The sequence below is a fragment of the Sinohyriopsis cumingii genome, chromosome 2, assembly GCF_028554795.1.
Source record: "Sinohyriopsis cumingii isolate HCF-2022 chromosome 2, ASM2855479v2, whole genome shotgun sequence".
NCBI classification, from domain to species: Eukaryota; Metazoa; Mollusca; class Bivalvia; order Unionida; family Unionidae; genus Sinohyriopsis; species Sinohyriopsis cumingii.
This window is the reverse complement of record NC_142962.1, coordinates 46,010,761-46,082,849: the sequence shown is the minus strand read 5'-3', so window position 1 is coordinate 46,082,849 and position 72,089 is coordinate 46,010,761. Positions and strand designations below refer to the sequence as shown.

The 72,089-nt window shown below is 36.7% G+C and overlaps 1 protein-coding gene across 1 annotated transcript; it reads right to left on the bottom strand.

Moving 5' to 3' along the window:
- Positions 1-23,695: 23,695 nt before the first annotated feature.
- LOC149804761 (E2F-associated phosphoprotein-like) lies at positions 23,696-59,171 on the bottom strand. Its single transcript, XM_089944070.1, has 5 exons — positions 59,001-59,171; positions 53,596-53,771; positions 47,075-47,200; positions 33,969-34,197; positions 23,696-27,964 (listed from the first exon to the last, which is right to left on the bottom strand). Exons 1-5 carry the CDS (start codon positions 59,072-59,074, stop codon positions 27,688-27,690), a joined length of 882 nt encoding a protein of 293 aa, XP_089800196.1. The 5' UTR covers positions 59,075-59,171; the 3' UTR covers positions 23,696-27,687.
- Between the last annotated feature and the right edge of the window lie 12,918 nt (positions 59,172-72,089).

The following is a 72,089-nucleotide window of genomic DNA, read 5'->3' as shown; positions in this document are numbered from 1 at the left end:
GCAATCAAACCAACTCTAGGAGAATGGACTCCTTCCTACAGAACCATTCGTAGGGAGGAGGTAGTCATTGCAAGAATCCGAATTGGTCATACTTATATCACCCACACCCACATACTAAAAGGTGAAGACCCACCAGAGTGCGTTTCTTGCAATGAACCATTCACTGTCAAGCACTTTATGATAGAGTGCTTTGACCTACAACCTACGCGCGATCGTTATTACGTTGTGCATGATATGAAAGAACTTTTTGATAATATAAACATCACTCGTATTATCGAGTTCTTGAAAGCCGTAAATATTTACTCTAAACTCTGACTTTTATGCTATCACCTTGTGCAGTTTTATGCAATATACATTCCGTCCCATTTTAATACCTATTCATCTTTTTTACATCTCCCGTTGATCGGGAAGCTTTATTTTGCACCGTTACCATCTTACCGTTTTTAATTTCAACCATTTGTTCTTTTATATCGCTGGTCGATGTAGAACCTTTTATAAGTTTTAAAAGATTATACAAGTAACACTTTGTTTGGCGCTAAATAGCCTAAGAGTGCTGATGCGCCGTTAAAAAAAAACAATCAATCAATCAATCGATCCGGACAATGAATTTCGGGATACAATATCAGTTATGAATTAAAATTTTACAGCATGTTTTATGCCAGAACTTTTATGTACAAATACTTTTCGCGACAACAGGTGTTTGTACCTAAGACAGTTGACAAACCAGTTTAATTAGACTGGTCAAATATTGTATTTGTTGTGGAGATGATCGACGTAGGACGATACTGAATAAAAGTGATAACCGTTCAAAAAGACGTTACATCTTCACTGTATTCAAACGAAACACATGCAAAACGGAACATGACTTTGTATCGAATGTCAAAACGGAGTATTAATGAAAAGCTTTTAGAAATATTAAATTATATATTAACAATTAGCTTTTTAACTTGAAAGATAACCAAATTATTGATTTCATCCCATGAAAATTAAAAATTATTAAATGTTTCTGCTTGTTTGTGTATCCATTTGTTTATGCGTTTATCAATCGATCTTTTTGCTTATGAAAGAATAAAAAAAGTTTGTTGAAATTTAAACGTTTTACTTGAAGAAAACAAGTAGAAAAGTCACGCATTCTGTCTCGTGCGTTTGACATGCACAACAGAGTGTGATGTCTTATTATATTCTTACGCACAAAATGAGACGTGCCTTCGTAATTATGCGGGAAGAACAATGTTATTAGGTGCCGGTTTGAGGGGCTAGGGGCTCAAAATGGCGGATATGGAAATACACACGTTTTGTGACGCCACGTGAAAACAACGGATAAGAATGACATTAGTGTTTGACTATATAGGGAAAGGTCAGCATATTGGTTGACTATAGAGACAAAAAGCATGGTAGTGTTTAATTATCTGAGACAACTTCATAATTACTGAACATTTCAAATAATTATATATATTCTTCATCATAGTTTTCCATTGGATCCATATTATGTACCTTTGTATTTATTTTGATGTCATGTTACTTTATTAGTGTGAGAGAATAATACATCTTTTTATTGTCACTCGCATATGTATTTGTTATTTCTTAAATATCAATTCAGTCTCAAAGGGTCTTAGCTCGATTACGTTACAATTTGTCTTGTTTTCCTACATAACTGTAGTGGGAAATTCATTGTTGCGAAACAGTTGAAAATGTCCGTGAAACATGGGCCAGATCTTTATTAAATGTCCCAACGCGATCTATCTCACATTTAACACACGGACATTTTCAGCTATGCTGGTCTTGGTGCCAGTCGGGTTCAGATTATGACCTGTTGATCAAACATAGCACATCTTGATACAATATATACTGGTAAAACAGATTTCATAAGTATCTCTATGACCTTTAGACGAAACACAAATGATGCTATTATAACTTTTGTAACGCTTTACACACAACTTGTACAAACTGCATATGAAATAGAACACTAGTAATGATGCGAAGATTAACTTTTCATGATCATCAAGACTTCTCAATGACAGAACTGCGCTCTAAACTACTATTTGGTTGACACAGTTACCAGCTAGATGGATATTAAGTGGGAGATACTTAAAACAGTTGCTCGCTGATCTCGTGCTTTCGATAATTGTAATTCCATCGAAACCTGCCTGCCTGACAATAGATGAAATCTCAGCAGCAACTCTCTTAACGTATTTTTTTTTGGCGTATTGTTATTTCCTACTAACAAACTTACAATATATACAGATTTAATGGCGAAACATGGTCCCACATCAAACATCAACAGTCTATAGTTCTCTCATTGTAAGGTGCAAATGCCTATTGTTTAGTGTGTTAAATTTAGTTATTTAGAAAACAGCTCTAAATCCAGCAGTTATAGGTTCCAGTGTTTCACTGAATCCCAATGAACCAGCACTCACAGTATGCATCCTACTTATTACGGTCCACAAGTCCAATTCAGGTACTGATGATTGCATGGAAACATGGTTTTTGGAATCAATGCATTGAGCACAGAAGTGACAATGTGGAATCATGTGTATAATATATTTTTAAAGGCTATCTCGCCCGTGAGCAAAACGTCATGTAGGTACATAAACATCATGCTTTGTTTGGAAGCAGGTGAGACAGCCTCTCGTCGCTTCCATATTCCATTCCAACTTAGATTCGGGTTACTAATCTCAACAGGAAGCTTCATTTTTATTAGTATCTTTGTTAATTAGATAATATCTTTTCGTCATCTAATTCCTCCTACATTTACTTTTTTCCCCTAAATTTGAAAACTATGTCCATTACTTTCTTACATTTATTAAGTGGCTCAATTAGCTTTTAAGAGCATTATTTTGTACATATCAGGATTGTACTTAGGTATCCATAAAAATAAATGTATACTGCTTCCCAGGGATACTGGGGATTATCTGCAAGGTGCTTTAATTTATTTAAAATACATGAGGTTTGTTTGTTATGCAAACACCATAATCCCAATCCCCCTTCATTTTGTTCGTTTATATTAAAATTTCCGTTGGATATAGTGTATCCTTCGGTTCCATATGAACTGAATGTTTTCTTCAATCTTATTTATAATCCAAATAAACAGGCTTTCCATATCAACCATGCCACCGATATGAGCGAGATCTTTTCATTTGGATTAACGCATAGAATATTGCTAGCAACTATCATTCACAAGGACCTTGTTGTTGTTGTTCTGGGGTTTAACGCCATTTTTCAGCACACGATAGGCTATACATGGCGGCCAGTATTAATGGTGGAGGAAGAACCCGGGAAAACCCTGGAAAGAACCACCGACCCACAAGAAGCTACTGGCATGCTTTCTCACATACCCACATTGGCTGAATCCGAGACTCGAACCGGCGCAGACAGAGGGACCTTCAATGTATATTATTATTGTTGTTTACCGCCCCGGTGGCCTAGTGGTTAGAGCGTCCGCCTCGGAAGCGGGAGGTAGTGGGTTCGAACCCCGGTCGAGTCATACCAAAGACTTACAAAAATGATACTAACAGCTGCCTCGCTAGACGCTCAGCGTTAAGAGGTTCAGGACTGGCCGGCCTGGTGTCAGGATAATGTGACTGGGTGGGACATCATGCTACATGTCTGCAGCATGATGCCCCAGTGCTAGACGTTATAAACTGCCACAATGCAGACATCGTAGCAATATAACTGAAAAATTGTTAAGGCTACGTTAAAAATCCTAATCACACTCGTACATTGTTGTTATTCACTTTTCTACTGAAAACAGTCCATACCTTCCATTATCCACATTATCTACATATAGTACAATTTTCAATTTGTTCTATTAGACCCTGTCTAAACCTAAAAAATTAGGTAAATTTGAAACCTAAAATATATAGACTAACCTGTGGCGAGTGGTTTCTCTGGAAACACCATTATGGCATCAGTCACGGCAACAGTGGAGAAAAAGGAGGGAAAATTAAGAACTATTTTCCAACAATTCTTAAGGTGACCGATCTGCTACTGGCACATAGGATGGCAAGATGCCAAGTATTGGAACTCACCAACTTCACGGACATCGAGAGAACACGTCCGGCAGAGATCTTGCAGCACTTGGTGGTGAGAGGGACTAGACCAGGTGACATCCGCGGACTGCAAAACGGAGGAAGAAAACTTTATTTTCTATTCGCAAAAGGAGAAACACCAATCTATGAGAACAATCAGAAAATGGAAATCAAAGGTAAAAGATTTATGACCCACCACCTCTGATCAAGACCCTTGGGGAGAAATCTATAGAATACATTTACCTGGTCTGCCTTTGAGATACCGACCATAGAAATCCAGAGCAAAATAAAGAAATATGGTCTCAAAGTCATAAAATCACAAATGGCTACCTATTGGTGTTTTCCGACTGTGTATTGATAAGCGTCTCATCAGACGACGCAAAGATCCCCCCACCCTTTCTATATACAATGGGTTTTATGCTGAAACCTGGTATAAAGGATGTCTATATCAACGCAAAGGCAATAGATACGGGGCTATTGGACACCTACCTACTCAGAGACCGCCAATACGAAATGCAGCAAAACACACAAAGACATACGCTGCAGCGACGACCAAAGCGGCAACAACCATGGATCTTAAGACAGAAAACCCTATTAACTGTTCCTGACCCTATAGAAGAGCACGAGGAAACAGACCTGAAGAAATAATATTGACACCACAACTCGACAGCACAGGAAACAACACGCATGACCAATCACACAAATGGGAGACGGCAGATCAAACCAGCTCTGCAGAAAAGAACGCCAAAGCGAGAACCAGGAGACTACAAAGAAAAAGGATGGGGAAAAAGCGAAACAAAACTGGTGGAGAAAAGACACGGCCCCCTTTTTTATTCTTGAGGAGCCACAATTTCAAAAAGCTTTCAAAAACCCAGAAACTAGTCCAGCACCAGGGAAAAATGTCAGACAATAAATCTAGAAGTAACCGAATCACCAAACCAAACCCAAGAGAAGGGAAAGGGGATGAACCATGATCAGACCACCCATAAAATGCCCGCAAAAAGAAACATTCACACCATTGAACTTCTGAATCCGAATTAGTGGACTTCATAAGGAGACAAAAATCACCAGGAAATAAGGAAAAAACAAGACAATCACGAAGTGGAAACAAAGAACAAGTACAAGCTAGAAGAACTGTCTCCCTAACAAGGGACGACGAGAGGAGAACAATCAGCCTATAAGAATATAGAGCTAAGAACTACACACCACTTGTTACCTAGCTACCTAAATAAGTACAATGATTAAATAACCCTATATTACTACTAACAATATAAACTTTAATACCTTGACATAATCAAGATGGAGGGATCAAACCTACAAATCTTGACCATGAACATTAATGGAACTAAATAAAATGAATAGAATTATAGCAGTCTCACATATGACAATTTTAATATAGGAATCGCATGGCATGCCAGCGCATGAACTATAGCATGACCAGTGCTCACTAGCTCGATGATGCACAACGTGTCCGTGCTTTAACTATGCGACCCTAATTTGATCTCGTGCGCTAAGCAATTCCAGTGCTTCTTATGTATTATTACATTCATCTTTACAAATTACCAAGTTGCTCTCTGTTGAAAGCATTAGATAGATCTGAAACCAGTATAATAATCTAATGCTTTCAACAGAGAGTAACTTGGTAATTTGTAAAGATTCCTGAATTTATATTCGGCTTACTCATTTATACTAATTACTAGAGTTACTCTAGAGTTAACAAATGATTTCACCAGATTTGCTACTACTTGCCAGGCTAAAATAACTTACAACTAAGCGACCATAATTTTAAGTCGTGCGTCACAAAATTTCCTTATTCCTATTTTGCATCAAACAGTTACATTTGCTTCTTTTACTTAACATTAAACATAAAAGCTTAAATAGTGCATAATTAAATAGCTCGAAAAATTTGATTTATCCCAGCCAGTCCGTACAAAATACAATGGTGAACATACAAAATATAGCACAAAACACATCGCAAATACCGGACAACACTGATCCCTGCCACGGATCACTTACGTAAACAGAATTCTTAAGACCAGCCAAGTTCCAAGAGTATCTAAACACTAGTTAAGGAGATATTAAAACTGATACAATAAAAGACATATTGGGGGAAAAACAAACAAATAAAAACCTTTAACTTTAGACACTAGGAGGTCTCCTCTTTGATGCAAGTCTGAGAGGGACCACACCAATAAAAAAGATATAGAAAGGAAAATTGTTAGCTTTATTTGGAACACCAAAATTCACCATCTAAAAAAAAACACCTTTATAGGACTAAAGAAAAATGGTGGGCTAGCCCTACCCAATCTAAGTATCAAACAAAGCTAATATTTTAAATAGATTTAAAAAGTTAAGCAACTCTCCGACACTACCATGGGAAGCTATATATACTTATATTTATGGATATCTGTGTCGCTTTAATAGTATCTATACAAAGAATACACAAACTAAACTTTTAGAGCCGCCAGGCTACTGTAGGAGAGTTAGGGATTTAATATACAAATATAGAGATATGGTATAAATACGGGACGAAAGATCGAACTTACATAACACTAAATGACAATGTTTCCCAATGAAAAAATTAAATAGAATTACGCCACCCAAACTTGAACTGGCCAGCCATCTGGAAAAACTGGGCAGGTATAACATCGGCCTCCATATAAAGTAGCCTCCTCTATACCTGCACGACCAGTGGCTAAGGGTGAAGCTGCCTTTAAACGACATAAGTTCCGTACCGCCGTGTAGACTGTGCGGAAAACACGTTGATTCAAAGGAACACTTGATACTTAGATGCCCTAAGAAGGCTACATATAGACAATTTCTAAGGAATAGAATTAAAAACAAATATAATGTGTCAGATGATAACCAGTTAATATTTACAAATATTAATGATAAGAAAATCTACAACGAAATAATAAATTATATTAACTCTAATGAAGACAGCAACGGAAGACAAAATAGTGGACTGCTTTCAGAGTGAATTTCAACTACCTTGGAGGCCACAAATATCTTTCCTTTACAGTAACAAAATATGGTCTTGCTGATTTATATGATGGTGCGATGCCTAAGTAGCGTAACTAACGTGTAGTAGTAGTATGGGTCGTACCGAATCTCCCCAAAGGCAAGACTAATAACAACATTACAAAAACAGAAACGTGAATATGCACAACACGACTACATCCAAAAATATATCTATACATGTTATACTAATTCCCAGCATCTGTCCTCTCATGCACACCCACTAAAATAAGACTAGAGTGACTAATAACTAATAAAACTCAACGTAATCTGATCATTTAAAGCCCGCCCGTACAAAAACAAAGATAACATACAAAACATATAGCACATACATACAACATACACCGCGCACCACTGATACCTGGCAAGGATCACTATTCGTAACTAAAGGTTCCAAGACCAACCAGGGTCAAGGAGACTGTAATAATACATAGAGTAAGGAGGTGTATAAACTCTAGATCAAAATTCATAAAAATCGAAATTATAATAAAATGAACATATTCATCAACATAAAGGGGGAAGCACAAACACAAAAATCTTCAACTTTCGGAACTAGGGGGTTAGTCAAATGAATTCAGAGACAAACCGCACCAATAAAAATCGTATTTATCAACTTATCGCTTCTCGGCCTTTTGCCTGTAATCAAAGTGTAGTGTCTTAGTTGTCCCTACACATTTTCATCAACGACAACTACAACGTTACCTTTTCTAACTCAAGATAACCAAATTATATAACCTAAATTTCCCCAACATTTGGAAAAACCTGCATAACAAAATTCTTAGACCCCATCACTAGAGGTGTGTTTTAAAACCATACATGACAGTGTACACGTTAGCTACAACGCGTTTTTGAAAAGATTTCCAAATACAAGCTTTGTACTTTTGCGGTGGCACTGAAACCACTGAAAATTTATTTTTCGAATACAAATTAATAATACCTTTAGAAATGCTGATACTTAAGAAACTCCTTCAATACCTTCTACGTTTCCTTAAATTTGGTCGTATCCCGAATGGGGCATCGTTCACGGAATCGGAATTCGAAGACTTGTGACAATTGTCATGTGTCGAGTATAACTACGCCATAAGGAATAAACGTATGTAATCATATCATCATAAAGAAGTGGTAACTAGTAAAACCTCGTTCTCTTTCTTTCTCACCAGTCTAAAATGTAGAATCAGAGTTGATTTTCCAGACTTAACCTAGTACACTTTATTAACAAACGGTGTCTCTCTGGGTTATTCTGTTCTCTCTACAATTTCGAATGAGTAATTGACATAAGTCTAGAATAATACTCACTACTTACCTTTCGTTGCAGATAATTCAATTATATATCCTTTCCGAATTCCTCTTCCATCCCTCAGAACACAGCCCTTTTGCCAGGATGTTTTAATCCACGTTCAACATTATACACCTTTGTTCAAGAATACCCCGAGATGCACGTGCTAGCATTATCTCTTTCTTTGCACGAGCTTTTCTTGTACTTTACCGGTCTATCCGTTTTACATGACGTTTCTTGCTTGTATAATTTTGAATACACTTTGTATTCAATCAATACCATGCCTCTAAATTTAAAAATTAATTAATAATTTGTAAAGTTGTTATGTTAACCGCAAGGTAGACATGCAATACTTTATTACGTTCAACGTCTTCGTCTGAGCTCTGTTGCATTCTAATATAATGTACGTTTGTACTTGTGTGTGTGTAAGCGGTTATATTGTCCAGAAATGTAATTCAGTATTAAGGAACTAATAATAGATACTTTGTATCTAATGCTGACCTAGTTCCTGGCCTTGTTTCAGAACCAGTAAGAGTTGTGGTAAACAGCTTTTTAATTTTTGTCATATTCTTTCTCAGAGTAAGATTCATAAAGTAAAATCAAGGCCATACTTGTAGTATGTGACAAGTAATATGTATAAATTAGGTCTTTCCAGAGGATTGACCCACATACGGGCATCTGTTTTGCGTTGTGGTTAGGTTTATTATTGATGTTTTGAGAAAGAATAGCAATTAGTGCCTTAACACTTGAGAAGTTAAAGTGTTTTATGTTGTGACCAGTTTTGGAGCTAATTATTTTGTTTAATTCAATTTATTTGGATTACAAGTTTCTCTTCCCTGGAAATACTTGTGCTCGAAATTAATTCCTGGACAAGGACAGTTATCGAAATTTACACAGAATTCAAACACTGGAATATTATTTTCTGTGATTCAACACAGAACTTTTTACACAGCTCATCACCTTCCATTTTGGATTTTATCTGGATTCGAGCTTAGTTTCATTAGGACCTTTTAATACTAGGACATCTATTTTTAATTATTGGATTATTTTTGAATTATTTTTGGATTTGATTCGTAGAACCGTAAGTTCTTTTTCTCATTTTTACCTTGTTTTTAGGGAAATAAATTATTTGTTAAAGTTTACAAAGCTTGTTGTCTTCACTTTTTTCTTGTTACGTTTTGTAGGTGCGTAAACACGTAACAGCATATGCGCGTACAGGTGAGCCGATATATCTAATATGGGTGCAGATAGGAGAATCTGTTTCACTTGTGTATTTTCACATTTAAATACTGAATAAAGATTTTATGATACATAATTCTTTTTATCAACTTGTTGACTGATAGTCAAAAGAGAGCGGAGTATTATTCAAGGTTTCTAAGCAGAAGGAGAGGCACGGAAAACCAGGCCCACTGCCAGCCCGAGCCAAAAGGAAGAGAGTACGGTTTCACCCCAAGCACATTGGGATAACCAAATCTCTAAAACATTTGATGAAACAGAGCAAAAATTATCCCTAACCAAATCTGTACCTTTATTATTTTTGTTGTATAAAATAAAACTATACACATAACAAGGGAGGACAGGGAAGCACACAAAACACGTATTTAGAAAAACAGGGTGTCACTTCAAAACCTTCACCAGCTATATGTGCTTGGATGAAGCAAGAAGTGTCAACATAAAAAGTCTTATTTATCGTTGGTTCTGTTAAATATATTGTTTGCTTTATATCATTAATTTAGTTAAAATTGTAGGTCTTAGAGACCTGTATATGTTCCATCAGATTTAGAAGAACATGTGACCAGATTGATATCTTTTCCTCAACTTTCTTTAATATCTGGTTGTAATTTAGTCTGACTGAATTTTTTCCATGAAATATTCGTAAAGCTTTCACTTGTTACTTAATTAACTTTGGGGAGGCTCTGGGTAATAAAACTATTTTTGAAAATGTTTGAGTGACACATCATCATTTACAAAATTCCTGCTGTCATCTGCATGCAAACGCGTTTTAAATGGTGTTTTACTCTAAGCTGGTGATTTTAATCCCCTGTATGTTGTTGTTATTTTGAATATTTTATTTATGTTTCAGCTGCAATAACATATAGTAGCATAGACAGCGGACATCCCTGTCTGACTGATCTTTTTATTGGGATGTCTCCCATCAGTGCGCCATTAATCATTACTTTTAGATGGGTTGTGTTTGTCATCATACATGGCCTTAATCCAGTTTATAATGTCTTCCCCGAAGCCTCATGTAGTTTTCAATGAAGCCATGCTCATTTCGATCAAAGGTTTTACCTGATGGAAAAGAAGCATGGCCCTGTTTTCTCCCTTCCTTTGTAATAAATATGTTATAGCTTTTATTGATTATGTATTGTTTCTTATGTTTATCCCCTTTTCTCAGCAGCTTTGATTTCTATTCACAATTGTACCTATGCAGTTTCTAAGTACATTTGTTATTATTTTTTGTTTAATATTTCATAATCCGTCTTTAGCAAGATGATCAATCTTTAATTTTTAAATTCCTCACTATCTCCCTTCGCTTTATCGATTAATTAATTATACCCTCCAGCATTCATTTCGACTTTTCCCCCTTAAGAGGTACGTTATTTAATAATTAAAGAAAATCTACTAATTTAGATTGAAATTTGATATAAAAGTATGTGGAAATTCTGTACGAATACCGGGGACATACCTTTGGTTAATTCTTTAATTGCCGACATAATTTCTTCTGACTTAATGAACTTATCGCATGTTACTTTTTCTTGGGGGCCCCGAGTGGCCGAGTGGTCCAAAGCGCTCTCCGTTACGGATCACTGCCATCTCACCTCTGTCTGCGTAGGTTCGAGTCTCGGATTCAGCCAATGTGGGTATGTGAGAAAGCTTGCCAATAGCTTCTCGAGGGTCGTTGGGTTTTTTCAGGGGATTTCCCGTGTTCTTCCTCCACCATTAATACTGGCCGCCATGTATAGCCTATCGTGTGCTGCAAAATGGCGTTAAACCCTACAACAACAACAACTTTTTCTTGCTCCGAAATTATATTAAGGTTGGTGTCCTTAATGTAGTTTTTCCATAATACCGGAGTCACTATTTTGAGTTGTATACCAGTGGTCTGTAAAATATTGTTGAATCTTCCTTAAAATTTCTTTTTAATTTTTAATTGTCCCATTGTTAACGCATATTTTATCAATGTTTGTCCTTCCCCCTTTTGATTTCTAAACTTTTGTAAATACCCCTCCCTTTGGTGTTTTCGTATTTAACCGCTTTTAGTTTTATCCACTGTGTTTAGTTATATTCAATGTTTCATTTGTTCTTCTATTTTCCTGTCCTCTTCTGTTTTTGTCCCTTGTTCGTGTTGCAACTCCTTATATTTTCCTGAAATCCATTCTGTCTGTATTTCCTTAGTTGTACTGTAGTCTTTCATAATTCTTTTAATTGTTTGTTTCGTGCTTTCTCATGCCTCTGTAATGTCTCCCTGTAATTCTTCTGCAAAATTATCAATCTGAAGATGAATAGTGCTCACATACTCCATATCGTCCAGGTGAGTACTATTAATCCTCCATAGGCCCTGACCCCATCAAGTATGGTTCTTCGAATTAACCAATATCTAATCACCGCTTCAGCTCACGTTTTAAAACAATACCAAAGCTCCTTAAAAAGCTCATAATTGTTAATATAATTATTAGTCAACCATCAACAAATAAAGCCAAGTTCTTTTTTGCGTTTGTCTTCAATGCATGTACAGCCATAGCTCGATCTACGGTAAACAATAGCCAACAGATGTTTGCTCAGACATTCGGCATACTCAGCCAAGCTAAGAACACTACAGTGGTTTAAAATAAAATCAGTATCTCACCTTAATAAATACAATAATTTACCCACATATTTAAGGGTAAACAATAGACCCCTAATGGCTGCTCAATCAGCCATCATACACACCTACAGAAACAAGTTCATTCTCGAATTGTCAGAAACGGTTGCAATAATTGACCCTCATGTGTCTATTTTTAAAGTAACGAAACGTCTTGTCAGTGAGCGGTCTACTTTAAGGACTCAGTACAGCACAGCACAATGTCGTCTAAGCAAGCAAGTGGGAGCATATGAAACAGTGTACTACAAAGGAAACGACTCAGAACGGACATGGACTAGGATTCAATACAACGGATACAGGAAATATTTATAACGGCAGCTACTCTGAACGAACATGGACTAGGATATAAGACGATGGAAATATAATTAACGCTACACTAAAATGAATACGACTTGGAATGACCACGGACTAGGATTCAAGACAACGGATACAGGAATTATTATTCTGATACTCATTCTTGTGGGGTGGAGTCTTGCGACTATTATCGCGACTGATTAACGTCTCACGATTATTTTTGCGATAGACACTACTTAGCCTTGAACGGCACGTAGAACGAATCATAATATTTAAACAGTATATTACAATTTATATATGAATACAACTCGATATAAATATCGAAATAGAAACAACTCGGAGTGAAGATGGACTAGAATTCAGGATAAAGGACGTTTCATATTTCTAAGTTAATATATGTAAAGGTATACTACTATGGAAATGACTCTGAATGCACATGGCTATGATTCAATACACCGATCCGGTGGCCTAGTGGTTAGAGCGTCCGCCTCGGATGCGGGAGGTCGTAGGTTCGATCCCCGACCGAGCCATACCAAAGACTTGCAAAAATGGTACAAACAGCTGCCTCGCTTGGCGTTCAGCATTAAGAGGTTAGTGTTAGGACTGGTCGACCTGGTGTCAGGATAATCTATTCGCAAACATGCAAACACCGTACAAAATAACTTCTTCAAGATATCATGCGGCATGATACCCCAGTGCTCGACATCACTATAAATTGTCACATTGCAGACATCGATCGTAGCGATATGACTGAAAAATTGTTAAAGCTACGTTAAAAATCCAAATCAGACACACACACACACACACACACACACACACAATGTGATTCAATATCGGATAACAAGATGTAGAACTAAATAACTAATCGAGGGCTACAACTCGATGAGAAAACTAATAATATAAAATAATGTATACAATAAGTATTCTATAATACTAGAAATGAATACGAGTTGAGGATACAACTCGAAAACACAATTAACAATAAATTCTGATGTATATGACAAGAGTCAGATAATGGAACGCACACGTTCTTAATGGACGAACAGACAGACTTACAAGCTTCTCTACTTCTTTACTAATTAGTGTACCACTCACTACAACTTTTCTAATCTATTCGCAAACATACAAACACCATACAAAATAACTACTTCAAGATATCGTATGTTAGAATCATTTCAAAGTTTCTTAAATGTTCTCAACAGAAAAGTTCTGCTACCAAATGCCCATAACTTGTAACTTGAATTTAACAAATGGACTATACCGCAAAGAGGCAATTTGACAGAATTTTCACTAATATTATACTAACCACCAACAAAATAAACAACAAACAAACTAATACACTAGAACAATTATTTACTTATTTGTACTTAAGATATGCTTTCAAAAATGAAACACGCTATCGCGGAATGCTATAACTTCTTGAATATATTTAACCATTTACTATCGATGCTATAACTTGAACATCTTGAATTAATATCTATGTATATTTAACTATTTATTATAAATGCTATAACTTGAACTTCTTGAATTATTAATGGACATCAAACTTGCAGCACGTGTGCTAGCATGAGTAGCTACAGCTCATGCAGGACGAAAGTGCTGCACGTGCATTAACGAATCAACTCTAAGTTGAACGCGTGCGCTGTGCAATCCCAGGTGACCATAATATGAGCTCAGTTAAGTATTTCCTTACTTCTCTCTATACAAAACAAATACATATACTTAATACTCCTGTACTTACACTAAACTGCTTCCAAAAAAATCAATGGTTGGGTGGGGGCATGTCCCACTGCTTGAATAATAATAATAATAATAATAATAATTTTTTAACGAGGATAACTAATTTGGTCATGAAATAACCCATCTGCCATGTGGTCCTCTAACTTTTTAACCGGTTATGTTACAAAAAAGTAAATCACAAACACTCAGGTATCCTCGCACACATGCTCACACATATTAGTGAAACAATTCCTCCTAGAATTTTATTACATTATCCACACCCACCCCACAACAGTGGTAAAGAGAACAAGTTTATTCGAACACCCATGTGCAGTACGTTGTAGTGTTAGTGCATGTTGGTGACGTTACATAAAAACCGTAGGACTCCGGAAGTTATCTACAGTAATGTAAGAATACCAAACCTTACTCAACGTGAAGAGATCAATCGCTGGGTATGAATACATTAGCAGCAATACGTAAAATCAACCACCTGGCAAATTCGATGTGGTTCCACTTAATGGTATCATATATTATGGATTTGGAAGCCAAGACATCTAGGAGTAAATATATGCCAGCTGCGAAGAAATTCATTGGATTATTTGAAAAGGCAGAGAAAAAGATGCGGAAAATCAAGGATCAGAAATGTTATGGATTAGAGCAATTCTGAAGTCGACAGTGAATAGGCTTAAGCGGGAATTGGCCTGTTATTGCAAAGGTTTTGAAAGGAACAACGACGTTACTCATAACGATAGAAACGTAGATACTGACAATGTAGATCCGGATGAAACCATCTTAACGGTAGAAAGATATATACTTGGACTAATTGGCTTTTTGTAAAATTAAGGACTCGTTCGACTGTTGTGTGCTATTTGTCTCACAGGGCTTCGTATCGTTACTTTCAATTATCAGTCATACATCTACTGTATAATAATACTTCTTAGTATCGTACATGTGTAATTCCATTCATCGGGATTCAGATTCCATTCATCATTCACATGCATTCCGTTACATTCAAGAACAAGACGTGAAGCAAGCAAGACTGGAGCGCCAGCTGCATAAATTAAATGGGTGGAGGCGAGGAGCAGGAATTACATGCTGCTCGTGCGGCCATGACGAATTAATTAAATGCTGCTAAATACGGACGAACTCATTCAACGAAATAATACTGAGAGGATTATGCCATCGTATGAAAGCAGTTATTAACATAATTAATAGAAGAGCACCTGGTGTATTAACAGACAAGAGCAGGCAAATATGATGACCTATATATACTAAAGGGAGAGGCATATATAGGAGAATTGAATTGAATGGAGCAATATATTAATAATACACATTTATTCAGTGTTACGAGCGATGCTCTTGAATTGTGTGACGGTTTCATCACTGTTGATGAAATCGGAAGCGCAATAAATTGTTTGAAAAAAGGTAAGGCGCCAGGTTCTGATGGCCTTACAACTGATTTTCATATTAAGTTTCAATACCAACTATGCCCACTGCTTGAAATTTTGTATAACAATATCCTCTTTACAGGACAAATGCCCAAATCTATGAAAAATGTCATAGTCACCCTTATATACAATGGGAAAGGAGAAAGAAGACACCAGGAACTGCCGACCAATTACTTTACTGAATACTGATTAAAAAATCCTCAGTAAAATGGAATCAGGACATGTATTGGATCGATAGCTGATCCAAATCAAAGTTATGTAGGTAAAGGCCGTAAAATTTAAACAACTCTATTTCTTCATTGGCTCCATCATTAATTTGACGGAGTACAAGTGGGAGAGGGGAACCATGCTACTTTTCGATCAAGAGAAAGCTTTTGGTCGGATCAAGCATGGCTTCATTATAAAAGTTTTTTTTTTTTAAATGTGGCTTCGGAGAAAACTATTGGTTGGATCCAAGCAATCCATAAAGGTATCTCATCTAGAGTTAGAGTTAATGGGGCGCTGACGGGAGACGACCCAGTATAGAGATCAGTGAGACCGGGATGTCCCCTCCAATGCTCCTATAAGTCGTAGCACTTGAATCGCTAAAAAGAAATTATTGTAAATAATGAAAATATAGAAGGAATTAGGATTCCTAACATGTAGAAGGAATTTAAAACTACGGGTGGGTAAAGAAGCACATGATTGTTTGTTCTACTTTTGTACGCGTTTATGTAGTTATCAGTACAGTATTATGTAATACAGAAAATGTTTGGATGTTGTTGAAAACGGCTTGAAAATCCCTCGAGCATCTGTGTCAGGTGTACATACTTTGAATATGATTAGTGATGATAATAAATTTCTTGATTAAATTTAATAAATTCTTAAATATTACCTCAGTAGTTCTTATTATACATTTGTTGGATACTGCTTCCTCTGACGCTCCATCCACACGCACACACCTACACATACACACTAAAGCACATTGATGTGATACATGTCAATTAAACGTTTAGATCTTGTTGACCTTTCTCTATTCCAATTTGACCACTCAAGTGGAATACGTGGTTATAGTGTCCTCCTCAGATGCGGAAGTCACGGGTTCGGAGCCCAGCCGACTCGTACCAAAGACATAAAAATGGCACTAGCAACAGCCTCACATGAGGTGAATGTTAGGACTGGTTGGCCTGGTATCAGAATAATATAACTGGATGGGACATGATGATTCATGTCTGCGACATGATGCCCCAGTGTTAGACATCACTATGAACTACAACACTACAGACATCAAAGGATCACTCCGGTGGCCTAGTTATTATTTTTTTAGCACCGTTCTAAATCTTCAAGAACTGATTTAGTGGAAGAAAAAGTAAATTTTCACGGGCTGATGTAATGGCAAAAGAATAACATCATATTTGGGTTCCTCTAGTGTCACACTAATCTAATTGTTCTACTTTTGTACGCGTTTATGCAGTTATCAGTTAAGTAACATGTAATAAAGAAAATGTTTGGATGTTGTTGAAAACAGCTTAAAGCACTCGAGCAACTGTATCAGGTGTATATATTTTGAATGATATTAGCAATAATAATAATTTCTTTGATTAAAGTTAAATAAATCGTTAAATATTATCTCTCTAGCTATTTTTATTATATATTTGTTGGACATTTCTTCCTCTGTCGCTCCATGCACACATCGACACACAAATAAAGAACATTCATGTATGTTTGTCAATTAAAAGTTTAGATTTTGCTGACTTTTCTCTATTCCAATTTGACAACTCCAGTGGAATAAGTGGTTACAGTGTCCTCCTCAGATGTGGGAAGTCAGGGGTTCGAATACCAGCCGACTTGTACCAAAGACATATAAAAATGGCACTAGCAAGTGCCTCCCATGAGGTTAATATTAGGACTGGTTGGCCTGGTTCAGAATAATGTGACCGGATGGGACATGATGATTCATGTCTGCGGCATGATGCCCCAGTGCTGGACATCAGTAAAAACTACCACACTATAGACATTAAAGGATCACTCCGGTGGCCTATTGGTTAAAGCGTCCGGCTCGGATGCGGGTTCGAACCCCAGCCGAGTCATACCAAAGACTTGTAAAAATGGTACTAAAAGCTGCTTCGCTAGGTGCTCAGCATTAAGACGTTAGTGTCAGGACTGATAGATCTGGTGTCAGGATAATGTAACTGGGTGTGACATCATGCTATATGTATGCGGCATGATGCCAGTGCTAGACACCACTATAAACTGCCACTCTCCTGATATCGTAGCGATATGACTGAAAAATTGTTAAAGCTACGTGAAAATTCCAAGTCACATACATAACACACACCACACACAGAGACATCTAGTTGTGTCATAACTGAAAGTTACGTTAAAAATCCAAATCACGCATATTTTATTTGAATTTAAAGTTTACATCTTACCGATCTTTCTATTGAAATCTTGGGAACACATATCTTGGCTCAAATTTGGCATATAATTCATTTACAAAATCGATTGACAGTATAGTTTCTTTTTTTGTTGGGCCTGTTGTACTGTGATGGAACTCCTCTGAGATCATCATGATACAAATTCCAATTCCAGATCTGATCTGAAATGTGGCCTCTAGAGTATTTATTGGCTTGGCCAATCATATGCAACTTCACCTAATTAAAATCTGTGTATGTCGCCCATAACAAACTATTCATGGGTCTTCGTGATGCAAGCTTGCATACCAACATGATCATAATCTGATGAGAATTATTGGCTCTCGATGTTCACAAGCTGAGCCAATCAAATGCATGATCGTCTCCTTAAACTGATCATAACCTAATTAATCCAAGATCTTAACGATGTAAGCTTTCAAACCATATCAGAAATACGGTCTCTACAGTATTCACAAGGCAGTGTGGATGTTGACTATAATCCAACTTCCTGAAGACTTTGATACAAATTGACATCAGTTGATCAAAATCAAATCAGAAATATGGCTTCCAGTGCCGTTTGTTTAAAAAGTGCTTTTAACACATTGATGGTTATAGTATGCCAATGAAACACGAGTTTACGCCTTCCCGAAGAACGAGAAGCGGCAGCCAGGCTGTCCTGATATTGAACTTGTGATCTTTGAATTTTGACTGATGCTCAGCCAAGTTACCACTTGCCTAGGCTCAACTGTGTTCAAAAGCTAATCAATCAAATGCATGATCATCACATTAGGATGCAGGTACAAGCAAACTTGTGAGGTCTTCATTATATAAGCTTACATACCAAACCGGGCCAGAAATGAACCCTACAGAAAATATACAACCAACTGTGGATCGACAACAGACAGAAGGCCATACCACAAGTCCACTTGGCCTTTAGCCAGGCGAGCTAACAATTCTTAAGAGCATGACAACAAAAACCCAGATGAGGATAAATATTTTAGTGTTTCATATCAGTTTCTTGAAACGCGATACTAGTCACGATCGTAAAACTTCGTGTATAGTATATAAAACATAACTCTGTGCAAGACTTAAAATATCAGGATTAACATTCACATGTTCACCATCTGTCAATATTGCCTGCCAAGGTTAAATACTGTCCTTGAAAATGTGTAGAGTAGTAGTTGAAGACAATTTCAGGATGGATGAAGCAGCCTAAAGATATATAACCCTGCCAAATTCATTGCAAGGACAGAATAAAAAAAGTAAATGATCAAACCTGGGAACATTTTAAAATTTTCCTCAGATAAAAGATCTTGCAGATATGTTTATCTTGAATGGCTAGAGAACTGTAGTGATAAACGTAGTGATGTGAAAGAAAGTTGAAAAATGTCCATGAAAATTAGGACAGATCTTTCTGAAATGTCCCCAAAGCCATCTCACATTTAGCACACTGACCTTTTCAGCTACTACTGGTCTTATTGCCAGTTGGGTTCAGATTATGACCTGTTGATCAAGCCTGGCACATGTAAAACAGATTTCATAAGTAATTCTATGACCTTTGGACAAAACACAAAGAATGCTGTTCTAACTATTGTAACGCATTAAACTGTACACACAACTTGTACAAACTGTATCTCAAACAGAACACTAGTATTGATGAGAACTGTTCATGAGCGCAAAGACTCGTCTCAGTGAAAGAACTGAGCTCTAAACTACTAGATGAATATTAAGTGGGTCATACTTAAAACAATTGCTTGCTTATGTCCTGGTTTTGATAATTGTAGTTCCATTGAAACCTGCCTGTCTCCCAATGGATGAAATCTGAGCAACAACTAACACATACTTTTTGGGGATGTTGTCATTTCTCTCTAACAAAATATAATATATACAGATTTAGTGCCAATACCTGGAAACACGTTAATACATCAACAATCCATAGATTTTATCATTATAACGGTGCAGATGCCTGTTGCTCAGTGTGTTAAACTTGATAGCTTAGAAGACAGCTCTGAATCCAGCAGTTATAGGTTCCAATGTTTTACTGAAGAAAAGAAGAAGAAAAACAAGGCTCCAGCATCCTCAACATGAGTCCTACTAAGGTCAAGAACTCTAATTCAGGTGCTACTGTGTCCATGGCAACATAAACACTATTCAATCTTGAAAATTCTAAGTATCAAAAGGCATCTCTATACAGTCTGCATGACAAATGCGCCAAGATTGGTTGAAATACCTACAGCTGTTTGAGTTACAGACCATGAAACGTAATTTACCAGAAAAATGACAGAATGAAGAATGAACCCAAGCAAATGCAGAATGAACACAAGCAAATGCATAACAAACACAACCAAATGTAGAATGAACACAACCAAATGCAGAAGGAACACAACCAAATGTAGAATGAACATAACCAAATGCAGAATGAACACAGCCAAATGCATAAGGACCACAACCAAATGCATCAGGACCACAACCAAAACGTAGAAGGACCACAACCAAATGTAGAATGAACATAACCAAATGCAGAAGGAACACAACCAAATGCAGAAGGACCACAACCAAATGCATATGGACCACAACCAAATGCATAAGGACCACAACCAAAACGTAAAAGGACCACAACCAAATGTAGAATGAACATAACCAAATGCATAAGGACCACAACCAAATGTAGAATGAACATAACCAAATGCATATGGACCACAACCAAATGCATAAGGACCACAACCAAAACGTAAAAGGACCACAACCAAATGCAGAAGGAACACAACCAAATGCATAAGGACCACAACCAAATGTAGAATGAACATAACCAAATGTAGAAGGAACACAACCAAATGCAGAATGAACACAACCAAATGCAGAAGGAACACAACCAAATGCATAAGGACCACAACCAAATGTAGAATGAATGCAACCAAATGCAGAAGGAACACAACTAAATGCAGAAGGACAACAACCAAATGCAGAAGGAATGTGAGGGCCGCAACCAAATGATTCATTACCTTTACTGTGCATGATTCATCATCTTTGCATGATTCATTACCTTTAGTGTGCATGATTCATTACCTTTTCATGATTCATTTACCATTACAGTTCATAATTTATCACTTTAACTGTTCGTGATCCATACATTCACTGTTCATGATTCATTACTTTTACCGTTCATAATTCATTACCTTTACTGTGCATATTTCATTACCTTTACTGTTCATGATTCATTACCTTTATTGTGCATGATTCATTACCTTTACTGTGCATAATTCATTACCTTTACTGTGCATAATTCATTACCTTTACTGTGCAGGATTCATTACCTTTACTGTGCATAATTCATTACCTTCATTGTGCATGATTAATTACCTTTACTGTGCATAATTCATTACCTTTACTGTGCATGATTCATTACCTTTATTGTGCATGATTCATTAGCTTTACTGCACATGATTCATTACCTTTGCATGATTCATGACCTTTACTGTGCATGATTCATTACCTTTGCATGATTCATAACCTTTACTGTGCATGATTCATTATCTTTAGTGTGCATGATTCATTACCTTTACTGTGCATGATTCACTACCTTTACTGTGCATGATTCATTACCTTTGCATGATTCGTTACTTTTACTGTTCATGATTCATTAGCTTTACTGCACATGATTCATTACCTTTGCATGACTCATGACCTTTCCTGTGCATGACTCATTACCTTTGCATGATTCATTACCTTTACTGTGCATGATTCATTATCTTTAGTGTGCATGATTCATTACCTTTACTGTGCATGATTCACTACCTTTACTGTGCATGATTCATTACCTTTACTGTTCATGATTCATTAGCTTTACTGTTCATGATTCATTACCTTTGCATAATTCATGACCTTCACTGTGCATGATTCATTACCATTGCATGATTCATTACCTTTACTGTGCATGATTCATTACCTTTACTGTTCATAATTCATTACCTTTACTGTGCATGATTCATTACTTTTATTGTGCACAATTCATTACCTTTACTGTGCATGATTCATTACCTTTGCATGATTCATTACCTTTGTAATTCATTACCTTTGCATGATTCATTACCTTTACTGTGCATGATTCATTACATTTGCATGATTCATTACCTTTGTAATTCATTACCTTTGCATGATTCATTATCTTTATTGTGCATGATTCATTACCTTTGCATGATTCACTACCTTTACTGTGCATGATTCATTACCATTGCATGATTCATTACCATTGCATGATTCATTACCTTTGCATGATTCATTAAAATTACTATTCATAATTCATTACCTTTGCATGATTCATTACCTTTACTGTGCATAATTCATTACCTTTGCATAATTCATTACCTTTGCATAATTCATTACCTTTGCATGATTTATTACCTTTACTGTGCATGATTCATTACCTTTGCATGATTCATTACCTTTGCTGTGCATGATTCATTACCTTTGCATGATTCATTACCTTTGCATGATTCATTACCTTTACTGTGCATGATTCATTACCTTTGCATGATTCATTACCTTTACAGTGCATGATTCATTACCTTTGCATGATTCATTACCTTTACTATTCATAATTCATTACCTTTGCATGATTCATTACCTTTACTGTGCATGATTCATTATCTTTATTGTGCATGATTCATTACCTTTGCATAATTCATTACCTTTGCATGATTCATTACCTTTACTGTGCATGATTCATTACCTTTGCATGATTCATTACCATTGCATTATTCATTACCTTTGCATGATTAATTACCTTTGCTATTCATAATTCATTACCTTTGCATGATTCATTACCTTTACTGTGCATGATTCATTACCTTTGCATAATTCATTACCTTTGCATGATTCATTACCATTAGTGTGTATGATTCATTTACCTTTACTGTTCATAAGTCATTACTTTAACTGTTCATGATCTATTACCTTCACTGTTCACGATTCATTACTTTTACTGTTCATAATTCATTACCTTTACTGTGCATTTTGACATTTTTATTTGGTCCAGTCTATTTCTGGTCTTAAAGGTTTCAGTGTATTTTGTCAACATTTTTATTTGGTCCTGTGTATTTCTGGTCTTATAGGGTTCAGTGTATTTTGACAACATTTTTATTTGGTCTAGTCTGTTACTGGTTTTATAGGTTTCAGTGTATTTTGTCAACATTTTTATTTGGTCCTATGTGTTTCTGGTCTTATAGGTTTCAGTGCATTTTGACATTTTTATTTGGCCCTGTGTGTTTCTGGCCTTATAGGTTTCAGTGTATTTTGACAAATTTTTATTTGGTCCAGTCTCTTACTGGTCTTATAGGTTTCAGCGTATTTTGTCAACATTTTTATTTGGTCCTGTGTGTTTCTGGTCTTATAGGTTTCAATGTATTTTGACAACATTTTTATTTGGTCCTGTGTGTTTCTGGTCTTATAGGTTTCATTGTATTTTTAATACTGCTGAGATACAGATGCAATCAACACTGTTATCATTTGAGAAAATATGCCTGCATCTGAGATATGATTCTCTATGAAAGTGTTTCATTTTCTTTTTTCTATCAATCAGTGTAATTCTATCAAACTTAAAAAAACTACCAATAATTTAAAGATGGGTATGCAGACAACAGACAAATGACAATGCATAAAAGAAAAAAATATTTATTTTTGTGATATCAATCAATAATCCAAGCAGAGCAAATTATTATAAGATAAATTATATTTTCCAAGCAGTTTGATATCTTACATTTAAATGACACTGTTTAGCTGAAAATTTTGTCAAAGTGAAAACACAAAAAATAGCAAATGCAATTTGTTTAATAAATACAAACCACATTCCTTCAGTTTCTGTAATTTCTTTTTAAAATTTAAATACTGACAACAGTTATAGTTCTGCGTACCTTATTCAACTTAAATATCCAAAGAACAATCATATATGCTGCAAAATGAGTCACAGTGACATTAATATGCTGTATCATTGTCTCTGCAAAGGAAACAGTTTGTGAATTCCAACCAAATACAGTTGACCCAATACCTTCATTTATTGAGTTTTTATTCATGCCCAACTTACTGTTATTTTAACTTGACACCTCTCTCATCAAGAACAAATCTGTCAGTTGGCCTTTGAGGTCTGTTATAAAACTTACCAGAGTAACAACAGGCACTAATACCCATCTTATACAGGTGCACCACATCAAGATAAAACCAAGAAAGATACCAAAATATACCAAGCAGCATATGCATAAACATCATCAGCAGAAAGTTCTTTGCTTTGGGTCTGTGAATTTCATTGGATGCAGCAGCAAGCCACCACATCCAATCAAAATTAAATTGTTCAGATTTGAACACTGTTCCTACACGCTTGAGATGGGGGAGCACACAGCTTGAATGGACTGATGAATAAGCAATTTTCCATTGCCGGTCAGTGTTTGTACAAATGCCTTTCACTCAAAAACAAATGTAATGGCTTCCCTCTGGTATGTAGTCATACTATCGATGTTAAATTTACAAAGTATCCTTTAGAAGTCAATTGCCTCCAACAGTTTCGGCCGATGTACAATGCACCACTGTTACATGCTAATGGTTAGTTGGCATTACATAATAAGGGAGGCAACTCATGAAATCCAATAGATGTTGCTAGGATAAAGCACTAAAATATATGTTCGATCCACCAAGGTGTAGATAAGGTTATTATACCGGAACCTTGGCTAGTAAAGACGATGTATAAAAATAATAATAATAAAAATGAGAACCATCTATAGCAATAGAAACTGGATAAAATGAGGGCCCTCTGCAAAGAAGCAATTATTTTAGAGCACATAAGGTAGGTAAAGCAAGAAAATTTAACTGATGTTATAATAAATTCATACAAACTAACTTTTTAGTATCTATACTCAAAAAACATTATTCAAATAGATTTGTTTGGTATTTATACACATAAATCACCATTCAAACTGAACATAGATGAAAAGCGGTCAAGTAGTTATTTACATGCTGTTTCTCTTCGTGTTTTCACTTTCAATGGGCTTTGATTTCCATAGCATAAAGAATCATCACATACAATTTCAAATCAAAAGAAAGTAACTTTCACTTTCTTGTTAAAAAGAAAGATACACAATGTGACTTGTTATAATATGGGGGTGCATTCCATGATAAACTGCTTTAAGATTTAATGATTGGAATACATGCATTAATGTAAATATTTGTCTGTACTTCATTCAAAATCTGGCTCTCTGTGAAGATATATATTTTAATATGCTTGAAAAGAATGGTAACTGATAATCAAAACATGTAAAACAGCCAAAGTTCTAGTTGTAACTTTTAGTTAAATATAAATACTATTTAAAAATAGCTGGTACCTTTTTTATACTGATCTTCACAAGAAATTCTCAAAAAAGTATAACAATGTTAGGCATTAAATAAATGCAAAAACTGCTATATGAAAATGCTGCTTGCAATGAGTGGTTTATCCAGAAAGTTTTATCAAAAATGAACACAAGTTCAAGATTCCATTTGTCAACATAAGGTTAAGAACTTTACTCAGTGATGTTGCTGTATTATGTTTCTCTGTGTTTTGCAGTGACTGGGTGGCCAAGTGATCTAAGGTGTTTTGCAAAGACTCTGAGTGACCAAGTGATCCAAGGTGTTTTGCAAAGACTCTGAGTGGCCAAGTGATCCAAGGTGTTTTGCAAAGACTCTGAGTGGCCAAGTGATCCAAGGTGTTTTGCAAAGACTCTGAGTGGCCAAGTAATCCAAGGTGTTTTGCAAAGACTAGGAGGCCAAGTGATCCAAGGTGTTTTGCAAAGACTGAGTGGCCAAGTGATCCAATGTGTTTTGCAAAGACTAGGAGGCCAAGTGTTTCAAGGTGTTTTGCAAAGACTCTGATTGGCCAAGTGATCCAAGGTGTTTTGCAAAGACTGAGTGGCCAAGTGATCCAAGGTGTTTTGCAAAGACTCTGAGAGGCCAAGTGATCCAAGGTGTTTTGCAATGACTAGGAGGCCAAGTGATCCAAGGTGTTTTGCAAAGACTGATTGGCCAAGTGATCCAAGGTGTTTTGCAAAGACTGAGTGGCCAAGTGATCCAAGGTGTTTTGCAAAGACTCTGAGTGGCCAAGTAATCCAAGGTGTTTTGCAAAGACTAGGAGGCCAAGTGATCCAAGGTGTTTTGCAAAGACTGAGTGGCCAAGTGTTCCAAGGTGTTTTGCAAAGACTCTGAGAGGTCAAGTTATCCAAGGTGTTTTGCAAAGACTCTGATTGGCCAAGTGATCCAAGGTGTTTTGCAAAGACTCTGAGAGGCCAAGTGATCCAATGTGTTTGCAAAGACTAGGAGGCCAAGTGTTTCAAGGTGTTTTGCAAAGACTCTGATTGGCCAAATGATCCAAGGTGTTTTGCAAAGACTGAGTGGCCAAGTGATCCAAGGTGTTTTGCAAAGACTCTGAGAGGCCAAGTGATCCAAGGTGTTTTGCAAAGACTCTGAGAGGCCAAGTGATCCAAGGTGTTTTGCAAAGACTGACAGGCCATGTGATTAAAGATGTTTTGCTAAGACTGAGTGGCCAAGTGATCCAAGGTGTTTTGCAAAGACTCTGAGTAGCTAAGTGATCTAAGGTAGTTTTCTTTTTACAGATCACAAACATATCCCACCTCTGTCTGTGCGAGTTGGAGTCTGCTTTCAGCCAATATGGGTATTTTTAAAAACATTGCTAGAAGCTTCCTGAGGAATGATGGTTTTTCCTGGAATCTTCCTTCACCTAATACAATGTCCACTACATACAGCCTATCATGTGATCAAAAACGGTGTTAAACCCCAAAAATACAAATGTTATAAAATCTTAGCATACATTGGGCAATGAGTATTACACTAGCGTAAGTTAAAATTATGTGAAAAATAAAGGACTCCTAGTTTTTTAGAAAAAAAACAATGCATTTAGCTTTACCAAGAAAGTAGCTCTTAACACTGATAATGCATACAGCTTTACCAAGGAAGTAGCTCTTACCACTGATAATGCATACAGCTTTACCAATGAAGTAGCTCTTACCATTGATAATGCATGCAGCTTACCAAGAAAGTAGCTCTTACCATTGATAATGCATACAGCTTACCAAGAAAGTAGCTCTTACCATTGATAATGCATACAGCTTACCAAGGAAGTAGCTCTTACCATTGATAATGCATACAGCTTACCAAGGAAGTAGCTCTTACCACTGATAATGCATACAGCTTTACCAAAGAAGTAGCTCTTACCATTGATAATGCATACAGCTTACCAAGGAAGTAACTCTTACCACTGACACTTTAACATGGAAGTAGCTCTTGCCACTGAAAATGCATACAGTTTTACCACGGAAGTAGCTCTTACCAATGATAATGCATACAGCTTACCAAGGAAGTAACTCTTACCACTGACACTTTAACATGGAAGTAGCTCTTACCAATGATAATGCATACAGTTTTACCACGGAAGTAGCTCTTACCAATGATAATGCATACAGCTTTACCAAGGAAGTAGCTCTTACCACTGATAATGCATACAGCTTTACCAAGGAAGTACCTCTTACCACTGATACTTTAACAAGGAAACAGCTTTTTGTTTAATTAAGATTATTAAAGTTTAAATGAATAAGATTGATGACATAACTTTCTATGCATAGCTGGCTAAGATATTGAAGAAGTGATACACTTCATCATCATCATATACAGCCACGACTGTAGAACATTCAGAACATTTCACTGGATTAAACCAGTCCTCATCCTCATTTGCAGCTGAATTTGCATTCAAAGAATCGGACACCATTTGCTTTTTCCTCTTCTTTTTCCTCTCTTTAGCACTGCCTTTTGGAAATTTTAAACGTTCAGTGTTGTCAACTACACAGTTCATCACAAACATAGCTCTGTACTGGTTCGTGTACGTTTCATGCCTGAAAGAAAAGAAATATTAAGAGGTGCATTATTTTATGAGGAAAAATTACACCGTCTGTCATTCCCAGCAATGCTTTACATAAAGGAATACCCACATTCACTATACACTAGGCTATATTGATAAACACAATACGACACAAAACCTAAATATAAAAGTATTAATACTTGTACATGTAGATCACACTTATGGTTCTAAATTGTTTCATGCAGAATCTGTTTTCTTAAATGTCATCAAGTTATGGCAAGATTGTAGAATAATTAAATACATATATTGATTAATTAATCAATTCACATGATAAACTTGTTTCAGCAATGACCAGGGGTGACAACCACCCCAGCAGATGGGAGGGACAGTATCTTCTACTTGTTTTAACAAAAGCACTGTTTGCCCAGGACTAACAACAAGTGTACTGAAGAGAAGCACAAAAAATACTATTCATGATTCATTACCTTTACTGTGCATGATTCATTAACTTTATTGTGCACGATTCATTACCTTTAATGTGCATGATTATTTACCTTTACTGTGCATAATTCATTACCTGTGCTGTTCATAATTCATAACTTTTACTGAGCATGATTCATTACTTTTACAGTGCATGATTTATTACTTTTATTGTATATAATCATTACTTTAACTCTGCATGATTCATTACCTATATTGTTCATGATTCATTACCTTTACTGTGCATGATTTATTACCTTTCCAGTGCATAATTCATTACCTTTACTGTTCATGATTCATTACCTTTACTGTTCATGATTCATAACTTTACTGTGCATGATTTATTATCTTTACTGTTCATAATTCATTACCTTTACTGTGCACAATTCATTAACTTTATTGTGCATGATTCATTATCTTTACTGTTAATAATTCATAACATTTACTCTGCATGATTCATTATCTTTATTGTGCATGATTCATTACCTTTACTGTGCATAATTCATTACTTTTACTGTGCATAATTCATTACTTTTACTGTGCATGATTTATTACCTTTACTGTGCATGATTTATTACCTTTATTGTGCATAATTCATTACTTTTACTGTGCTTGATTCATTACCTATACTGTTCATGATTCATTACCTTTACTGTGCATGATTCATAACTTTTACTGTGCATGATTAATTACCTTTACTATGCATAATTCATTACCTTTACTGTGCATGATTCATTACTTTCATTGTGCACAATTCATTACTTTTACTGTACATGATTCATTACCTTTACTGAGCACGATTCATTACTTTTACAGTGCATGATTTATTACTTTTATTGTGCATAATTCATTACTTTTACTGTGCATGATTCATTACCTATACTGTTCATGATACATAATCTTTACTGTGCATGATTCAAAACTTTTACTGGGCATGATAAATTACATTTACTATGCATAATTCATTACCTTTACTGTGCATGATTCATTACCTATACTGTTCATAATTCATTACCTTTACTGTGCATGATTCATAACTTTTACTGTACATGATTAATTACCTTTACTATGCATAATTCATTACATTTACTATTCATAATTCATTACCTTTACTGTGCATGATTCATTACTTTTACAGTGCATGATTTATTTCTTTTATTGTGCATAATTCATTACTTTTACTGTGCATGATTCATTACCTATACTGTTCATTATACATTATCTTTACTGTGCATGATTAATAACTTTTACTGTGCATGATTAATTACCTATACTATGCATAATTCATTACCTTTACTGTGCATGATTCATAACTTTTACTGTACATGATTAATTACCTTTACTATGCATAATTCATTACATTTACTGTTTATAATTCATTACCTTTACTGTGCATGATTATTTACCTTTACTGTGCATGATTCATTACCTTTAGTGTGCATGATTCATTACTTTTACTGTGCATGATTCATTACCTTTGCATGATTCATTACCTTTTCATGACTCATTTACCTTTACAGTTCATAATTCATTACTTTAACTGTTCATGATCCATTACCTTCACTGTTCATGATTTATTACTTTTATTGTGCATAATTCATTACTTTTACTGTTCATAATTCATTACCTTTACTGTTGATAATTTCATTATCTTTACTGTGCATGATTCATTAACTTTATTGTGCATGATTCATTACCTTTACTGTGCATGGTTATTTACCTTTACTGTGCATAATTCATTACCTGTGCTATTCTTAATTCATAACTTTTACTGAGCATGATTCATTACTTTTCCAGTGCATGATTTATTACTTTTATTGTACATAATTCATTACTTTTACTGTGCATGATTCATTACCTATACTGTTCATGATTCATTATCTTTACTGTGCATGTTTCATTACCTTTACTGTGCATGGTTATTTACCTTTACTGTGCATAATTCATTACCTGTGCTATTCATAATTCATAACTTTAATTACGCATGATTCATTACTTTTACAGTGCATGATTTATTACTTTTATTGTGCATAATTCATTACTTTTACTGTGCATGATTCATTACCTATACTGTGCATGATTCATAACTTTTACTGTGCATGATTCATTACTTTCATGTGCATGATTCATTACTTTTATTGTGCATAATTCATTACTTTTACTATGCATGATTAATTACCTTTACTATGCATAATTCATTACCTTTACTGTGCAGGATTCATAACTATTACTGTGCATGATTGATTACCTTTATTGTGCATGATTCATTACCTTTACTGGGCATGATTTATTACCTTTACTGTTCATAATTCATTACCTTTATTGTGCATGATTCATTACTTTTACTGTGCATGATTCATTACCTTTACTGTGCATGATTTATTACCTTTACTGTTCATAATTCATTACTTTATTGTGCATGATTCATTACTTTTACTGTGCATGATTCATTACCTTTACTGTTTATGATTTATCACCTTTACTGTTCATAATTCATTACCTTTATTGTGCATGATTCATTACTTTTACTGTGCATGATTCATTACCTTTACTGTGCATGATTTATTACCTTTACTGTTCATAATTGATTACCTTTATTGTGCATGATTCTTTACCTTTACTGTGCATAATTCATTACCTGTGCTATTCATAATTCATAACATTTACTGTGCATGATTCATTACCTTTATTGTGCATGATTCATTACCTTTGCATGATTCATTACCTTTTCATGATTCATTTACCTTTACAATACATAATTCATTACTATAACTGTTCATGATCCATTACCTTCACTGTTCATGATTGATTACTTTTACTGTTCATAACTCATTACCTTTACTGTTCATAGTTCATTACCTTTACTGTGCATGATTCATTACCTTTACTGTGCATGATTATTTACCTTTACTGTGCATAATTCATTACCTGTGCTATTCATAATTCATAACTTTAACTGAGCATGATTCATTACTTTTACAGAGCATAATTTATTACTTTCATTGTGCATAATTCATTACATTTACTGTGCATGATTCATTACCTATACTGTTCATGATTCATTATCTTTACTGTGCATGATTCATAACTTTTACTGTGCATGATTCATTACCTTTATTGTGCATGATTCATTACCTTTACTGTGCATGATTTATTACCTTTACTGTTCGTAATTCATTACTTTTACTGTGCATGATTCATTACCTTCAATGTGCATGATTCATTACCTTTCTGTGCATAATTCATTACCTGTGCTATTCATAATTCATAACATTTACTGTGCATGATTGATTACCTTTACTGTGCATGATTTATTACCTTTACTGTGCATGATTCATTACTTTTACTATTCATGATTCATTATCTTTACTGTTCATGATTGATAACTTTTACTGTGCATGATTTATTACCTTTACTGTTCACAATTCAATACCTTTACTGTTCATAATTCATGACCTTTACTGTGCATGATTCATTACCTTTACTGTGCATGATTCATTACATTTACTGTGTATGATTTATTGCCTTTATTGTGCATAATTCATTACTTTTACTGTGCATAATTCATTACCTGTACTGTTCATGATTTATTACCTTTACTATTCATGATTGAGTACCTTCACTGTGCATGATTTATTACCGTTTCATGATTCCTTTACCTTTACAGTTCATAATTCATTAGTTTAACTGTTCATGAGCCATTACCTTCACTGTTCATAATTCATTACCTGTACTGTTTAGGATTCATTACCTTTATTGTGCATGATTCATTACCTTTATTGTGCATGATTCATTACCTTTATTGTGCATGATTCATTACCTTCATTGTGCATGATTCATTACCTTTACTGTGCATGATTCATTACCTTTACTGTTTATAATACATTACCTTTACTGTGCATGATTCAGTACCTTTACTGTGCATGATTTATTACCTTTAGTGTGCATGATTCATTACTTTTACTGTGCCTGATTCATTACCTTTGCATGATTCATTACCTTTTCATGATTCATTACTTTTACTATTCATGATTCATTATCTTTACTGTTCATGATTGATAACTTTTACTGTGCATGATTTATTACCTTTACTGTTCACAATTCAATACCTTTACTGTTCATAATTCATGACCTTTACTGTGCATGATTCATTACCTTTACTGTGCATGATTCATTACATTTACTGTGTATGATTTATTGCCTTTATTGTGCATAATTCATTACTTTTACTGTGCATAATTCATTACCTGTACTGTTCATGATTTATTACCTTTACTATTCATGATTGAGTACCTTCACTGTGCATGATTTATTACCGTTTCATGATTCCTTTACCTTTACAGTTCATAATTCATTAGTTTAGCTGTTCATGAGCCATTACCTTCACTGTTCATAATTCATTACCTGTACTGTTTAGGATTCATTACCTTTATTGTGCATGATTCATTACCTTTATTGTGCATGATTCATTACCTTTATTGTGCATGATTCATTACCTTCATTGTGCATGATTCATTACCTTTACTGTGCATGATTCATTACCTTTACTGTTTATAATACATTACCTTTACTGTGCATGATTCAGTACCTTTACTGTGCATGATTTATTACCTTTAGTGTGCATGATTCATTACTTTTACTGTGCCTGATTCATTACCTTTGCATGATTCATTACCTTTTCATGATTCATTTACTTTTACATTTCATAATTCATTACTCTAACTGTTCATGATCCATTACCTTCACTGTTCATGATTCATTACTTTTACTGTTCATAATTCATTACCTTTACTGTTCATATTTCATTACCTTTACTGTGCACGATTCATTACCTATACTGTGCATAATGCATTACCTGTGCTATTCATAATTCATAATTTTTACTGAGCATGATTTATTACTTTTATTGTGCGTGATTCATTACCTTTACTTTGCATGATTCATTACCTTTACTATGCATGATTCATTACCTTTACTGTTCATGATTCATTACCTTCACTATGCATGATTCATTACCTTTATTGTTCATGATTCATTACCATCTGGATTACCATTTTTCAACATTTTTAGGATTGTGTGTCTTTTAAAAACCTTAATAGCAATATCCATGGGTGTTGAAATGAATTTCACAAATGAAATGAATTTTACAAATCAAAACTTTTAACATCTTAATCAATTAAAGAAAGACAATTATATGTCTTAAGAAATACAATATCTCTCTTATCATATTAACAAATAAAACTTTCATTTACCCCAAAAAACGCTGTAGTAATTCAAAAATTAGAAACTGGTGAAGAGCTTGTAAACACTTTGTTATGCCATGGCCATTTTATGTCCAAATCTCTTTTATAATGAAGCAAGTTACAGTGAGGCTACCACATACATCTGTTCATCCTTGATGCAAATCTTATTTGTCCTGATTCTTTGAACATCCATAGAAAATGGCAGGGACAAAAGTGCCTAACTGATCATGGTTTCATTGTACATGGTATAAGCTTTGTAGAACTTCTTGTACAATCAACATAAATAAATTTACAATTTTTATGCACATTACAAACCTTTGACAGTCTAGACAGAGAGTTGTCATACAAGCTGGACAATTCAACACAGCATCGCTTGATGGCACAGGCTTGACCTTGCCCTGACCATCATCTCTACTTGCTGGCTGTTTAACCCTGTAAGATTGTTTCTGCTGGTCAACCCAATGCTGATCTTCATCATCTAAATCTGGGTCATACAGAAGCTCATCATTGCTAAGTAAAGGATGCTTCTTTTTTCTAGCATCACCTGTTAAAACATATTTAAAAAATGAGTTTAAAAGCTTGTCAAGTGCACTAATCTGAAAAATTATACATTTTTCCTTATTGCTGATGAAGACAATTCAGTTTACCAAATAGTTTCAACACTTTATTAATATATATTATTATTATATTATACTATTGTTATACATTATTACTACCTATTCCTCAAGATGATTATGAAATAATTACATTAAAAAATAATGACTAAAACCTAATCAGAGTAAGCATCAAGTATTTTAGACAAAAATTTCATCATTCACATAATTTCCATATGTGTGCTGACTGATAACTCATGAGCGTAAATCTAATGGATTGAAAATTAAGTGTCACAACTCATTTTTGTTAGAAGATGAATTAAAAGGTTTTTAATCCATAAAACTGCTAATTTACGATAGTAATAATTCTAAAAGATTGGTCCTGGGTTCTGCAGATGGTATTCCTTTGAGTTTAGCCATACTGTCATCAACAAATCATCTCTACTCTCATCATATCTTTTAAACTGTAGTAAAAAAAATCTTACAGCACTTACTCATGCAAGTTTTCTAATCACTTAAATACAGCCTTAACACACTAAACTGATCAGACAAAATCCATGCATTAGTGATTTACATCTAATTTGGTCAACTTCGGCTGGGCTATTTTTGATAAATAATTTTTTCTAGTAAAATGTTTCTTCAAGAATACTTAACCAATACCTTGGGAAAACTACTACTACCTTGCAAATCCCTCTATCCCTGATAACACTTTTAGCTCAAAATCATCTGCACACCTAGGTAGCAGTCAGGCAGAGTGGTCTCCCTCTTAAGATAGGGATTGGCACCAAATTCCATAAATATCTCAGTTATAACTGGAGCATAAAGCACAATCTCTATGGATGTAACTTCAGGGAGGCTGGGAGGGTGTATGTGTATTAAGGTTGGGTAAGCATTTTCAAAGAAATGTATTGTACCAGACAAAAAATTGGTTTCTTCTTTAAATGCATTACTCAATCATAATACCTTAGGAGAAAATGTACGAGATGGAGGGAGTGACATCCCCTTACCCAGGAGAGTCCATCTCAGGTCCCCTAAAACATGTGAGACAGCTTCTAGATAACCTGACTGGAATAGACTCCATCTATCAGGGAACGGCATCAAAAGGGAAAAATTTTTCTAGGGAAAATTTTTTCTCTAACAAATCTAAAATAAGTCATGACACTGCATCTGTATGAAGCTGTTGCATGATCTGGAAGGGTAACCTTTGTGCCATTGGTAAAGGTTCCTCCAGATCCACTTTTAGGATGAGAAATCTCTGATAAGAACTTGAGAAGTATACTCGGATCTCCATCCCACAGCATGGATACAGATAGAGAACAGTTTCACTCCTATGCCATGATTAAGCTGAATGTCCTAACTTGGTGAGCCAATATGTGGAGCAAAGTCATAGTTTGGGTTGAGTCTGATTTGCAGGACAGATAGCCCACTTTATTCAGGATGAAAATGCCTATGTTGATATATCATCCTTCCCCTCTTTGAAGGATTAAATTAGGCATGATCCTCCTCCATGCAATAGTTTCTCTTCCACGAGCACAGCATGCCAGTGGTTGCGGAATGGTAAGTTTAATTTTATGACTGGTGCTTTTTCTCACTGAAGAGTCATAGGAAGTTTGCTATTGAGATATGGATGCCTACATAGGTATAAAATGCTCTTGTGTGCTCCACTGAGAATATATTCCATTGCCTTCATATGCCTCTAAGATGGATGGCCAGCTCACTTTAGGGATTCTCCACCACTTGTGAGAACTGTTGTATTTTAAAGGCATATTTATTAATATCTGGATGTGCAGGTTCAGTAACTCTGGATTGGGGTGAAATACGTGGCATCATGGTTTCTTAACTGAGATGAGGGAATATGTTGACTCTGTTTTGATTAATGAGGCTACTCCAATATTTCTCATTTCAGTGTAGTAAAGAGGATGAAGAGACACTCAGAAATGCTAATTCTTGTATCCCATTCCGTATTAAAGATGCTGAAGGAGTGTATACATTCTGCCATTCCAACTGATAGAAAAAGCATTGATTATCTAGGCCTTTTGCGTAAAGGACTGGTGAAACCAAGGCTGAGGTTTTGGCATTCCATCTTGCCACCAATAGGTCCATCATAGGTCAACATCATGAACTGTCTTTTGAGTGAAGACAGGGGGATGAAAAAGACCATTCCATCTGTATTATTTCCACCTTGCTGAACCATAAGTCTGCCAATACATTAGCCAGCTAAGTAAATGTCAAACTTAAGCATGGATTATTGATGAGGACACCACTTCAGAAAATCCCAAACAAGAATACAAAGGTCTCAGTACTTGTTCTGCCTTGCTGTTTGAGATGAATCATCACATTGTAGTTATCAGACTGAAAGATAACTCCACTCCTGTGTAGGGTTTCCAGCCACCACTAATTGACATGTAATAATGATCCTGTGGGGGTCATGCTCCTATGGTAGTCCAAAATGATAGGAGACTTGCTCCCCATCCCGCTGTGTTTGCATCCACAGCAATCATAATTGTCAGAGGTTGTACTTGCAGAGGTATTGCCAATACAAGTCCAAAGTGGTTTCCCTGTCTTCAAGATGCAACCATGCTCAATGGCCACAGCTTCAGTCTCCACATGGACCATGTAATCATTGTTTATGGGACCAAAAAAGTGACCAAGGACTAAGACATCTGCTACTGCATTGAGTAAAACTCATTTGGTGAGGGGATTCTCAAGCAGATGGATTGCTCCAAATAGTTATATAACTTTCCATTATATGAATTCAATTCTTCTTCCTGGTGGACACATTTTTTATACTTGATTATTGATTCGAGACCTAGTTGACTAAATCTTGATAGGATATGAGGTCAGCGATGTACTTGTTGATAAGGAGATTGTGTAGTCTTCACAAAGGATGGCATTAGGACCCACTGCTGCTACCACATTGAGCAAAATTCAGCCGGCGAGGGAATTCTTCAGCAGATGGATTACTCAAAATAGGCATGGAACCTACCACTGAATGAATTCTATTCTCATTCTTGGAGAACACATTCTTTATACATGAACATCGATTCCAGACATAGTCGACCAAATCTTGAAAGGATATGAGGTCTTAGATGTTCTTGTTGACTAGGAGATTGTGTAGTCTCCACAAAGGATGGCATTAAGACCCATTGTTGCATTCAATCACAAAGCCAAGAGTGTAACAGGTGACTGAATATGCTTAGGTTGAGTACTAACTGATGAGTGCTGCATTGTAGCTAAGAACTTGGGCCAGTACATAGTCCCCAGGAAACTTCCATTCAGTCACAAAAGATTGGAGCCTTCTTCATACTGGGATCTGAGATAAAGATAGGATAGGGGAGCCAGTATGTATGTCATTTGAGATAGGGATGGTCTCGTGGAAAATGGTTAAAACAATTAACCTCAGTCTGACTCCTCCACTTAATTGTAGGTTTGTTCCCCCAGCAGCATGTGCTCTTGGGATCTCCCTGTGACCTTGTTGGTTGCCTTGTAAATCCCTTTACTGTAGCTGAGACTGAGAGGAATGGTGGTATGTTGCGAAAGCCATCCACCTGATCATAAAGAAGAGAAAAGATGATGAAGGTTGCAAGTATATCTTGGGTCACAAATGGTCTATAATGTCAGTGAAAGACCATAGCATCATTTCCTACATATTGTTAGTCACAGCTGCTATTACAGCTACAGTCTGCCGTATCTCTGTTATGAAGTGGACCATACTATGCATAATGCCACCTACATATTCTGTGGACTAAAGTCACGGAGTGCCCTGTATTGATGCTGTGAGTTATCATATACATGTTGTGGTCATGAACCCTATGTTACCTTGTATATGTCCTAGTCCGGTCAAAATGGAAGTAGGTCATCTGTGTGGGGAGAACGTCATCTGATTTGTTATGTTGGGACAGGTTTTGGGACATTTAATCCACTTAATCAGTCAAGGTATCTGCTGTGAGCGAGGATACTTTTGATTCTTGGCCAGCTCTTTCCCTCACTGTCCAGCAATATATTTACTGTCAAATGTGGAGTCTACAGGAATCGCCAATAATGAGGAGTCCTGTAGTGGTTAAGTGTAAAGATTCCTACTGTGGAAGCAATTGAAAGTAGATTCTTTCATAAATAATTTTCCCTATGTTAGAACTGGTAATCTAGAGAAATGAGGACAGAAGTCCAATGGTATTGGAAGGGAAACTTCAGTTCAAGCTTGCAATGTGGAGTTCAATCATCCAAGTAGGACCTAATAACGATGAGGAAACTTGAATACCAGTATCATCGTTTATAGATTAAGGTAGTGAGGTCAACATCTCCTGATCTATCTATGAAGTAGTTGGAAAAGAATGTTGCTGATGGTGGCCCACTACACTTGCAGCACTGATGAGCCTGTTACTTCTAACATATCACTTAGGTGGCAGAGCCTTGAGGGAAAGTTAAGAACCATCTCTTGAAAACTGAGGCCCCAAGATGTACATTGTGTGTTGCAAGTATTCTGAGGTACTATGGGGATAAGATGATCCATGTATAACTGGTTTCATGAAGTGCATTCTTGCGTCTTCTTATTTGGTTGTCCATCATGTCCAATGATGATACTAGTTGCGCTGCCCACAGTGACTACAAATGTGGCTGAGTCCAAAGCTGGAAACAGGATGTTACAGGTTGGGCATGGGAAGTCTGTAGATGTCATTGTCTGGGATGCTACGATGTGCCATTTTTCTCTCAAGGCTGTGATTCGTTGATGGCAGTCATCCTTGACAACTTCAACAGCCTTTGTGATGAGCATGCGCCACATAGACCTTTCTTTTGCCGAGTCTTCCAGCTTGCTGGGTTGGATTCTGCACCATTTCAGGTTACACTTAAGGTTGTCTTTGTACCTTTGCCTGGCGAGCCCTTGTTTCCACTTTCCCTGCTTGCACTCACCATAGAACAGCTGTCTCAGTAATCTGGTCTTCTCCATCCAAATGATATGCCCAGACCATCTGAGCTTGGCTTTGAGCAGCAGTGCCTCAATGCTAGGAACATGAGCCCTTTTGAGGACTTCTAAGTTGGACACCCTGTCTTGCCATCTGATGTGCATGACTGACCTTATTAACTGCATGTGGAATTGCTCAAGGTGCTTCACATGCCTGCAGTATACAGTCCAGGTTTCACAGTCAAATAGCAGGGTGGTGAGGACAACAGCTTTATAGTCCTTGATCTTGGTAGGCATCCAAATGCCTTTTTGCTGCAGGACTCTGACACTAATTCTTCCTAGGGCTTGGCTTGCTTTCTGGATCCTGTCTGTAATTTCATTTACAGTGACCCATCTGAAGACACTGTGACTCCCAGGTGTGTAAAGCTCTCCGTGTTTTTCTACTGTCTTCCCTCGATCTTGATGGTGGGTTGTGTGGGTTTGTGTAAGGGGCCGGCTGAAGGAGTACCTCTGTTGTATCCAGGTTTATTGTCAGACCAAACAGCCTGGATGCTTCAGAAAACTAACTCACAATGGTCTGTAGGTGGTTTTCCTTGTGTGCCATAAGTGCAGTCATCTGCAAGCAAAACTTTGAGAAGTGGTCTGCCTGGTGTCTTTGTTCTTCCAGAGAACTGATGCAAGTCAAACAGGGATCAATCAAGGCGATACTTGATTTAGACTCCATTGTCTATGTCCCTCACTGCAAGGAGTGTGGTGAATAAGTTCAACAGCACAGGTGCGAGCAAACAGCCCTGCATCACTCCGGTCAAGCCATCAAATTGCTCTGAGTACTCTCCACTGGCCAATACCTCTGCTGTCATGCCATAGAACAACTGGATAAGGATGGTGAACTTTCTGGGGCAGCCAAGTTTACCAAGGACAAACCACAGGTCTTCTCTATTGTAAGAGTCAAAAGTCTTCGTGAGGTTGATAAACATTGTATTGAGATCCATGTTCTGTTACATGCATTTCTCCTGTATTTGCCTCACAGTGAAGATCATGTCAACTGTGCTGCAGCCTTGGTAGAATCCACACTGTGATTCAGGAAGTACTTCCTCTGAGATGATTGCAACAAGTCTGTTCAGAATGGTGCGGACAAGAATTTTTCCAGCAATGGAGAGCAGAGAAATTCCTCTATAACTGTTGCAGTCAGCTCTAGCACCTCTATTCTTGTATAGTGAGATGATGGTGGCATCTCATAGATCTGGAGGCATCTCCTCCTCATCCAAGATGCTAGCGATAGTGTCATGGAAAGCTGCAAATGCCTTGAATACCATCTTTACCTTGTGCTCTGCCACAGTTCATCTGCTAAATGGCCTTCCACACCTCCTCCTCAGATGGGGGCAGGTCCAGCTCTTCACAGGCTGGTCTTTGGCAGATTTGTTGTCATGACACTCTGTTGACAGTGGATGGATGATTAAGGAGCTGGCTGAAGTGTGCATTCTTGAGTATTACAACATTAAACTGGGCATCATATATGAGTTATGAAACTGGGCAAGTTCGTTTTCTGGTGGCTGATAATGTATGATTGATTGCGGTAATGGTTCATTATAATCAAAGTTAAATGGCCAAATCCAGTTGTGAAGGAACATGTTCATTTGGCAGGTAGGATTAGTCAGTTCTTGAGGCAGGGATGAGGTACAGGATCCACATGTCTGGTCAATAATTCTGATATGTGAGACTGTAGCTGATGCTTGTTGCTTCTCTCCATCTTGCTTCCCAGAAAAGATATGGCTTGAAGCCTTGTGTGCAAGGAGATATTTTTGTCCTCAAGCTATGATTGACTTCTGTCCATAACATGCAAGTCTGACATGTATGAGAACCAGAGAATTAGACATGTTTAGTTGTTGTCAGACTATTCTCATCCATGGTCTGCTAGACAAAACAGAGCAGAACTGACTTACGTTTAGTGAAGTGAGTTTCCTAATATGAACTGGTAAGAAGGGGTACTGACTAAGATAAATACCTGTGCTTGACCTGTACAGGTAGAGAATTATAGACTCAATATTAATATGTAGAAGTATCTGCTAAATAATCATTTCTGCTAAAAAAATAACCTGCAGGCATGTGAATTTTAAATGTTGGTACAGGTATAATAATAATAATAATAATAATAATAATAATAATAATGATAAAGACTTCATTTAGAGAGGGTAACTCAGTTAGTTACAGAACTAATCTACCTTGAGGCCTATCTGTCATGTACAATATATACAGTATATACAACATGATGTGAAGAATCAGGTTTGACACTAAATAATTACGTGATTCTAAAAATCAAAGTATCAAGCCTGGAACATATGCACAGGCATCTGTGAATCACTGGAGTATCACTTATAGCATGTATATGTAAAGACTGGAGGGTAAATAATTAATTCTAGTAATGGCTTACCTGTAGGAAGGCCAATTGCTGATTGCCTATTCAGATAAAAATCACTAAAGCTTCTGTTAAAGTAACATGCATGAACTGGACACTACTGAGAAAACCATGTCCAGAAAACTTGCCCGTACTTATCCAACCAGAGCAGAAGCTTTACAGTAAGATAACAAGTTTTCTATATTACACACAACAACCTGAACATAAAAAGGGACTGAAGCACCATTACAGATACTTACAAAGTAGGTTCTACAAATATCCATTATGAGACAATTATACATGTGGGAAAAGACCCAAGGTAAAATCAATAAATTGTCAAATATACACAACTATGAAGTAGTGCTAGCAGATGGCCTAATTAAGGCAATGACGTATCAATATATCAATTCACAATACAACCTGTGGGAAGACGGTACAGGTGAAGTCAGTGAAGCTTGGCACCTAGATTTTAAGATTGCATATAGAAAACTTACCTGTTACAGCAGAAATTATCCATGTGCTAAGAGTTTTCTATTGCCATTACAGACTTACACGGACTTCTAATTAAAACTATAGCCAGAACTAGCAAGCACATAACATATTACTATTACATGATGTCAAAGTGATAACTGTAAAGGCAGAACTTTGTCCTCATAGGAATGAAGAAAACTGAAGACTCCTACAACTAGTCAGTATATAACTTCCATAAACTTGGTAGTGGATTTTTGCAAGGTTCCTCTTAATAAAAGCATGCTGCTTGACAAAAGTGGAAGAAGAAACTGAGATTTTAACAGGATTTGGTACCAATCCCTATAGCAAGGGGAGATCACTCTGCCCAACTGCAGGTAGGCAGACAACTTTCAACATCTTAGCTTCCTGTTGCTAAAAGTGTTATCTGGGTGGACTGAATTTGCGAGGTTGAAGTAGTTCTCTTAAGGTATTATGATTGTGCAATGTATTTAACAAAGAACTGTTTAAAGGTTATCCTACTTTTTTTTAACAATGGCCATATCTAATGGCTGATCAACATCATCTACACTGATTGAAAGCTCCAGTATGTCTTTTCTTTGTTCTCTACCAAATTTGGTTGAAACTGATCGAGTAGTCTTTGAGAAGTTTAAAATACCAAATGTTGATGGACTTTGCACAGTGTGATATTTAACACCAGATGTAGAGTCACACCATAGATTCAACTGGCAGTACAGTCAGGTAAGCCTAACTGCAAAATGCATATACCCAGGTCTGCCAGGAGATATGTGGCACAATGAGATCCATTCTGTTGGGAATCAGTGGTTAGCATGCCAGACTCACAACCTAAAGGGTGCAGGTTTGAATCCTACCATCAGACTAGCCTGGGTCAACTACCACAGTGATCTCCTTGGGCAAGGCACCAACTGCAATTGTCTCAGCACTAAATAACTTACTTGTGTTGCTGTGTTGCATAGTACCAAAGTAATCCACGCCGTTTTGCATTAAACTTGAGACAGAATTACACTAATCTGATTATCAGGGAATTATACTTAGGCAAATCTGGGATATAGGTTGTACAAATTTATAAATGTACCTTATATCCTTAAGGAATGTTTTCAGACAGTTATTATATTGTTCCTGCTTGAAGCTTATTAAAAGATTAAATCAGATTGATTTTTTTCTTATGTATTTCTATCAGTCTCAGATCAATAACACTGGTGTAAGAAAATTTTGATAAATATTCGTTAGAAAAAAAAGCTAGATCTGAGAGTGGTACTGTTTTCAAAGGTATTAAATATGGCAGTACCGGCTTTCAGATGGTACATATAGACCAACAAAGAAGTATGATCTGCGATGGTATCATCAGCTAGTCATTTAGAGGGAGATTGTAAGAAATAATGAAGATATAATTACTTGTCCTAATATTTATTGCATACTATGTAAATCCACATATCAGAGAATATGTTTGCAAGTGATAACATTTTTTTAAATGTACATGTATATTTATATATAAATATACATAAGAAGACTGTTTTACTTGTGATCTTTTCACCATTTTTTATGTGCATCTGTAAAACTTTATGCCAGTTAGATCTCTCTTTGAAAATTAAAAGATTTATGTCAAACAGCACTTGTTTTGTCATTATTTAATCATGCTCACTTTTTTACAGGCCTGCATGGAAGACCAATACTTAATCACACTCACTTTTCTACGGGCCTGCATGGAAGACCATTATTTAATCACACTCACTTTTCTACAGGCCTGCAAGGAAGACCATTATTTAATCACACTCACTTTTCTACAGGCCTGCATGGAAGACTATTATTTAATGACACTCAGTTTTCTACAGGCCTGCATTGAAGACCATTATTTAATCACACTCACTTTTCTACAGGCCTGCAAGGAAGACCTTTATTTAATCACACTCACTTTTCTACAGGCCTGCATGGAAGACCATTATTTAATGACACTCACTTTTCTACAGGCCTGCATGAAGTCCATTATTTAATCACACTCACTTTTCTACAGGCCTGCAAGGAAGACCTTTATTTAATCACACTCACTTTTTTACAGGCCTGCATGGAAGACCAATACTTAATCACACTCACTTTTCTACAGGCCTGCATGGAAGTCCATTATTTAATCACACTCACTTTTCTACAGGCCTGCAAGGAAGACCATTATTTAATCACACTCACTTTTCTAACAGGCCTGCATGGAAGACCATCACATGAGCTAATTATGTATTTCCTCATCTTGCTACCCAGAAAAATAAAAAAGGTGTGACCATGGCATTTCTATGACTGTCCTTGTTCTTTCAGTCATGATAGCAGGAGGCTGCCATGTTCTGTCAGAAAAAAACTTTTTATTTTGGAGTATAAGAGAAGCTCAGCCCATACTCATCAACGATATATATACATTCTGGTTTATCACTGAGGAGGTACTTCCACAGGATTAAGCTCAATGAAGTATTTCTCAACAGTGCCAGAAGATGCAGCTTTGGTTCAACTAATGGACATACTTGCTGGGGAATCCTCCTTCAACTCTGGCTAGTGTTTGATGAAAGATTTAAACAACTGAAAGATAAGGGTTCATCTTTCCCACACCTTCCACAGGTCACTGCCAGACTTGATGCCAGTCTGCTTATACAAATAGCCATAGGATGCCATCAGTTTCAGATGATTCATGAAACGCACCTCTTGTTCCATGGTTAGTATAGGATCTGGGGAAGCTTTGGCAGTTTCTATGTCCGCTCTCCCAGACATTCTGTGATGCAGGGTAGTTTTAGCAACATTTGACAATTTCTGTCTTATTTCCCAAACAGTCTGTGATGCAGGGTGCTTTTGGCAACATTTGACAGTTTCTATTGTTATGTATATTTAATTTGCATTGTTTGTTAGTGTTTTATAGTTTTTTTATTCATTATATGCTATGGATAATTGTAATTTTGGGCTTGACCTTGTCCAATATCAAGTTCATTTTCGATATTCTGTTACAACTAATACATAACTAATATTTTTTCTGTGACTATGTGATTAATATTATAAACAGAAGTAAACATATTTATCTTTTGTCTAAGTCAAGGACACTGTTTTCCTTTATTATAATTTTATTAACAAACCCTCTAATTATAACTAAGAATCTGTCTAGTAAACATTTGGAACCTTCCAGAATGAAATTTTCCATTAGTTAATAGTTAAAATGTTAACTGTGACTTGAGGTAAAGTAGAGGTCTATACAATCTTGTTTTTCTATAAATTATTGAGTCATGCTATAAGATCTTGAGGCAGAATCATTGTTGTGTCCAGTATTTCATTTGGGATGGAATTTATTTATTTAAATTATTTATTCACTGGAAATACAAAAAAATTCTTGAACATTACAATCCTGAAAACAGGGACATGGATTATAGTGAAATTTCAAACAAGGTTGTCATGCAGGGTGCTTATGGTGACATTTGACAGTATCTGTCTCAACTTTCCCTGAAATTCTGTCATTCAGGGTACTTTTGGTGACATCTGACAGTTTCTATGTCTCCCTCCCAGACATTCTGTGATGCAGGGTACTTTTAGCAACATTTGACAGTTTTTTATGTCCACTCTCCCAGACATTCTGTCATGCATTGTACCTTTGGTGACATTTGACAGTTTTTTAATGTCCACTCTCCCGGACATTCTGTCATGCAGGTACATTTGGTGACATTTGACAGTTTTTATGTCCAATCTCCCAGACATTCTGTCATGCATTGTACCTTTGGTGACATTTGACAGTTTTTAATGTCCACTCTCCCCGACATTCTGCTATGCATGGTACCTTTGGTGACATTTGACAGTTTTTAATGTCCACTCTCCCGGACATCGTCATGCAGGGTACCTTTGGTGACATTTGACAGTTTCTGTGTCCATTTTCCCAGACATTCTGTCATGCATGGTACCTTTGGTGGCATTTGACAGTTTTATGTCCACTCTCCCAGACATTCTGTCATGCATTGTACCTTTGGTGACATTTGAGTTTTTATGTCCACTCTCCCAGACATTCTGTCATGCAGGGTACCTTTGGTGACAATTGACAATTTCATGTTCACTCTCCCAGACATTCTGTCATACAGGGTACCTTTGGTGACATTTGACAGTTTTTATGTCCACTCTCCTGAACATTCCGTCATGCAGGGTACCTTTGGCGACATTTGCCTATAATAAGCTCAATGATTATCAACTTTAGGACAGTAGATAAGCACAGCCTGTAATTACTTCATGAGTTTTTATTCTGAATAATAATATAATTCAGCAATAAAAAAGATACAAATGAAAGAAAATATATACAAACATTTGCTTTCTCATAAGCAATTTAGAATAAATTAATTATGAGCAAAACTAAAAAGCAGTGAAAGGTAATTGGAAAAAGGAAAACTGCTTATAAAGTGTACTTTAACATGTCCATAAATACAAATTTATAATAAACAATTTTAATTGTTGAATTTACATTGTCATCAAAACTTAATTCAGAAACTCTTTTAAAAAAACTACAGATTGATCTCGACTGTTTTCTGACTAAGCATATTTTTCTTTTTACACCTTAGTCATGATTTAGTTCCTTCATGAGTAACAAGAGTTACATCTTGTTTTGACATCATAACCATATGACAGTCAAGTGACAACAATCTATAGTCATTGTCAAAGTTTTCATGCTCTGGAGTACAAATATGTTACTATAACTGAAGGAAAAAGAATGAATTAAATTAGATTGGTGGAGCTTTGTCTAAAATGTAAGTATACCATTTTTCTTTTGTACTTACTCCCAGGAATTTAATACTGAATATGTTTACAGATGATTGGCTTATTTATTTATTTTAACTCAAGAAAATAACCAATATGTCAAAGTCAGTGCTCTCAGCATGGAAATAAATAGTGTTTAAAAACATATACCATTCAAGAACATGCCACAACTAAAGTACATGTAAAAAGAACAATTTTCTTAATATGAATGTTTTAGAACATATTTAAAATAAATTTATGAACGAAAACTGTTTTGAATAAAAATCCTTAGAAAGATGTTAAAAACCTTGTGCAACCATGTCCTCCTCATCCGAATCAAAATAAACATCATCATAGTACTTCTGTGGTTCCTCTGCACCACCATCTTCATTAAGGGATTCAACTCCAGAGGTTCCAGGCTGGACATCATCATCTGAAGACAGTTTCAAAATATGAATGACAATAAATAATTAGTAATACATTTATATATTGTGAGGCAAATATGTACTCCATACAAAAGCAAAAATACTTAAATCACATGAAACAATTACTAGAGAAAACAATTACACAGCTAAACAACCAAAATGGATAACAAACAAGAGGCCCAAGAAGTCCTGAAAATGCTTATCTGGCTTACATTAATCTGAAAGTTGATCATTTCACTAACCAAGCTCATACAGTACTTAAAGAAGATAAAGCAGGAATAATACCTCCCAAGCTTTATATGGTTTCAATTTTACCTATTTTACCATATTCATATAAAAAACTTCCTTCCAAAGATCAATGCATAATAAACATGCACACTCTTTAGAATATGGCTGAAGCCATCCAAGATCTTATTGATATGATTTCATTTACAGTGCTTCAAGTTGTGACTATAAATTCAGAATTTGCACATGAAAATTTTCAACTTTTATGATAAAACTTTTGGCATATGCAATTTAATTTACAGCATAAACCCCATTTCAACTGTTATACTATATTTTTTACCATTAGGACATGTAACTAGTCTGACGTACAGTCTCTAAGTGACCAGCACTAACACACAACCAGTGCAATGAACAACAGTTAATGGTACATTGGAAAAAAAAAACAATTGATAGAAGCACTAGTATAAAACATTTAGTCAGCAGTAAAATTACTGCCAATCCAGACACTATACAATTTTAATACAGACATGGCAAAGGCTTTATTGATATAAATTATCAGCAGTAGAAAATGAAGGGTTATGGATCATTATCAGTGAAACTAGCACTATGTAGAAACATGGTTTAGAGAAAGCAAATAACAAATTTTAATGGCTGTCCCAAAGGCTGAAGAAGATGATGACTGTTGACATCAGCATCAGACAGATCTTGGTATACTATTAAAACATCATTACACTTTTTTATAATTACTCTTTCATTTGCCATAACTTTTGTTTTTTCAGTTGTCTTAACTTCATCTTCAACCATTAATTCCCCCCTCTTTTGAGTTCTGCTCTGACTATCCATGGTGAATAAATTATTTGGGCATGTCAACCTAAAGTTTCAAATGCTGACCAAAATTTTTAGCAGCTCCCCCCATAGCAACAAAAGTCTGATGGATCCATGGAGTCTCTAAATCCAACAAGGCAATAAGCACAGCCAATCAAATTCATGATCATCTCATCTTGCTTATTATAGAACCAAAGACAACGATCATATTAGCTTATTTACTAAATCAGGGCAAAATTCCACTGAAATCCCATTTCCAGAGTGGTATCAAGCTTCGCCAATCAGATACAATATTCCTTCATTAATATGCACAGATCTTGCTCATAATAAAACTGATCCAAAATGTTTCTAATATGACAACTTAATAAGTCTGATAAAAATCTGATAAGAAAAATAGTTCCAAGTGTGTTGACAAGATCAGTCAATTAGATGTAAGATTGTTGACAAGATCAGCCAATTAGATGTAAGATTGTTGACAAGACCAGCCAATTAGATGTAAGAATGTTGACAAGATCATCCAATTGGATGTAAGATTGTTGAAAACCTCATATAATTAGATGTAAGACTGTTGAAAACCTCTTCCATTTAGATGTAAGACTGTTGAACACCTCATCCAAATAGATGTAAGATTGTTGATAGATGTAAGATTGCTGAAAACCTCATCCAGGTAGATGTAAGATTGTTGAAAACCTCATTCAATTAGATGTAAGAGATCAGCCAATTAGATGTAAGACTGTTGACAAGATCAGCCAATTATATGCAAGATTGTTGAAAACCTCATCCAATTTGATGTAAGAGTGTTGACAAGCTCAATTAGATGTAAGACTGATCACAAGTTCAGTCAATTAGATGTTTAGATTGTTGACAATATCAGTCAATCAGATGTAAGAATGTCGACAAGATCAGCCAATTAGATGTAAGACTGTTGACAAGATCAGTCAATTAGATGTAAGATTGTTGACAAGACCAGTTAATTAGATGTAAGACTGTTGACAAGATCAGTCAATTAGATGTAAGACTGTTGACAAGATCAGCCAATTAGATGTAAGACTGTTGACAAGATCTGTCAATTTGATGTAAGATTGTTGACAAGATCTGCTAATTAGATGTAAGATTGTTGACAAGATCAGCCAATTAGATGTAAGATTGTTGTCAAGATCAGTGAATTGGATGTAAGATTGTTGACAAGATCAGCTAATTAGATGTAAGATTGTTGACAAGATCAGTCAATTAGATGTAAGATTGTTGACAAGATCAGTCAATTAGATGTAAGATTGTTGACAAGATCAGTCAATTGGATGTAAGATTGTTGACAAGATCAGTCAATTAAACGTAAGATTGTTGACAATGTCAGTCAATTAGATGTAAGATTGTTGACAACCTCAGTCTATTTGATGTAAGATTGTTGATAAAATCAGCGAATTAGATGGAAGATTGTTGACAAGATCAGTTAATTATATGTAAGCTTGTTGACAAGATCAGCCAATTAGATGTAAGCTTGTTGAAAACCTCAGCCAATTAGCTGCAAGATTGCTGAAAACCTCAGCCAATTAGATGTCAGATTGTTGAAAACCTCTGCCAATAATATGTAAGATTGTTGAAAACCTCATCCATTTAGATGTAAGATTGTTGAAAACCTCATCCAATTAGATGCAAAATTGTTGAAAACCATATCCAATTAGATGTAAGATTGTTGAAAACCTCATCCATTTAGATGTAAGATTGTTGAAAACCTCATCCAAATAGATGTAAGAATGTTGAAAACCTCAGCTAATTAGATGTAAGATTGTTGATAGATGTAAGATTGTTGAAAACCTCAACTAATTAGATGTAAGATCATGACTATAATAAACATGGATCTAGCACATAGTTATATTCAAGTAAGATCTTGATGACTTAAATCTATAAATTGGATTACAGTCCTATCAAATATATAGTCATAGAGTGGTGAAATAATTGAAGTAAAATCATGTCATAAATATAAATAGGTCTTACACATAAATGTAATAGTACACTCAAATGTAATAATACACTCAAATGTAATAATACACTCTAGAAACAATAGAAACCTATATGATGTTCATTCACTTTTGCATTAAAACCAAAGTAGTCTTTCATCATTCTTTTTGTCTCCATGGAAAAGTCATAGGGTAAAAAAACACGACTTGATGTGATGTTTCATGGGGAGAAATCTCCAAATCAATAGGCAAAGGGAAATGCATATATACAAAATGTTGACATCAGGGCCACAAAACGTGTTTATAGATGCTTTTTTCTCCACTAGTTTGGGCTCCTCGTGAAACAGCTCACAACATACCATGAATTCATTATTCGTGGGGCACAATTTTTTTAGATCAAGCTAGAACTCAAATTAAAGTCTCAACAAAAAATGCACCAAGCTGATATTCAAAGTGCTCCACCACCACCATATGCAATGCTCAGAATCACTTTTTTGTCTTATTACCAGTGGTATTTACAGTGCTAAGAAACATGCATGGTGATACCAGACATCTTGAAATTTTAACGGTTCTTGCTGGTCATTTTTCCTGAAAATTACATGGTGGGCTTGTGTGTGAAATTCATTACATAAACATTTGTGCAGATGGAAAAGTTGTAATGAAAAAGAAACATTTATAAACCTACTTACTGAATGTATCAGAAAATGTGACATTCCTGGTTCCACATTTTATGCACCTTTAACATTAGTATTATCCTGCCAAGATTAACTGGTTTCTGCTCTCAAACATTACCAGTCTGGGATGTCAAGCATCAAGCAGATTATGTGTTCTCATCAGCACTACCAATATCTACATTATAATGTATAATGAGGTATTATTTATGGCTACTAATATTCACGAGAGCTTTATGGCAACTATTTTCCACGAGGGATTATTTACGGCTACTAATATCCATGAGGGATTATTTATGGCCAGTAATATCCATGAGGGATTATTTATGACTACTGATAACCATGAGGAATTATTTATGGCTACTAATATCCATCAGGGATTATTTATGGCTACTAATATCCAAGAGGAATTATTTATGACTACTGATATCCATGAGGGATTATTTACGGCTACTAATATCCGTGGGGAGTTATTTATGGCTACTAATATCCATGGGGAATTATTTATGGCTACTAATATCCATGAGGGATTATTTATGACTACTAATATCCATGAGGGATTATTTATGACTACTGATAACCATGAGGAATTATTTATGGCTACTAATATCCATGAGAGATTATTTATGGTTACTAATATCCATGGGGAATTTATTTATGGCTACTAATATCCATGGGGAATTATTTATGGCTACTAATATCCATGAGGGAGTATTTATGGCTACTAATATCCATGAGGGATTATTTATGACTACTGATAACCATGAGGAATTATTTATGGCTACTAATATCCATCAAGGATTATTTATGGCTACTAATATCCACGAGGGATTATTTATGGCTACTAATATCCACGAGGGATTATTTATGGCTACTAATATCCATGAGGGATTATTTATGACTACTGATAACAATGAGGAATTATTTATGGTTACTAATATCGATGCCATCTCACCTCTGTCTGCGTGGGTTCTAGTCTAGGATTCGACCAATGTGGGTATGTGAGAAAGCTTGCCAGTAGCTTCTCGTGGGTCGGTGGTTCTTCCCGGGGTTTTCCCGGGTTCTTCCTCCACCATTAATACTGGCCGCCATACATAGTCTATCATGTGCTGAAAAATGGCGTTAAACCCTACGACAACAACTAACATCCATGAAAGATTATTTATGGCTACTAATATCCATGGGGAATTATTTATGGCTACTAATATCCATGAGGAATTATTTTTAAGGCTTCAAATATCCATCAGGGATATTTATGGCAACTAGTATCCATGAGGAATTATTTTTAAGGCTACAAATATCCATCAGGGATTATTTATGCAGGGATTGTCCTGGGCTTCGCCAATGTCGCAAATTGCGATTTTTTTTCCTTATTGGCGACAAAAATATTCCATCTGGCGATTTTTTTGGCGACATACTTTTTGGTTATTTAATTTGTACATACAATCATGGATTTGGACTGAATAAATTTAAAGCCAGAACGAAAGGAAGCCATAAACTTGACTAAGCAATGCATTGGAATCAATCTGTTACACAAACGATCCTTTGTTCTTATTGACAACCCTATCTTTACAGTGCATTATTACATCATAATCTGCTTATGCTGACATCTGGGCTGAGTACTGTATGCTGCGATACAGTCAATCATGCTACCGCACTATACCTACAACTGACCGCCTTCTGAAGATGCAAATAGAACAGATACAATTAATTGTATGGCTAATCCTTCTGTTTTTTTTTTTTATACATATACCAATACAATAATTTTGCTGAACCTTCATAGAAAACTGATAACCTTTGAAGTACCGACTACTGTGTATAAATACAAAGCAAATGGAAAAAATCTCAATCACAATTACATCTGTCGCCAGTGCAGCATTTTACTCATTGATCTTTTCCTTTTGCCATCAGTCCCGTGTTACGGCTGCAGAGACTTAAACTCCGCAACAAGAAATAGCAAAAAAAAAAAAAACAGTTTTGCATAATTAATAATAATTATTTATTTCTCAAAATACAGGAGTGAAAGAATCCCTAAATTGGGTGTGAATTTACGCTTATATATATGGTCCAATATTGCCAGGTGTTGACTCGTGTAAGTTTCATTCGTGGGAATGGAGATCCTATTTTTCTTGTCCAGAAAATTTATACAGCATTCAGTGATCATTCTTGGGATTTTGGAAGCAATTCGCTACAAGCTTTGTGAAGCTAGCCATAAATGGGGGGGAGGGGGCTGCTGAGAGACTACTGGTGTCACCTGTCAGCACTGAGGACTGTGAACGTGGATTCAGTAAGATGAACCTCATAAAAACTGACATCAGAAATAAGCTCTGCATCTCATCTCTCGAGAATTTAATGAGAATCAGCATGTACAGATGTGAAAAATTAGACTTTGAAACTGCATTCAACAAGTGGGCAGCCCTAAAATCGCGACGGATCTTCATGTAACACTTTGTAACATTTTGTTAATGCTTGTTGTAATTAAAGTATTAACTAATCCATCTTTTGTAATTTTCATTGCCTGTTACATTAATAGACTAAATTAACACTTGGAAAAATGTACATTACTTTTTTTGGCGACACTTTTTGAAAATTGGCGACAAAATATTGAGGTTGGCGATTATTTTGGCGACAGCTTTTTAAAAGCCAGGACCATCCCTGTTTATGACTACTAATATCCATGAGGGACTATTGTATTCCTGATACTAGTACTTAAAGTAATACAACCTGTGCCAAGTCGCCTTCTTGTTGTTTCAATGGCTTTAACTTTGCTTTTAAGTTCAGCATTCATTTCCTTCTCAAAGTCATCTTCACTTGAAGATTTGCCACCCTTTGACCTTTTATACAATTTTCTCTTCTGTTCTGGAGTACCAAACAACAGGATATCAATGTCGTCATCAGAGCTGAAACAAACAAACCAACAAAAAAAAAACAATTACCAAATTAGATTTTTTTACCAAATTACAAATTTGTTTCTTTTTTTCTTTAGCTTCCTGTCCATTTTTCTAATTTCTTCAATATACTAGTTCTCTAAAAGGACATAAGTCATCAGTAGGGTGTTTTCTGCTTTAAATAAAATTACTGTATCCATCTGAGGTGTTTTCTGCTTCATACAAAATTGAAGTATCTATGTTAGGGGTGTTTTCTGCTTTATAAAAAATTAAGGTATCTAAGTTAGAGGTGTTCTCTGCTTTATATAAAATTACTGTATCTATGTGTGAGGTGTTTTCTGCTTTATATAAAATTATTGTATCTATGGATTAGGTGTTTTTGTTTTATATCAAATTACTGCTACCATAGTGATGGGCTGACATAGGTTGTGATCATCTATATCAGAAAAGCCTTGGAAACTGGAAACCTTTGCATATTTATTTTCTCTGCCCACCCAAAATTCAAATCAGACTGCTCTGGTGGCCTAGCGGTTAGAGCATCCGCCTCAGATGTGGTGGGTCATGGGTTCGATCCCCGGCTGAGTCATACCAAAGACTTACAAAAATGGTACTAACAGCTGCCTCACTTGGCACTCAGCATTAAGAGGTTAGTGTTAGGAACGGTCAGCCTGGTGTCAGGATAATGTGACAGGGTGGGACATCATGCTAGATGTCTGTGGCATGATGCCCTAGTGCTAGACATCACTATAAACTGCCACACTGCAGACATCATAGCGATATGACTGAAAAATTGTTAAAGCAACATTAAAAATCCAAATCACATACACACACACACAAAATTCAAATCAAGCCACTTATTCAGTAAAAGATATGACTGAGTCTACAAATCATGTTATAAAAGCACTTCAAAAACTATTGTTAACGTCCCAAATCTTAAGCTTTGACTGTCCTAAGAATCATCACAGATAGGTGGTCAACTAATCAAATTACCTCATTTATAACAGTCAAAATTACCTCATTTACAACAGTCTTACTTGACTTGTGTCAAATCATGTGACAGAATGACTTGAAAATGTACATGACTGAACTGAATAAGTTTTCATTAGCTGTTGTTTATTCTGCCATGTAGCTATCATAAATTTGATCACAATATATATTAAATGAGTTGAACAACACTGATACAGATTTCTAAACATATCTTTTAAAACTAAATAAGAAAATACAATGATCTGTATACTGGCATTATAAATAATTTCATTGTAAATTCATGTAAAGAACAATTTCTTGGACATAAATAATGACTGTTAAATGAATGTTGCCACAAAAAGTCATTTTGCTCTTTCTTACAGGGCTCCTAAACATATCATTGATACTGAGAAGAGAGCTCAAAATAAGCATGTTGCACAATCCGCTTTAGCTCGTCTGATATAATGCAGTTTCCACAACGACTTCATTACTGTTAAACCAACATTATATTTTAGTGTGAACCTAGAAAATAAGACTATTAGCTTGACATGCTGGAAAGAAAATATCAGATAAGAATGTACGTTTTGTATGGACATATTTGGTTTATGTAACTTGAGTTCATTTTGAGACAAACAATGGACAGTAAATTATTTGGTTAGGATCCAAAACCATTTAAAATAGCACCTTGTCACTTTATTATTTCAATCAAATTTCTGCAAACTATTTCACATGATACTTCACTAGCAAAAAATGCTTTTCATGACCAAATTCAAGTTCAACAACAATTTGCCATATTGTTATGTCATATATATATATATATATATATATATATATATATATATATATATATATATATATATATATATATATATATATATATATTCCTTCATGAGACTGAAAACTGTCATGGTTGCCATTTTATTTTTGTTGTATTGCATATTGGGATCAACTGGAATTAGGTCAAATATACAGCTGTTTAAACAGCACTTACATCTACTGGAATTAGGTCAAATATACAGCTGTTTAAACAGCACTTACATCTACTGGAATTAGGTCAAATATACAGCTGTTTAAACAGCACTTACATCTACTTGAGCAAAAATCATTGATTTTCACTGAACCACTTTTGTTATTATTATTATTATTATTATTATTATTATTATTATTATTATTTGCATTGATCAATGTAAAGTCAATCTCATGTAACAATCTCTGACAGCAAACCAAAGTTGCATTATTATAGGTTTTGTTTTCCTTGAAAACTGTCATGGTTGCCATTTTATTTTTGTTGCATTATTTACTTGGATCATCTGGATTTCAAGTCAATTCAACAGTTGTTTAGATAGCACTTACATGTACCTGAGTAAAATCATTAATTTTTACTGAACCACTTTTATTATTGTTATTATTATTAGTAGTAGTATTATTATTATTATGATCATCTGCATTTATCAATGTAAAGTCAGCTACATGTAATAATCTCTGACAGCAAACCAAAGCTGCATTATTGCAGATTTTGTTTTCTTTGAATGTATGGTTTCATACACAGACAGGATATGAATATTCCAATTAACATGTGACTATTATTATGTTTCAACATCACATGTACCTTCAATTATTCCACCAATTATATTATATGAATTATTGTTGACAAATAGGTCACATGATGAGATGTTCATCTCATGACAGTCATATGACTGAGCTCAAGTCAAAAGACCAAAACAACCATGTAGGTGGTGTTCTGTAGTTTCATACTTTGCAGAGGGTTAGATTTTTTTATATAAAAAAATTTGACCTGTTTTCCTCATTGGTTATACTGGCTATTTAAAATAGACCTGGCATGTCTTTGGTATTGTTAAAAGAACTTTAATTCCCTTTATTTTGGTGTATGATTTATTGGTCTAGGATGAGTTACTAGAGTATACAGTTTTGCCTTACAATACATGTCAAGTCAGAAAACAACTTTGACCATAAAACGCATCTCGTGATTTCCACAACATACTACACAGCATTGTCCCATATGTTTCTGACCTTCATAATTTGCATTTTAAAGTTAAATCTTTAATAAAAAAAAGTACATTGGCTTTGCTTTCAATGAAATGTATATTTTTCTGAATATATTTGCTTGATGATTTACGAAAACAGACAATCTGGTACATGCCAGACTTAGCCATGTCCGCCATTATTTCTTATTAGGGTTAAAATATTTGTTTATTCTTCTAATACTAGAATATGGGGGAAAGCGAATTTGCCTCAGATGCAGGAGGTCATGGGTTCAAACCCCAGCCAAGTTATACCAAAGACTTACAAAAATGGTACTAACAGCTGCCTTACTAGGTGCTCAGCATTAAGAGGTTAGTGTTAGGACTGGTTGGCCTGGTGTCAGGATAATGTGACTGAGTGACATCACTATAAACTGCCACACTGCAGACATTGTAGAGATTTGACTGAAATACAGTTAAAGTTATGTTAAAAATCCAAATCACACACACACATAATTTTGTATTTTGCATGAGGTTAGATTTTAAAGAAAAAGATTTGTCTCTGCAATTCTTAATGATAACCATTTAAATGGCATGCTAAATATTTAAAAAGACCTTGTATATTCTTAGGTACTGCTAAGAGATCTTTTAATTTCCTTTATTTTGATGTATAATTGATTGGTGTAGTATGGGTTATAAAATAAAGATCTTGGCCTTACTTCAGATGTGCACCTAGCAAAAAAACTGCTATCTCTGCTACGCCATTTTTACTTCCTGGACTTCTGCAGTAAATTGTGAAAAAAAGAACCGATAACTTTTTAACATTTTATATATTTGGTAAATAAATCATTGCACTTTCAGAAGCTGGTATTGTCTTGTCTTGCAAAAATTAATTTTCCAAATTTTCATAACTGTTAAAGATAATGAACTTTAGGCTTTTTCTGTATGATTTTTTTAAGCACATAGTTACAGTCATTTTGGTTAGCCGTGTGCTTAGATTAATTACAATTCTACAAGTACAATATCCTAAGAAAGTTCTGCTGCAGTACATGAAAGTAACTTAGAGGTATGCCAACATTCTTACCATTGTGCATGTTGCAAATGCAAACAACTTCACCTTACACCTGTCACTCTCTCTCAGAAGTTCATAATATTTGTAGAATGCCCTCTTACACTGAGCAAAGCAGCATGTGATTGGTCCTTGTTATTAATGGAACTGCCCAGTGATGTAGCCCAGTAATTTGAAATGGCAGAAGAATATTTGGTTATTTTACTCCATGTGAACTTACAAGTTATCAAACACAGGATTTGATACAGAAATTTGCTGTACCAATCCCCAAAAGGCTCTTTTAACTTAACATAACTAAGGAGCCATAACAAATACTATCAAGTGTCTAAAGTGATTGCATTGTGCACTTCATCTTCACTAGCCAAGGTTCCAATATGTTTACCCTATCTACGCCTTGGAAGATCAATCAGATATTTAAGTGCTTCGGGTCTGTGAATTTCATTGGATGTGGCATAAAGACACTGCATCTAATCAAAATCAATTGTTCAAATCGTGGTTTCTACATGACTGAGTGAAAAGAGAGCACACAAATGGTATGGACTCATAAATAAGCCATTTTCCACTGTTGGTCTGTGTTTGTACAAATATATCTTTTCCCTCAAATACATGTGTAATGGATTCTCTCTGGTATATAGTCATACGTTCAATGTTAGACTTACAAAGTATCCTTTTGAAAGCAATTGCCTCTGCCAATTATTGGACAATGTACAAAGTACCATTGTTACATGCTATTGTTTAGCTAGCATTACATATTAAGGAAAGCAACTATGAAATCCAACAGATGTTGCTTGAGAAAGGCACTAATATATCTGACTGATCTGCCAAGATGTAGATAGAGTAATATATGGGAACCTTGGCTATCGTCTTATCAAAGATGTGTGCACTTTTGTTTTGCAGACAAAATTGTCTGCAATAATGTCTGAGTATGATAGGTGAGATCAAACTCCAAACACGCCATTCCACAAATACAGGTTTGGGTGTTACTGGGACAAACACCACTTTTACACAGGAGTGACGCAGAATGAAGATGGCAGAACATGCTTCGCAGAATTTGCTGTTACAAGATTAAATTTCAAGTGTTAAGGTAATTTTTAATTTTAAAATCCGAGAACGTGTTCCTGAGCGCACGTTTATAAATTGGTCGACCAGAAACGCCTCGTACATCAATGGCAATGTTGCAAATCCCCATCCCCTCCTCTGTCGGGTTTCCTTTGACTAAATTACCTCTCTGCTTTCTCCTGGTCACTGTCATCTTCAAGATCTATATAATCATAGTCTCTATCATATGGCGCTAGCATTTTAAATAACGGAAGAGGGACTGCGTACAAACACAGTGAAAATACGTCTCAAATACGTTTCCTATGTTATAGCGATGGACGCGGCCATATTGGATAAACTTCCTAAATCGGCTGACGGAACTCACTTCTACCAAAATGCAAAAACGGACTTGTGTGAAGTATGCAGATGCAATAAGATTGAATTAAATAACATTGACAATTTGTGCTAAAAGATGGGTTATCGAAGGACAAATAAGAAACAATAGCTAATTGGAGCTATTTATCAACTTTAAGAATTAAATACCAATTAACTTCAACATTCCTCGAAGTCATATTTAAATTTCTATTCAACAAATAAAATGTATGCTAATTTAATGCAACAATTAATTGCTTAACTATAAGTAATATATTATTAAAAATAATTCAAGTCTGAAGCACACTTTGACAAAATAACTGTACATGAAGAAATTTCTAATCTAAAAATTACATGCAAACATTAAAATATACATAGAGTATGGGTTTCCAAACGGAGTATCCATTACATGTAAAAGGAAAACAAAGTTCACAATTGTATAATTCACATGAGCGGTAAACCAAAATTGAGATTACCAGATGTATTTGGGACCCAGAGGGTGCATGTCCTATAAAAAAAAAAGACACTGAACGAACACACACACACATATATATATATATATATTATACATTTCTTTACACAAATTAGGGTTTTAGTAGTAGTAGTGGGACATTTTAGCCTCACGTAAACGTCTGTGTTAAAAAAGGGTTCCGGCACTATAGTCTCAAGATTTATAGCCTCACGTAGATTTCTATGTTAAAAAGGGTCCCGGCACTATAGCCTCAAACAGGAATTGAACATAGGCCTGTTTGGACTCAATAGGAATTGACGTTCCGGTAGTAGATGCAACGTAATGCATACGTACATGTATTAGTCCAGTTCACAGTACAAGTTATTTCCCTTCCATTGTTGTACTCTTCTTTTGAAAGACATTGAATGGTGCAACATTGTGCTAGAGGAGAGTGATTAAACGTGTTGAATACTGCCCTGTCTTATGCAGTGAATTTGTCCAAGAAAGACATTACAGTGGACACTGACAACAATGTTGCAAGTGGCTGACCTCAATTGGGCGGAACACAGGCAACAATGTTGCAAGTGGCTTACCTGAATACGCGCTACCCTTGATAGAGACAAATACAGTAAAGCCATAGACATATCTAACACATAGACGTAGATTGATGAACATCAATATATCACACTGACAACTATACAACCGACTAAAAATAATCGGCAAGAAAACAAACTTTTCGAGTCAATGGATTGGCCCTGAAAAGGGCTTTTGGTTTTTTCTTTTTTGTTAACATCATTCCGTTAATACAGAGGACATCACGTATGTCTTCTTCTCTTTGTCAAACTTCTTCTGACTTCTGGACCGTAGATGAGGACTCTCTTCAGACAGCCTTGTCTCTCCACATAGATTCTTCTTTTCCAAACGCTCACATCGGTGATCCGGATGATTGCCCATGATGATCTGACATACATGGGTAAGTCTGCACGGAACAGCATATACGATACGAGGGTAGATGATTCAACGCTTGTCCACATCTTGTGACGAGAATAGATGATCGAATGCAGTGAACAACTGCTATTTATAGTGGAAGAACGGATCGAAACGGATTTAGATTATTTACCAATCCCCATACGCGTTACAAATTCCAATCACAGTGTGGAGTCTGTCTTCCAATCTGAAGCGTACTGCATGTGACGTCACATTCCCTATATTCATGCGCTAGCGTCTGTGGGCAGTGAATCAAACATGACATAAACTAAGAAGACGATGAATTAGGGCGCACCGGCCGTGGAGAAGAGAAGCGATGGCATATTAGCGGCTACCAAAGTCAATACAGTCCTATTTCCAGAAGAGACCGACTTTAATTGGGATTTAGTGGATTTTCTCTTTTCTTCGCATGAATTTGTTGCGGTATCAGCACCTTCGCCACCTTTTCCTTCTTTACCACATGTCGAAACAGAAAATGAGAATTGGAGAAAAATTTTACAACAGCAGAAAGAAGCTGAACAAGCTTTCTCCTTCAACAGCAACAGCATGAAGAAGAGGCAAGAAGAAGGAAACGACAGGAAGAAGAATCAGCAGAAGAGAAGAAACAAGGTCTATGAGAGAAGGAGGACAGTGAAAGTCAAACGGTGACGGTACTCTTAGACATTTTAGCAGCGTTAAGGAGTCTGAAACAAATGTTTCGGACTTCTTTCTTACGACCCCAGAGAAAAAGACCTTCCCAAGCCAAGCAGCCAAACCCTGTTAATACGCCTGAGATACCCACCCAAGTGATTTCTATCATCATCGAGAGGAAGTAGGCCTTGACCGTGGCAAAGGCTTAAGGCAGCTAAAGCTGATTACTCCCCGTTCCTAAGCTTTTTTTTATTAAAAAAAACTAACTACCAACGGTCCTTTTCAGGGCCACACCCTTCTCTCGAAAAGAGATCGTATCCATTTTGCCAGAACTGAAAATCTTTTTTCCATGATGTACATGTGTGTGTGTGTGTGTGTGTGTTTGTGTGTGTGTGTGTGTGTGTGTGTGTGTGTCCACATTCTAAAAATTCGAGACCAAGAGACACGTTTTCTGTCTGGTCTATTCTATTACAAATTTTACAACCCAATTCACAACAAAACACTTTTAAAAAAGTTCGGGTTTTCACTCTCTGTTCTTGTTGTTGAATTTCTTCACTTTCACAGGTTTTTCCACCTCTACTTCCTAGCTTTCTCTACGTTTTCTTTTCTTCTCTTTTTTTCCCCATTCTGGACGTGTCTGGGTTCTTCCTTTTGGGAGGGTATCTCTACTTCTTCCGGTTCGAAACCCCTCTCTTCCTCTTGCTCCTGTTGTTTCTTAGGGCAGACTGAACACCAATGTCCTTTCTCTTGACAATGATAACTAGTATCTTGACTTTTGTCCCTTCTGACAGCTGTCTTTTTATATTTTTTTTGACGGTCTGGACATTCAATAGCACAACGACCTTTCTTCGTACAGATATAGTAAGTATCTTGACTTTTATCTCGAAAGAAGGGATACTAAGTCCCTCGGCTTGTCTGAAAAAAACTTTTGTATGACACCTCGCAAAGATCTGCGCAGAAGTTCGATCTGTGTGGGCTCTTTCATCGTTCTTGTCGGTTTGAGAGTGAAATGAATACTGGGAAGGAAAACACTGGTCTGACATGGATATAGGGACCTATAGCGTTTAAAATGTTGTCATTTGACTTTTTGCAGTCAAGATGAAACGATCGCATTATTTCGTGGTAAAAGCAGCAGAAAGCAAGAGGCAGAAAAGTGATTTATCGCCTCGCACAGTAGCTGAAGTCTTGGCTCAGATTCATGCACGATTTTGAAGATGATATAAGTGAGACTGAATCCAATTCCAGAGAGTCTGCCCCCCAAAAAGTCCACCAGTAAATCATGAAAAGTACTATCTAATTCGAGAGACGGAAAAGCACTCCTCTAGAAAATTTAGAACTACGGCTTATACGTACAAGTTTAAAGATTTCAAGTCCGACGTAATGCTGCAGAAAGCAGAAGAGTTCATCACTGATGTATGGGATTCTTTATTAACCACACTGAAACGGCAATGTGAAGCCAAAGAAGGCGATCGCTTGAGACTTTCTATTCATCACGACAGTTGGAAGTCCCCCGTTTGGATCGAGCGTAGCAGCCCAAAAGAATTTACATCTTTCAAAGTTATCGATAAGATTCAACACGTGCAACAATCCAACGACATGTTTCACATCACCGACGAAAAGGCGACACTGTTCATCACCCACGTGTCTCTTCCCCAAGGGACAGGACGCAAAAAGGTATTATTGGTGGACGAACTTTGCAGCACCAAAACGAGTCTCGTCCGAATTAACAATCCTCAAGACCATATGTGTTTAGCCCGCGCCATCGTGGTGGGATGAACGTATGCCGACAAGAACGACACAGCATATTGAAAAGAACCTGGAAAACTATTCGACAATCGGACCGAGCCAAAAAACTCCTGTTACAGCAATAAGGGCCTTCCAAAGACACACAGTGAAATTCTTGAAATGCAAAAATTGCAAGATGTCTTGGCTCCACGCTACACTTTGAAAGTTCATCCTCAAGAAGTGCGTGGACCTCTGTTGTTTCGAGGTAAATATTTCAAGGACTGAAAATACGTTTATGTCTATCATCACGATGAACATTTCGATGTCATTACCAGTAACACCGGATTCCTGGGATACAGTTATTACTATGAGAAATGTGACTATAGATATAACCATCTAGAGCAACACAAGCATTGTGGATCGAAATGCACATGATATTTGGCTCCTAAGCCCTGTCTTGACGAAGGACAATAACGAGTGCATTGCCCTGCTTGTCAGTGCACTTTTGTCAGCCCTGCCTGTTACCAACTACATCTGAAGACGCAAGATTCACCGACGAAAAAAGAGCTTGTCAATTCCTGAGATTGTGCCCTACTTGTGGACAAGGCATACATAGCAATAATGACAAGGCTCACGTATGTCCAGGAAGGAAACGATGTTATATTTGTCACCAAATCGTGCTACATTCAAAAATACAATTCCAAACAAGAGGAGGAAGATGACAAGAAGAAAAGGAATGTCATCTTTTTCAGTTTCGAATGCATGATAGAGACCGTCATTGACATTCCTAATTTCTGCGTGGATCACCGAGCGTAAGAGAGTTGTATCCAAGAGCCAATCTTTAGCCATTTCCATCACTGTAGCAAGATAAGGGAGCACGTGAAAACATCTTTCGGGGGCCAAACACGTTGGCCCGTTTTGCCCAATGGATCTTAGACCCCACCGACTAGACGTGGAACCAAGAGGACATCAAATGTTACGGAGATTGTCACTGCCATGTCACAGTGATTGATTACAATTTCTCGGGATACGATGGGCAGTTTTTCTCAGATATTATACGGAACAAAGTACCGAACGTCATAAAGTGACTTTGAACGGAGCCATGGGGGCGCTCACCAGATAATATGTACTTTTGAGAGAGTGACGTACGTAAGGTGAAGTAGTTCGCATTTAAAACATGCACAATGGAGAGAATGTTGGCATACCTCTATGCTACATAATGTAATGTGGATGATATTTCTTTTGGATATTGTACTTTTGGAAATTTTACATGATTTAAGCACACCGCTAACTAAAATGAAAGGTGCACATTTGAAGTAAGGCCAAGCTGTATACTCTATAACCCATAGTACACCCATCAATCATACACCAAAATAAAGGAAATTAAAGGTAAAGATATACAAGTTCTTTTTTAAATAGCCAGTATAACCAATGAGGAAAGCCGGGGAAATTCTTTTTCTTTAAAATCCTAACCCTATGCAAAATACGAAACTGTAGAGCGCCACCCAAACACATCTACATGCAAGTGGGATTACTGCAGTTTAAGGATTCGATGAGTTACTTGGTCATTCCTTCGAGTCGAATGCCTAAAACTTTTTGGAATGACAGAAATGGCCAAAGGCTATTTCCCGTACTTTTTCAACACCGAGGCCAATCAACATGTTATTCAGCCCCATTTGCCTGAATATCACTACGACCCCGACAACATGCGTACCTAATTGGTACCAGACTCACGCCTCGGACCCCTTCGACTTTCAGGAAGAAATGTTAAAGTAGTGTCGTCCCGACGTGGACATTTTACGGTGTTGCTATGGAACATTTCGAGAATTATTCATGGAACACGGAGGGATCGATCCTGTGAAAGAAACCTGCACCATTGCCAAAGTATGTTCCTTAGTATACCGCCAACGATTCATGCCCGAAAACACCCTGGCTGTCATCAGCCCTCAAACGACGAACTTTGTCTAACGTCGATACTCAGTCAAAGCCCTACCCTGGCTACATTACTTGTGCGACAAGGAAGACAAATGGATCCAGCGCGCACAGAACGGAGGAGGCGAAAAGACCATCGGACCGTATTCGGTTGATGGTTGGGACTTAGAAAACCCCAAGATCGTGTACGAGTTTAACGGGTGCTTATTTCATGGATGTCCCTTCTACTACCCTCAACGTGACACTAGAAATCAGTTTTTACAAGGACCATGGATGACTTGTACCAGGCCACGTGTCAGCAACACTTGAAGTTAGAACAGCAAAGATACAAGTGGTGCAAATGTGGGAACACGAGTACGATCACCGTTTGAAAACCGATCCCGAGTTTAAGCGCATCAAGGAAAGTTATAAGCTGGTGGACCCTCTGAATCCGCGGTATAGATTGTACCGAGGACGAACGGATGTCACCTATTTGCTGTACCACGCCGACGAGGAGAAAGGGGAAGAAATCAAATCCTTGGACGTGTGTCCTTTGTATCCTTACATGTGCAAATAGTGTAACTTTTCCGTAGAGCACCCGCAATTGCTGCAGGAACACGTTGACCTGGATAACATTCGACAATACGAAGGATTGATTAAATCCAAAGTCTTGCCACCAACGCACTTGTACCATCCCGTTTTATCTCACCATTGCCAAGGAAAACTGATGTTTCCCTTGTGCCGTACTTGTGCCGAAACGTGCAACCAAGACCGACCTTGTCATCACACCCAGGAAGAACGCGTCTTGAATGGACAGAAAAATACCACAACGGTGACCAAACTCAGAAAGGCATTTTCGCAGACTACGTGGATGCCTTTTTGAAACTGAAATAAGAACTCAGCGGCTATCGTTCCTGCTGCCACACTCCCGAAGACCAAATGAAATTCAATGAGAAATACTGTGAGCAGGAAGGCATCACATTAGACCACGTGGAGAAAAACGAAGGAAGGAGATCGTTTGCCAAAATGATGTTGAATTGCTTGTGCTGCGAAATGGCACAACGACCGTGTTTACCCAAGACGGAGTATTTGCCAAAACCTTCCCGCTACTTCAAGATGATTCACGACAAAAACCAAATACATAAAACACGTGGACGTCCTTTGTGAGGACTTGATCTTAGTCAATTACAAAGAAGAACTGGACTTTGTGGAAGCTGACGAGTTTGGAAATGGCATCATTCCGGCTTATGTGACAGCCCATGCTCGCTTACAATTGTACGAAGCTGTAGAACTGTTAGGAGATCGTGTCCTGTACTTTAACACGCACAGTTGCATCTACATCCATCGCCTGGGTCAACGCCACCCTGACATCGAAGGAGACCTTTTAAGAGAATGGATGGACGAGCATCACGACCACAAAATTCTAAGTTTTGCTAAAAATTACGGCTACGAATACTGACACCCACAATAAGAAGTGTACACCAGGTGTAAAGTGAAAGGATTGACTCTCAATTATCTCATCAGTCGAGTGGTGAACTTTGTCGTACTGAAAGACGTCCTTCAGTCTGGACAGGATGGAAACTTTAAAGCGACGACCTACGAACCTTTGGAAAAAGTGTATCAAATCGTGTAACAGAAACGGCTATGGCTTCCCAACCACTTCACTTTGCCGTACGGACACGCCGATATTGGTTAGCATATAAAAGGCAAAACATCCAAGACCGATACTTCGTTGTATCTACCAAAATCAATCAAGAAAGATGAATACTTTTAAACAGACATCTTTCAATTTCGATGATTCTCAAGTGGAGTGCGATGCTGTACCTTGCGATTGCAGGGATGCCGTACGCCGTGACTTTATGGATTCAGTACCACATCATGGAAACTTTGCTCTGACTACTACTACTACCATATATACCATGTAAAAGGATGCTGTGCATGTCAAACCTGACGGGTGGGAAAGCTATGACACTCGTTACCGAACACCTTATCACTTTACTGGTTTTCATTGTCAATGTCATCCATGCAGCTACTTCCCAACGGATGTCATCCAACCCTAAGTAAACTCCTGCGGATTTCACCCTACCCTCATCGAAATGAACACGTGAAAGACGAATATTCGTTCCCTGTGCGTTTGCCTGAATTCTGCAACTTTGAGAGTCGTTTTCACACGTTCCAAGGAAAGTGGCCTAAATATCTGGGAGGACCTACCCTCGAAGAATTAGCCAGAGCCGGATATTTTTACTTGGACGAAGGGGATAAAGCCAAGTGCTTCAGTTGCAATGTGTCACATCACGAGTGGGTGCAGAAAGATTCGTCTTGCCTAAAATATGCTCGATGGTCTCCGCATTGTCACTACCTACCTTAAATGGGACGACCTCAGTAATCTCTGGATGGATACTTTACAAGAGAACATTTAAGGTTTGCATGTGGAGTTGAGAGAACACATTTACCGAGAGATGGTCAAAATCTAAGTGAAACGCAAACTCAGAATAATTTCTCCATTTTTAAACTATTCTCTTTTCCAAAGTAGACGAAGACTGATTATGGGAGGACACTAAGATACTATAAGAACATTACACACTGTATCTAGGACACATTTGTTACCAAAAACATGTTGTACAGTGACTTGTTTAGTCTCCACTTTGGTCGTTTTGATGTGTCTTTTATCGCTGTACTTAACCATTTGGCTTTTATGTATTTTCTCTTTCGTGTTGTTCCATTTTAAACATGTGTTGAAATAAACGTGTCCTGAAAAAGAGTATAAAAACTCTTGTCTTGTTTGTCTTAGTGTCAAAAGGGACATTCCCTGCAGTATGGCTACCTCTGCTGTCTCTACTCTCTTCCTCTACTTTCAAAGTCATCAACGAACACTTAGATCGTACTAGTTGGAAGGCCTTGTATCTTCGCCGTCCCTTTAACATGTTAATTGCCGTACCAAGCGGTTCAGGTATAACGGAATTTGTCAAACGTTTGATAGAAAATAAACTTCATTTGATCGATCGTCCTCCTCAACGGATCGTGTGGTGTTACAAAGAGTGGAAATCGGCGTACAGTCTCTTGCGAGAAAGGCAAGGCGATTCTATCGTGTTTGTAGAAGGCGTTCCTGGCGAAGACGACGGAGTCGTGTCTGACAACATGTTAGGAGAAGACGAAGAAAAAATTAAACTGTTGTCTACGCGCAAAGGACATCATCGTAATCCTAGTGTCATTTACATCACCCAAAACTTGTTTCAACAAAGTAAAGCCCATCGCACCATCAGTCTCAATGCTCATTATGTGGTCTTTTTTATAGTCCTAGAGATAAATCGCAAGTGCAAGTCTTACCAAACAGTTAGGAACACCTTGCCTGACTCATGCGTGCGACGATGCCACTCAAACCCCACATGCCTATTTACTCGTGAATATAAAATCTACTAACCCTGATTATTTTCGATTTCGTACCCATTTGTTTCAACACTGGCAAGACGGAGGGCCTGTCCTGTACACGTCCTCTTCGTCGACTTAAAAGCAGCAACAAAAAAGTCTATAAAAACTTCGAACACTTTGGGTCTGTCTCACACAGTATCAACATGACGTCCCTTTTCTTCCCGTCAATTTTATTCGTACATTGTACAGCATCAGTCGGGGGGGGGGGGTCCAGAATAACGAGCTCGTGTCTTAGAAGCTAGTCTCAAAGAAGTCTTACAACGGTTTACGGTGACTGTACGACAATTACTGCAAGGCATCGTTCACATTCTACATCAAAACCAAACGCTTTTTTAACAGAAACAAGGATGCCTGCCTTGACGTAACTGGCCGATGTTCGCATCGACACTCAAACCAAAAAGCAAATCATTTTGAAACCTGGAGGTAGCGGTTCTCTAGGAGGTGTCATCATTTGTTCCCACTAAAAATGGGATCCCACTGCTCCCAAGATCCTCCCCAAGAAGGAGCTTTTCCCGAGAAAGTCAAACAGACACAGAAGAAGAAAAAGAGCAGTGGTGTCAAGACCAGGTCACGGGAACAGAAAAAGAAAAGCCTACAGAAAAAGAAAAATAAAAGACCCCAGGAACGACCCCAAAAACGCCTTTTCCCGCAAGAAGCCACGACCTACAACGACGGTGACCTTGTCTCCAGTAGCCTACGGTTCTTCCACTTCACCCTTGCTAGTGATGCCAGCCAAGCCCAATTTGACACCCGTTCTTCCTCATTTGATGAAACAATGGAAACCCGCGTCTCCAAGAACGTATCCCCCAATGGTGACAACCTTCTCCTTTTTAGCTACAGTGGCAGCTGCTCACAAAGTACCTGCCCCCAAAATCAAAAAGTCGAATAGAAATCGGGCATGTTAGAGGGTTTATTAAATTTGTCAAAGCATGAACTGTCCCGATTTAGTGCGTTGCGAACCCCTCCACGACGTGTGATGCCTGCATCAGTACAACGTAAAGAAAATTAGTTGCGACACAGTAAAGTATATCAAAGACCTGCGGTAAAGTATGGGGATCAGTGTTTTTGTGATCCTGAACGCCCAGTGATGTCCCCTAAAAGACGTGCACACCACTCTCTGGCTAAAAAAGAAAAGAAAAGGAAAGGACTTCCTCCTCGTTTAGCTAAACATTGGGACATGTTGTCTGTCCTGTCCATAGTTCCTTCACCCATGCGAAAACAATTCATTTAAACAGGCTTCAAAGACGTAGTCGATACCTTGAGTGAATGTTGCCTGAACCTCTTGAAAGGCACGATACCTTTGTCTCCACATCAGAAAGAATGTTTAGCTAAGCATCGACAGGCTCTTCGCCAAATGGTCGAAAAGAAAATACCCATCCGTGAAAAGAAGATGAGTGTACAACGCGGAGGAATTTTGCCCATGTTGTTAGGACTCTTGCTGAAAGGCATATTGGGAACAATGCTGGGAGGACACATTGGAGCAAGATACAAAATGACCAATAATATAAAAGCGACCTCTGGAGTCAAAAGATTTCAGACGTGACCATTGAAAGCCAATGGAAGGACGAAGACTGGCTCTAGTGCCTTACAAATGATGGATGGAATACCATCGTTGGAGAGAACAGCGAACCCCGCATTTGCCTCCCAATCCTCATTAGACCGAGATGTCCCAGTTACAACACGAATTGCAATCGTTGATGGATCACAACGATTTGTCCGAAACAGAAACATCGCAAAGGTTGCAACTAGTGCAACGCTTTCAAAAAATTAAATTAAATCAAATATAAATTAAATCAAATATACATAACAAAGTGAAAACTTTTACCATTCCCGCTGGATATCAATCGATAATCATATGTTCCAAGGACAGTTATCCGAACGTTTGATCATTGGTATCGTCAAAAATACAGCCTTCAATGGAGCTTTCGAGGAAACTCCTTTTGTGTTTCAGCACCACAACGAGTCCAAGGCCTTTCGAACCTGACTTTAGAATTACTTGAGATCGTAATTGTCCCTGTACGAAGCCACGGGACAGATAGGAACCAACACCAGTCACGGCATTACGTACGAGGATTATGCAGAAGGTTAAACTTTGTGGGGTTTGATTTCACTGCAGACAAAGGCAGCGAAGAGGGACATTTCCTCCCTATAAAATCCGGTCAAATTAGTGTAAAACTTCAGTTTGCAAAGCTAATACCCGTAAACAACACGGTGAACGCCATCTTGTATATCGAATTCGACAATACGATAGAAATCAACAGTTTAAGAGAAGTCATTCTAGATTATTAGAAAGTATGGAAGACACTTTTCCATTTTAGAATGCTAGATAATCTATGGAAGTTAAATGGGAGGATACCGTGGAAGAAGAAACCCAAGACAAAGACGAAGAGGACGTGGTGATGAGGTCCAAATGTCCAGAATAAGAACATTTCGTCTCCTATTTTGCAAAACAACTGGCAGAAAAAATATGCAATTGATTAAGAAAGATTGCTATGGATGTCAAAAAGATCATCCCTGTCAAATTCAACACGATAAATGTCTGATGATGATTCAAGAAGAAAAATTGGACGAGAATCTGAAGAACGCTTGGGAGCCGTGTTGTATCAGTAGTATAAAGACTTGCGTGATCATTCTTCTCCTCCACTGAAGGCTCTAGAGATCCATCACATCGAAGCTGTCTTTGCTCAGAGTGCGGAGACGAAGCGAAGAAACGGTTACTTGTCAGAGGTTTTCGAGCAAAAGGTCATGACTGAATTTATGACTTATCATTACCTGGGGGGGGGGGGGAACAAGAAAGAAAAAGAAGAGAAAAAAAACCCCACAAAATATGCATACCTGGGAACTTTATAACCTTTTGAATAACAGTTCGTACACTGCTTCTTGGATCCTGTCGTATGTGCTAAAGATGAACTGCCTCGTAGCAAACCTCATGACCATCAAGCGTATGTCATCAACACATAGGACAGTCATCTCCAAGAACCGATTCGTAGCCGTCTACTTCCCTAAAGAGGGTTGTATGGATTGACACCTTTGGAAGACGACATCATCAACTTTATGAGAAGAAATGCCCAGACGACACGATTCAATTATATGAATTGTCAAGGCACAGATTGCATGGTGTGTGGACAATATTGTGTGTATTTTCTTCATCAACGCAGTCTTGGATATTCATTAGAACATTTAGTGACTTATTTTGATCGTCACTCTGTTAGAAACGATGACAAAGTAGATCGACGGTTTTATGACAATTATGGCTATATTTTGTCTTTAGCTAGGAAACGTAGTGTACATCAATGGCCCAGTGACTTTCATCAGTGGAAATCTCACTTCACTTCACGACGTTGTCAACCTTGTTTGTTTGTTTGTTTGGAAATAAAATGTTTTATTGTTAATTGTTGGTTGTTAGCTGTTTAAATAAAAAAATGTTGTGTTTCGAAAAACCGTGGCTGTCGTTTGTTTTCAATTTTTATCATTATGCATGCTATTTGACTTCTCTCTATCCCTCACCCTAAAATCAACTCTATAGTACTCCAACCCAACAAAAATCGTAGGGATGTTTTCTATCACATCCGCGCTTTAACAATATACAGCGATGCAGACTCATGTCTGACCATCCATTGGTGATTCGTCAACCTATGAAGATGCCTTCTAAACTAAACGAAGTCTACGTGTTTTTTGCACCGTGTCAGGCAAAGGCTGATACCCAAACCTGAAGAGATAAGAGAATGTCAGGATGCTGAAGGTGTCCGAAGACCTGATAGAAGATGTCT

Excerpts from the sequence above, each read along its gene's own strand:
- LOC149804761 (XM_089944070.1), bottom strand. The coding sequence starts at position 59,074 with ATGCTAGCGCCATATGATAGAGACTATGATTATATAGATCTTGAAGAT. Across the intron at positions 53,772-59,000 it reads GACCAGGAGAAAGCAGAGAG|CTCTGATGACGACATTGATA; the intron begins GTAATTTAGTCA and ends TGTTTGTTTCAG. Across the intron at positions 34,198-47,074 it reads GGAGGACATGGTTGCACAAG|GTGATGCTAGAAAAAAGAAG; the intron begins GTTTTTAACATC and ends ATGTTTTAACAG.